Source organism: Aegilops tauschii, chromosome 4 (assembly GCF_002575655.3).
Source record: "Aegilops tauschii subsp. strangulata cultivar AL8/78 chromosome 4, Aet v6.0, whole genome shotgun sequence".
NCBI lineage: Eukaryota > Viridiplantae > Streptophyta > Magnoliopsida > Poales > Poaceae > Aegilops > Aegilops tauschii.
Genome location: NC_053038.3, coordinates 477,028,837 through 477,100,925, shown reverse-complemented (window position 1 = coordinate 477,100,925; position 72,089 = coordinate 477,028,837). Strand labels below are relative to the sequence as shown.

The 72,089-nt window shown below is 44.7% G+C and overlaps 2 protein-coding genes across 5 annotated transcripts; one reads left to right on the top strand and one right to left on the bottom strand.

Annotated features, from left to right (window-relative positions):
* The first annotated feature begins 53,953 nt into the window (after positions 1–53,953).
* On the top strand, positions 53,954–54,947 carry LOC109762740 (uncharacterized). Its single transcript, XM_020321613.3, has one exon. It carries the CDS (start codon positions 54,032–54,034, stop codon positions 54,809–54,811), a length of 780 nt encoding a protein of 259 aa, XP_020177202.2. The 5' UTR covers positions 53,954–54,031; the 3' UTR covers positions 54,812–54,947.
* Positions 54,948–56,556: 1,609 nt separating this feature from the next.
* On the bottom strand, positions 56,557–65,017 carry LOC109762738 (phosphoinositide phosphatase SAC2). Of its 4 annotated transcripts, none has more exons than XM_040387515.3 (16): positions 64,353–65,017; positions 63,468–63,672; positions 63,209–63,374; positions 62,363–62,585; positions 61,644–61,720; positions 61,362–61,549; positions 61,193–61,287; positions 60,948–61,081; positions 60,729–60,842; positions 59,866–60,163; positions 58,876–58,997; positions 58,646–58,756; positions 57,922–58,110; positions 57,637–57,795; positions 57,410–57,518; positions 56,557–57,224 (listed from the first exon to the last, which is right to left on the bottom strand). In XM_040387515.3, the coding sequence occupies exons 1-16, from the start codon at positions 64,410–64,412 to the stop codon at positions 57,114–57,116; spliced, it is 2,361 nt and encodes a 786-aa protein (XP_040243449.1). In that variant the 5' UTR covers positions 64,413–65,017; the 3' UTR covers positions 56,557–57,113. The 4 variants fall into 4 exon arrangements, with proteins under 4 accessions (XP_040243449.1, XP_020177199.1, XP_040243451.1 ...); XM_020321610.4 differs by having other exon boundaries at positions 57,410–57,491; XM_040387517.3 differs by having other exon boundaries at positions 57,922–58,107.
* Positions 65,018–72,089: the final 7,072 nt, after the last annotated feature.

Here is a 72,089-nt window from a genome sequence, read left to right as displayed (position 1 = left end):
TTATTATACTAACGGATCTTACCGAGCTTTCTGTTGAGTTTTGTGTGGATGAAGTGTTCGAAGATCGAGGAGGTCTCGATATGAGGAGAAGGAGGAGAGACAAGAGCTCAAGCTTGGGGATGCCCAAGGCACCCCAAGTAAATATTCAAGGAGACTCAAGCGTCTAAGCTTGGGGATGCCCCGGAAGGCATCCCATCTTTCTTCAACAAATATCGGTATGTTTTCGGATTCGTTTCGTTCATGCGATATGTGCAAATCTTGGAGCGTCTTTTGCATTTAGTTTTTATTTTTCTTTTATGCACCATGATGTTATGAGATAGTCCTTGGTTAATTTATAGAATGCTCTTTGCACTTCACTTATATCCTTTGAGTATGGCTTTATAGAACGCTTCATGTGCTTCGCTTATATCATTTGAAGTTTGGATTGTCTATTTCTCTTCACATAGAAAACCGCCATTTGTAGTGCTCTTTTGCTTCACTTATATTTGTTAGAGCATGGGCATATCTTTTGTAGAAAGAATTAAACTCTCTTGCTTCACGTATATCTATTTAGAGAGTTGACAGGAACTGGTCATTCACATGGTTAGTCATAAAATCCTACATAAAACTTGTAGATCACTGAATATGATATGTTTGATTCCTTGCAATAGTTTTGCGATATAAAGATGGTGATATTAGAGTCATGCTAGTGGGTAGTTGTGGATTTTAGAAATACTTGTGTTGAACTTTTTGATTCCCGTAGCATGAACGTATGGTGAACCGTTATGTAACGAAGTTGGAGCATGAGGTATTTATTGATTGTCTTCCTTATGAGTGGCGGTCGGGGACGAGCGATGGTCTTTTCCTACCAATCTATCCCCCTAGGGGCATGCGTAGTAGTACTTTGCTTCGAGGGCTAGTAAACTTTTGCAATAAGTATATGAGTTCTTTATGACTAATGTGAGTCCATGGATTATACGCACTCTCACCCTTGCATCATTGCTAGCCTTTTCGGTACCGTGCATTGCCCTTTCTCACCTCGAGAGTTGGTGCAAACTTCGCCGGTGCATCCAAACCCCGTGATACGATATGCTCTATCACACATAAACCTCCTTATATCTTCCTCAAAACAGCCACCATACCTACCTATTATGGCATTTCCATAGCCATTCCGAGATATATTGCCATGCAACTTCCATCATCATCATATACATGACTTGAGCATCCATTGTCATATTGCTTTGCATGATCGTAAGATAGCTAGCATGATATTTTCATGGCTTGTTCGTTTTTTGATATCTTTGCTACGCTAGATCATTGCACATCCCGGTACACCGCCGGAGGCATTCATATAGAGTCATATCTTTGTTCTAGTATCGAGTTGTAATATTGAGTTGTAAGTAAATAAAAGTGTGATGATCATCATTATTAGAGCATTGTCCCAGTGAGGAAAGGATGATGGAGACTATGATTCCCCCACAAGTCGGGATGAGACTCCGGACGAAAAAAAAGAAGAGAAAGACCAAAAAAAAGAGAAGGCCCAAAAAACAAAAAAATGAGAGAAAAAGAGAGAAGGGACAATGTTACTATCCTTTTACCACACTTGTACTTCAGAGAAGCACCATGTTCTTCATATAGAGAGTCTCTTGAGTTATCACTTTCATATACTAGTGGGAATTTTCATTATAGAACTTGGCTTGTATATTCCGATGATGGGCTTCCTCAAATGCCCGAGGTCTTCATGAGCAAGCAAGTTGGATGCACACCCACTTAGTTTCCAGTTTGAGCTTTCATACACTTATAGCTCTTAGTGCATCCGTTGCATGGTAATCCCTACTCCTCGCATTGACATCAATTGATGGGCATCTCCATAGCCCATTGATTAGCCGCGTTGATGTGAGACTTTCTCCTTTTTGTCTTCTCCACACAACCTCCATCATCATATTCTATTCCACCCATAGTGCTATGTCCATGGCTTGCGCTCATGTATTGCGTGAGGGTTGAAAAGGCTGAAGCGCGTTAAAAAGTATGAACCAATTCCTCGGCTTGCCATCGGGATTGTGCATGATGTGAATATTTTGTGTGGTGAAGATGGAGCATAGCCACACTATATGATTTTGTAGGGATAACTAGCTTTGGCCATGTTATTTTGAAAAGACATGATTGCTTTATTAGTATGCTTGAAGTATTATTGTCTTGATGTCAAATGATAGACTATTGCTTTGAATCACTCGTGTCTTAATATTCATGCCATGATTAGATTATGTGATCAAGATTATGCTAGGTAGCATTCCACATCAAAAATTATTTTTTTATCATTTACCTACTCGAGGACGAGCAGGAATTAAGCTTGGGGATGCTGATACGCCTCCGTCGTATCTATAATTTTTTATTGTTCCATGCCAATATTATGCAACTTTCATATACTTTTGGCAACTTTTTATACTATTTTTGGGACTAACATATTGATCCAGTGCCCAGTGTCAGTTCCTGTTTGTTGCATGTTTTATGTTTCGCAGAAACCCCATACCAAACGGAGTCCAAACGGAATAAAAACGGATGGAGAATATTTTTGGAATATTTGTGAAATATATGAAGAAGAATCAACACGAGAAGGTACCCGAGGGGGCCATGAGGCAGGGGGCACGCCTGCCCCCCTAGGCGCGCCCCTGACCCTCGTGGGCCCCCCGTAAGGCAGTTGCTGCTATTCTTTTGCCGCAAGAAAGCTAATTTTCAGAGAAAAATCTGGGCGAAGGTCTCAATCCAATCGGAGTTACGGATCTCCGGATATATAAGAAACGGTGAAAGGGCATAATCCCAGAGCGCAGAAACAGGGAGAGACAGAGAGACAGATCCAATCTAGGAGGGGCTCTCGCCCCTCCCACGCCATGGAGACCATGGACCAGAGGGGAAACCCTTCTCCCATCTAGGGAGAAGGTCAAGGAAGAAGAAGAAGAAGAAGGGGGGCTCTCTCCCCCTCGCTTCCGGTGGCGCCGGAGTGCCACCGGGGGCCATCATCATCACCGCAATCTTCACCAACACCTCCGTCATCTTCACCAACATCCTCATCACCTTCCCCCATTTATCTACAGTGGTCCACTCTCCCGCAACCCGCTGTACCCTCTACTTGAACATGGTGCTTTATGCTTCATATTATTATCCAATGATGTGTTGCCATCCTATGATGTCTGAGTAGATTTTCGTTTCCTATCGGTAGTTGGTGAATTGCTATGATTGGTTTAAAATTGCTTGTGGTTATGTTGTTGTCCTTTGGTGCCCATCATATGAGCGCGCGCGTGGATCATACCATAGGGTTAGTTGTATGTTGATAGGACTATGTATTGGAGGGTAAGAGTGACAGAAGCTTCAACCTAGCATAGAAATTGATGCATACGGGATTGAAGGGGGACCAATATATCTTAATGCTATGGTTGTGTAACGCCCACGATGCGGCTATATATCCCACGTGTCGAGGCACGACTTAGAGGCATAACCGCATTGTAGGTATTGTCACAAGAAGGGTCATCTTCACACAATCCCATGTAATGAACAAGAATGGGATAACGAGAGTTGGCTTACAATCGCCACTTCACACAATACATAATTTAATTCATACATCATCCAAAATCCACACATAGACCAACTACGGTCAAATCCAAATGAAAATAAGATAACCCCAAATGCTAGATCCCCGATCGTCCCAACTGGGCTCCACTACTGATCACCAGGAAACGAAACATAGTAACGACCACGTTCCTCGTTGAACTCCCACTTGAGCTCGGTTGCGTCATCTGCACTGGTATCGTCGGCACCTGCAACTGTTTTGGTAGAATCTATGAGTCACGAGGACTCAGCAATCTCACACCCGCGAGATCAAGACTATTTAAGCTTGTAGGAAAGGATGGGGTAATGAGGTGGAGCTGCAGCAAGCACTAAGCACATATGGTGGCTAACATACGCAAATGAGAGCGAGAAGAGAAGCAACGCAACGGTCGCGAAGCTAGAAATGATCAAGAAGTGATCCTGAAACTACATACGTTCATCCATAACTCCAATCGTGTTCACTTCCCGGACTCTGCCGAAAAGAGACCATCACGGCTACACACACATGTGATGTATTTTAATTAAGTCAAGTGTCAAGTTCTCTACAACCGAACATTAACAAATTCCCATCTACCTCATAACCGTGGGCACGGCTTTTGAAAGATAATACCCTACAGGGGTGTCCCAACTTAGCCCATTATAAGCTCTCACGGTCAACGAAGGATAAACCTTCTCCCGGGAAGACCCGATCAGTCTCGGAATCCCGGTTTACAAGACATTTCGACAATGGTAAAACAAGACCAGCAAAGGCGCCCGAATGTGCCGACAAATCCCGATAGGAGCTGCACATATCTCGTTCTCAGGGCACACCGGATAAGTCAAGCTACGAGTAAAACCAGGCCTCGAGTTTCCCCGAGGTGGCCCCGCAGGCTGCTCGGTTCGGACCAACACTCGAAGGAGCACTGGCCCGGGGGGGTTAAATAAAGATGACCCTCGGGCTCGCGAAAACCCAAGGGAAAAAGGCTTAGGTGGCAAATGGTAAAACCAAGGTTGGGCCTTGCTGGAGGAGTTTTATTTAAGGCGAACTGTCAAGGGGGTCCCATAAATCACCCAACCGCGTAAGGAACGCAAAATCAAGGAACATAACACCGGTATAACGGAAACTAGGGCGGCAAGAGTGGAACAAAACACCAGGCATAAGGCCGAGCCTTCCACCCTTTACCAAATATATAGATGCATTAATTAAATAAGAGATATTGTGATATTCCAAAAAATATCCTTGTTCCAACATGGAACCAACTTCAACTTCACCTGCAGCTAGCAACGCTATAAGAAGGGCTGAGCAAAAGCGGTAACTTAGCCAAACAATGGTTTGCTAGGAAAGGATGGTTAGAGGCTTGACATGGCAATATGGGAGGCATGATATAGCAAGTGGTACGTAGCGCAGCATAGCAATAGAGCGAACAACTTAGCAGAAAACAAAGCATGGCATTTACAGAATTATGAAGGCATCTTGGTGAGCTCGATTCACTTATCACAAGGAAATGCATGACAAAAAAATCATACCTACAGCAAGATGGCATGTTCATGAAGCTAACCATGGCAAGAGCAAGTTCATAGCATGTAAGGATCAACTACAACAACCTTGGGAAAATTGAATATCATGTTAACAATCTGCCAGGAATATTTTATAGCAAAAGTAGAGCAATATTGAGACATGCTAGGGCACTCCATAATTGCAAACAGGGGAATGGATGGATAGAGCACAACTATATCTACAAAACATCCTTACTGAACATACTAAAAAGAAGCATGGAGCTCATCATAGCCACATGGATACATGGCAACAAAATAACAGCAGGTAAAAGACGGCAAAATCCTGTCCCTGAAAACAGAAACATCACGAAGCCTAGTTTGCATGCTTGTGCTAGTCACCACATGGATCACAAAACTACATGGCATACACCTCTGTAAAGATGACATGGCATAGATCAAAACACCTTTAGATCTCATCCTCATAAGATGCACACATCAAATGCAACAAAAATAACAAAACATCAAGTTCTGATAAGTAACAGCAGTAAACATCATATAGCACTCTTGCACCAGAGATTTGGGCATCAAGATGGACTCAAACGAGCATGGCACAATGGGACAAAATGAAGAGCATAACCTGATGAACATTTCGATATATCATGCGCATGAAACGGAGAAGTATGCAAGGAGATATGCCATGATGAACAAAGCAACATAACGGGATATAATCGGGACTTAGCAGAAAAACGAGGGGGAAAACAACCTTGTTCAGATCTAGGGTTCGGGCACGACTCTCGAGGACCGCCGGAGGAGAGGGAGAGGGCGGCCGGAGGTGGGGGCTCGCGGCGCCGGCGGGCGGCTCCGGTGCGGGACGGCGGGGCGGAGCACGACGGCGAGGGTCGCCGGGCGGCGGGGCAGCGGCGGAGCGGGCGCGGAGGCGGCGGTCGCGGGCACGGGCGCCGGCGCCAAGGCGCGGGGGCGGCGGTCGGCGGCGGAGACGACGAGGCGGCGGGGCGCGGGCGGCGTACGGGCTCGGGCGGGCCCTCCTCGGGCTCGCCGGGCCGTGGCGGCGGGGCAGCGGCGCCTGCCACATGGCGGCTTGTGAGTGGTGCGGGTGCGGGCGCGGTTTCGTCCGGCGCGGGACGGACGCGTCCGGCGGCGGAGAGGGAGCGGGCTAGGGTTGATCTGCGCGAAAATTCCGGGAGGATCACCTATTTATAGGTAGAGGGAGCTAGGAGACTCCAAATGGAGTGCAGTTTTCGCCCACACGATCGTGATCGAACGACGGAGAGCATGGAAGTGGCTTAGGTGGGTTATTGGGCTGTTTTGGAGGGGTGTTGGGCTGCACACTCAAAAGGCCTTTGCGGTTACCCGGTTAACCGTTGGAGCATCAAACGACCTCCAAATGGAGCGAAACTTGACAGGTGGTCTACCGGTGGTGTACCAAGGCCACTTGGCAAACCTCGGTCCATTCCGAGAACGTTTAACACTCACTCACGAAAAGAAACAAGAGGGGTGCGCTGGTGCATGTGGCACTGTCGGATTGCAAAACGGACAACGGGGAAAATGCTCGGATGCATGAGATGAACACGTATGTAAATGAGATGCACATGATGACATGATATGAGATGCATGACATGAACAAAATGCAAAACGAGAGACAAAAACCCGACCACGGAGGGAATATCATAACACATAGCCGAAAATGGCAAGAGTTGGAGTTACAAATATGGAAAGTTACATCTGGGGTGTTACAACACTCCACCACTACGAGAGGATCTCGTCCCGAGATCTAGGACTGAAAGAACTCCGGATATTCGGAACGGAGGTGGTCCTCGCGCTCCCAGGTGGCTTCTTGGTCGGAATGGTGCGACCACTTCACTTTCAGGAATTTGATTGACTTGTTGCGAGTCTTGCGTTCAGTTTCTTCAAGAATAGCAACGGGGTCCTCATGATAAGACAGATCTTCTTGGAGATCAATCTCTTCAAAGTTGATGGTGCGCTCAGGAGTCTTGAAGCACTTGCGAAGCTGTGACACGTGGAACACATCGTGCACGTTCGCGAAATTGGAGGGAAGCTCAAGTTGATAGGCAAGGTCGCCTCTTTTGCCAATGATCTTGAAAGGACCCACGTATCTAGGGGCAAGCTTCCCTTTGATCCCGAAGCGACGAGTGCCTTTCATTGGAGAGACGCGGAGGTAGACATGGTCTCCGATCTCGAAAGCCAAGTCACGGTGCTTGCTATCATAGTAACTCTTCTGGCGCGATTGTGCGGCTTTGAGATTTTCACGGATGACTTCACACATTTCTTCAGCCTCTGTGATTAAGTCATTGCCAAGAAGTTGGCGTTCACCAGTCTCTGACCAATTGAGAGGAGTACGGCACTTTCTGCCATATAGAATTTCAAATGGGGCCTTGCCCGAACTCGCTTGGAAGCTGTTGTTGTAGGAGAATTCGGCATATGGAAGACAATCTTCCCACTTCATGCCAAAGGAAATGACACAAGCCCTGAGCATATCTTCAAGGATTTGATTGACTCGCTCGACTTGGCCACTAGTTTGAGGATGGAAAGCTGTGATGAAACGAATGTTGGTGCCCATGGCCTTCTGGAAGGAGTCCCAGAACTTAGAAGTGAAGATGCTTCCACGATCTGAAGATATCAATTGTGGAATGCCGTGCAAGGAGACAATCATGGAGGTGTATAGCTCTGCCAATTGAGCTGCTGTGATAGATTCTTTGATTGGAAGGAAATGAGCCACTTTAGTAAGCTTGTCGATGACAACGAAGATAGCATCATTTCGGCGCTTGGACTTGGGAAATCCAGTCACGAAGTCCATTTCGATATGATCAAACTTCCATTCAGGAATAGCAAGGGGTTGGAGGAGACCAGCTGGTCATTGGTGTTCTGCTTTCACCCTTCGACAGACATCACATTCATTCACGAATTGAGCGATTTCTCGCTTCATTCGAGTCCACCAATACGACTGCTTGAGGTCATGGTACATCTTCGTACTTCCAGGATGAATGGAAAGAAGAGAATTGTGTGCCTCGTTCATAATGACTTTCCTTAGATCACCTTTAGGAACCACAATCCGGTCCTCGAAGAATAAAGTGTCTCTGTCATCAATGCGATAGCACTTGTATTTGGAAAGAACCTTGTCAATACCACGTTTCACCTTCTTCACCATGGCATCAAGAATTTGTGCCTCACGAATTTGATCTTCCAAAGTAGGAGAGACTAGGAGGTTGGCAAGAAAGCCTTGAGGAAAAACTTGGAGATTCAGTTTGCGGAAAGCTTCACAAAGGTCCGGTTGGAATGGCTTGAGAATTAAGCTGTTGCAATAAGCCTTCCTGCTCAAAGCATCTGCAATGACGTTGGCCTTGCCTGGAGTATATTCAATACTCGGATTGTACTCTTGAATCATCTCAACCCATCGAGTTTGCCTGAGGTTGAGGTTGGGCTGAGTGAAGATGTACTTGAGACTCTTGTGATCGGTGAATATGTCCACTTTTCTTCCCAACAAGAGATGTCTCCATGTTATTAATGCATGGACAACTGCCGCCAACTCAAGATCGTGAGTGGGGTAGTTCTTTTCGTTGGGCTTCAACTGACGAGAGGTATAGGCCACAACTTTCTTCTCTTGCATTAACATAGCACCGAGACCTTGAAGAGAAGCATCACAGAAAACTTCAAATGGCTTGGATTCGTCAGGAGGAGTTAAGACAGGAGCTGTGACGAGTTTCTCTTTGAGAGTGTTGAAAGCAACATCACACTCAGGAGTCCAGACATACTTCACATGCTTCTGGAGGAGGTTGGAAAGAGGCTTTGCAATCTTAGAGAAATTCTCAACGAATCTTCGGCAATAGCTTGCAAGACCAAGGAAACTGCGGAGCTGCTTGACATTCTGAGGAGGTTCCCAATTCACAATTGCAGACACCTTCTCGGGATTAACAGCGATGCCCTTGGCAGAGATGATGGACCAAGGTAAAGAACTTCATCAAGCCAAAACTCACATTTGGAAAACTTCGCATAGAATTGATACTCTCTGAGCTTGTCGAGCACCAATCGCAAATGTTTGGCATGATCCTTCTTATTCTTGGAGAAGACCAAGATATCATCGAGATACACCAAGACGAATTCATTGGTATAGGGGTTGAAGATGAAGTTCATCATTCGAGAGAATGTTGGAGGAGCATTGACAAGGCCGAAAGACATGACAGTATATTCATAAGAACCAAAGCTTGTTCTGAATGATGTCTTGGGAATATCTTCTTCACGAATGCGAATCTGATGATAACCCATTCGAAGGTCAAGCTTGGAGAATACTTTAGCACCTTTAAGTTGCTCGAATAGCTCATTGATGTTGGGAAGTGGATACTTGTTCTTGATTGTCTTCTTGTTCAATGGACGGTAGTCGACACAAAGTCGGTCCGTGCCATCCTTCTTCTGGACAAAAAGAACACCACAACCCCACGGAGATGAACTCGGTCTGATCAGACCCAGACGCTCTTGTTCATCGAGTTGTTTCTTCAATTCCTTCAGCTCCTTGGGTCCAAGCTTGTAAGGACGCTTGCAAACGGGTTCCGTGTCAGGCTCAAGATCAATAACGAACTCAACTGGCCGGTGAGGAGGCATACCCGGAAGCTCTTCTGTAAAGACATCTTGGTACTCACAAATGACTGGAATTTGAGAGATTGCGTCTAGCTCGCCCTTCTCATTGAGAGAAAACAACCGAATGGTTTCATCACGAGCGGCATAGATGATAACATCCTCAGAAGAGTGTGTCAATTGAATTTCCCTGGCAGCACAATCAAGTTGAGCCTTGTGCTTAGAGAGCCAGTCCATCCCGAGAATTAGATCAATATCTGAGTCACCAAGGACAATTGGAGAAGACAGAAATTTATAGTTTCCCATCTTGATGGAAACATCCGGAACCACCAAACTAGAACTCAAACGTTTACCCGGAGAAACGACATCCATGGGTTTACCCAAATGTGAACAAGTGAATTCATGCTTGGCAAAAAACGGTCTTGACATGAAACAAAGCGAAGCACTAGTATCAAATAAGACTTTTGCAGGAATATCATTAACTGAGAGATTACCCATTATCACATCAGTAGATTCCTCCGCTTGAGCTGCATTCATCATGTTCACCTTTGCAGACTTGGGATTATGCTTGACCACTGCATTGCTGGAAGATCTCACAGGAGGAGGAGGCAGAAGACGCCTTTGGCTGAAGCACTTGTTAGCATAGTGACCTTTTGGCTGACACTTGTTGCAAGTCACCTCTGAGAGTGGACGATGATAAGGAGCATACGACTTTGGAGCTTGATTCTGAGACTTGTTCTGATAGCCAGGGTTGGGTGGGTGGGAAGATCCATGGCCACCTTTGTTCTTCTGCTGGAAAGGCTGACGAAACGGAGGAGGAGGAGGCAACCAGAACTTCTGTTGCTTAGCAGCCACTAGTGAGGAAGAAGAAGACTGAACTGCGTCCCTGACTCTCTTCTTAGAAGCCTCACACTTGAGCTGAGCAGCCTCTTGCTTCAGTGCCATATTGTAGAAATCATCATACTTGGTCGGCTCAAAAAGCACGAGAGGTAATTGCAGATCTTCTCTGAGGCCACCTCTGAATTGATAGATCATGCTCTTTTCATCAGGAACGTCTTGCATAGCGAAGCGAGCGAGTTTCTGAAACTGTGTATTGTATTGATACACGGACATGCTGCCTTGCTTGAGATTGCGGAACTCCTCACGCTTGCTCTCAACAACACTTTGTGGAATATGGTGAGCTTTGAAATCTCGGCGTAAATCATCCCAGGTAATCACACGACCTCCTCTAGAATCTTTGTATTGTTGATACCACTCAGCAGCTTGATCCTTGAGTTGAAAAGAAGCAAACTTGACAAAGTCCTCAGGCCTGACATTGCTACATTCAAAATGCTTGTTGATGTCCACGAGCCAATCATCGGCGTCTGTGGCCTCGGCACAGTAGCTGAAAGACTTCGGCTAATTTGCGAGGAACTGGTTGAGGGTAGCGAAGTGAGGCTGATTGTTGCCTTGGCCTTGATTTCCTTGGTTGCCTTGCCCTTGGGTGCGTTCTTGCAAGAGTTGCAAAATCATCTGAGCATTGGAGTTGGTGGCTGCCATGATAGCTTGCCATGCCTCTGGAGGCGGAGGTGGTGGCGGAGGGTTCGCCTGACTCCCCTCATTGTGTTCCGGATTCTGACGCGTTGGCGGAGCCATCCTGAAGAGGGTGACATCCGTTAGCATCTTGATAGACAAATAGACAAGTTGAATCAACGGATAGAAATTGCAACATATAGTCTTCACAATAAACATTCGAACGAGGATGAACGAATGAATTCCATAGTAAATCATCACACTTCCATAAGGTGAGAAGCCACTTGATAAAGGATTGATGAATAAAATCACAAGGTACGACTAGAACAAATAAGTGGTAAGGATTACCCAATCACAAACCAAATATCTGCGGGAAGAAATGCTAAGAGCTACTTGAATCCCACCTATAAACTCCCGAAACTTTCTGGTTATGCAATCTGGTGTTGGGGATACAAGGGACACAAAATATATCACCCAAACTAGCAATCCCTAGATCCAGATGTATCCATCCGTCAACACATAACCAAGAAACCTTCGGAAATCGTGTACCTCAACCTTCGAAAAGCATCCGTTATACGAGTTATGGCAATACTCCCGAACTCCCGCCCCAGTACTGGGTGGCGTCGAGGTGATCTCACCAACAACTGCCTAAAAGAGATTTTTGATGTCGGCGAAACTTAGGTATTCCAGAACTGCAACGATAAAATTGTGATGACAACACCTCGGAGCTAAACTCCCCGGGACACTGCCACAACCCCTAAATGTCAGGAGGCACCAAGAACAATGTTCTCGTCACAAAACCATCGGAACGATTCTAAGATACCCGCGTGATCCTAAAAAAAATTTAGTGAAATTTGAGGAGAGAAGAGTCAAAACTTCTACGTCAGGAGGCCTCACCAGAGCGACGAAGGGACTGAGGAGTAAAAAGAATCCTACTCACCGATATATATAATCCTAAGACTCAAAACATTTTTGTTCTAGATTCAACAACGCCAGCGATTCGATCAAGCAGGGGGCTCCTAAGTCGGGGATGGCTCTGATTACCAACTTGTAACGCCCACGATGCGGCTATATCTCCCACGTGTCGAGGCAGGACTTAGAGGCATAACCGCATTGTAGGTATTGTCGCAAGAAGGGTCATCTTCACACAATCCCATGTAATGAACAAGAATGGGATAACGGGAGTTGGCTTACAATCGCCACTTCACACAATACATAATTTAATTCATACATCATCCAAAATCCACACATAGACCGACTACGGTAAAATACAAATGAAAATAAGATAACCCCAAATGCTAGATCCCTGATCATCCCAACTGGGCTCCACTACTAATCATCAGGAAACGAAACATAGTAACGACCACGTTCCTCGTCGAACTCCCACTTGAGTTCGGTAGCATCACCTGCACTGGTATCGTCGGCACCTGCAACTGTTTTGGAAGTATCTGTGAGTCACGAGGACTCAGCAATCTCACACCCGCGAGATCAAGACTATTTAAGCTTGTAGGAATGGATGGGGTAATGAGGTGGAGCTGCAGCAAGCACTAAGCACATATGGTGGCTAACATACGCAAATGAGAGCGAGAATAGAAGCAACGCAACGGTCACGAAGCTAGAAATGATCAAGAAGTGATCCTGAAACTACTTACGTTCATCCATAACTCCAACCGTGTTCACTTCCCGGACTCCGCCGAAAAGAGACCATCACGGCTACACACACGATTGATGTATTTTAATTAAGTCAAGTGTCAAGTTTTCTACAACCGGACATTAACAAATTCCCATCTACCTCATAACCGTGGGCACGGCTTTCGAAAGATAATACCCTACAGGGGTGTCCCAACTTAGCCCATTATAAGCTCTCACGGTCAACGAAGGGTAAACCTTCTCCCGGGAAGACCCGATCAGTCTCGGAATCCCGGTTTACAAGACATTTCGACAATGGTAAAACAAGACCGGCAAAGCCGCCCAAATGTGACGACAAATCCCGATAGGAGCTGCACATATCTCGTTCTCAGGGCACACCTGATAAGTCAAGCTACGAGTAAAACCAGGCCTCGAGTTTCCCCAAGGTGGCCCCGCAGGCTGCTCGGTTCGGACCAACACTCGAAGGAGCACTGGCCCGGGGGGGTTAAATAAAGATGACCCTCGGGCTCGCGAAAACCCAAGGGAAAAAGGCTTAGGTGGAAAATGGTAAAACCAAGGTTGGGCCTTGCTGGAGGAGTTTTATTCAAGGTGAACTATCAAGGGGGTCCCATAAATCACCCAACCGCGTAAGGAACGCAAAATCAAGGAACATAACACCGGTATGACGGAAACTAGGGCGGCAAGAGTGGAACAAAACACCAGGCATAAGGCCGAGCCTTCCACCCTTTACCAAATATATAGATGCATTAATTAAATAAGAGATATTGTGATATTCCAAAAAATATCCATGTTCCAACATGGAACCAACTTCAACTTCACCTGCAGCTAGCAACGCTATAAGAAGGGCTGAGCAAAAGCGATAACCTAGCCAAACAACGGTTTGCTAGGAAAGGATGGTTAGAGGCTTGACATGGCAATATGGGAGGCATGATATAGCAAGTGGTAGGTAGCGCAGCATAGCAATAGAGCGAACAACTAGCAAAGCAAAGATAGAAGTGATTTCGAGGGTATGGTCATCTTGCCTGCAAGGTTCTCAGAGTTGTCAAAAGCTTGATCCTCGTAAGCGTACTCAACAGGTTCCTCATTCACGAACTCGTCTCCCGACTCTACCCACAGCAAGAACACAAGCAATGGAACCACAATCAATCACGGGAAATGCACAAGCAACATGATGCAATACATGCATGATATGTGAGATGTGATATGTGATGCATATGCGTGCTCCGGAAGAAAAAGGATGAACAGGGAATCCACTTGGCAAAGCAAGTATGCCACTGCAAAGATGAGATGATTTCGGTCAAAATCGATATAAAGATCACCGGAAACGGATGCACGGTTTGCAAATGGCAAGCAAAACAAGAATGACATAATTCTGCGATTAACAGCATGATAGCACTTAGAATACATCAAGTAACTATGCTACAGCAGCCCAACATAGCCACAAAGCATATGACAGTGATGTACAGAAGATGCTTGACAGAAGATGGACACTGAGCTACGGCTAGATCACAATATAACAGGTTCAAACACGCATGGCAAAAGCGCAAAAGATATCAGCTTCACAGACTTGGTGAAAATACTGAACATGGCTGAAACAGCATCAGGTAGCAATGTTCAGAGCAAGCGAAACACATGCTACAGGAACTTATCATAGCAAAGCAAGGCATGGCATGAATCTACTAAATGCATATAACAAAAGTCCCTTAATGATCATGAGCCAAAAAGGCACAGAAGATATGATGGCACCCATGTAAACATAGCAAGTTTCGTTAACAGGTTTCAGACTTCGCAGAAAACAGAGCATGGCATTAACAGAATTATGAAGGCATCTTGATGAGCTCAATTCACTTATCACAAAGCAATGCATGACAAAACAAGCATACCTACAGAACGATGGCATGTTTATGAAACTATCCATGGCAAGAGCAAGTTCATAGCATGTATGAAACAACTACAACAACCTTGGCAAAATTGAATATCACGTTAACAATCTGCCAGGAATATTTTATAGCAAAAGTAGAGCATGATTATAACATGCTATGGCACTCCATAATTGCAAACAGGGGCATGGATGGATAGAGCACAACTATATCTACAAAACATCGTTACTGAACATCACCAAAAGGAGCATGGATCTCTCTGTAGACGCATGGATACATGGCAACAAAATAACAGCAGTCACAGACGGTAAAATTACAAAGTCCCTGAACTCAGAAACATCACGAAGCCTAGTTTGCATGCTTGTGCTAGTCACCACAGAGATCACAAAAATACATGGCATACACCTCTGTAAAGATGGCATGGCATAGATCAGAACACCTGTAGAGCTCATCCCCATAAGATGCACACATCAAATGCAACAAAAATAACAAAACATCAAGTTCTGATAAGTAACAGCAGTAAACATCATATAGCACTCTTGCACCAGAGATTTGGGCATCAAGATGGACTCAAACGAGCATGGCACAATGGGACAAAATGAAGAGCATAACCTGATGAACATTTCGATATATCATGCGCATGAAATGGAGAAGTATGCAAGGAGATATGCCATGATGAACAAAACAACATAACGGGATATAATCGGGACTTGGCAGAAAAACGAGGGGGAAAACAACCTTGTTCAGATCTAGGGTTCGGACACGACTCTCGAGGACCGCCGGAGGATAGGGAGAGGGCGGCCGGAGGTGGGGGCTCGCGGCGCCGGCAGGCGGCTCCGGTGCGGGACGGCGGGGCGGAGCACGATGGCAAGGGTCGCCGGGCGGCGGGGCGGCGGCGGAGCGGGCGCGGAGGCGGCGGTCGCGGGCACGGGCGCCGGCACTTAGGCGCGGCGGCGGCGGTCGGCGGCGGAGACGACAAGGCGGCGGGGCGCGGGTGACCCGGGGCGCGGGCGGCGCGCTCGGGCGCGGTCGGGCGGCGTACGGGCTCGGGCGGGCCCTCCTCGGGCTCGCCGGGCCGCGGCAGTGAGGTAGCGGCGCCTGCCACGTGGCGGCTTGTGAGTGGTGCGGGCGCGGGCGCGGTTTCGTCCGGCGCGGGACGGACGCGTCCGGCGGCGGAGAGGGAGCGGGCTAGGGTTGATCTGCGCGAAAATTCCAGGAGGATCACCTATTTATAGGTAGAGGGAGCTAGGAGACTCCAAATGGAGTGCGGTTTTCGCCCACACGATCGTGATCGAATGACGGAGAGCATGGAAGTGGCTTAGGTGGGTTATTGGGCTGTTTTGGAGGGGTGTTGGGCTGCACACTCAAAAGGCCTTTGCGGTTACCCGGTTAACCGTTGGAGCATCAAACGACCTACAAATGGAGCGAAACTTGACAGGTTGTCTACCGGTGGTGTACCAAGGCCACTTGGCAAACCTCGGTCCATTCCGAGAACGTTGAACACCCGCTCACGAAAAGAAACAAGAGGGGTGCGCCGGTGCATGTGGGAGTGTCGGATTGCAAAACGGACAACGGGGAAATGCTCGGATGCATGAGACGACCACGTATGTAAATGAGATGCACATGATGACATGATATGAGATGCATGACATGAACAAAATGCAAAACGAGAGACAAAAACCTGACCACGGAGGGAATATCATAACACATAGCCGAAAATGGCAAGAGTTGGAGTTACAAATATGGAAAGTTACATCCGGGGTGTTACAGGTTGGGTTTTACCTTAATGAACGTTAGTAGTTGCGGATGCTTGCTAATAGTTCCAATCATAAGTGCATAGAATTCCAAGTCAGGGATGACATGCTAGCAGTGGCCTCTCCCACATAAAACTTGCTATCAGTCTAGTAAAGTAGTCAATTGCTTAGGGACAATTTCACAACTCCTACCACCACTTTTCCACACTCGCTATACTAACTTTATTGTGTCTTTATCTAAACAGCCCCTAGTTTTCATTTACGTGCTCTTTATATTCTTGCAAACCTATCCAACAACACCTACAGAGTACTTCTAGTTTCATACTTGTTCTAGGTAAAGCGAATGTCAAGCGTGCGTAGAGTTGTATCGGTGGTCGATAGAACTTGAGGGAATATTTGTTCTACCTTTAGCTCCTCGTTGGGTTTGACACTCTTACTTATCGAAAGAGGCTATAATTGATCCCCTATACTTGTGGGTTATCATATGCTATGCTGCATATCTGACCTATTGTGTACCTTACCATGAGTTTGGCAAGGGGGTACAGCAGTGATCCAGGAGTGGATCACCGGACAGCGCTCAAAGTTATCCTTAGAGGACTAAGGAAATATTTGTCGGTTATGGAGGTGATAAAGAGTTCGTCGTAAAGAGTTACGTCGATGCAAGCTTTGACACCGATCTGGATGACTCTGAGTCTCAATCTGGATACATATTGAAAGTGGGAGCAATTAGCTAGAGTAGCTCCATGCAGAGCATTATAGACATAGAAATTTGCAAAATATATACGAATATGAATGTGTCAGACCCGTTGACTAAACTTCTCTCACAAGCAAAACATGATCGCACCTTAGTACTCTTTGGGTGTTAATCACATAGCAATGTGAACTAGATTATTGACTCTAGTAAACCCTTTGGGTGTTGGTCACATGGAGATGTGAACTATGGGTGTTAATCACATAAAGATGTGAACTATTGGTGTTAAGTCACATGACGATGTGAACTAGATTATTGACTCTAGTGCAAGTGGGAGACTGAAGGAAATATGCCCTAGAGGCAATAATAAAGTTGTTATTTTATATTTCCTTATATCATGATAAATGTTTATTATTCATGCTAGAATATTAACCGGAAACTTGATACATGTGTGGATACATAGACAAAACACAGTGTCCCTAGTAAGACTCTACTAGACTAGCTCGTTAAACAAAGATGGTTAAGTTTCCTAACCATAGACATGTGTTGTCATTTGATGAACGGGATCACATCATTAGGAGAATGGTGTGATGGACAAGACCCATCTGTTAGCTTAGCATATTGATCGTTCAGTTTTATTGCTATTGCTTTCTTCATGTCATATACATATTTCTTGTGTGCTGTCAAACGTCATAACGTAACTGGGTGATTATAAAGATGCTCTACATGTATCTCCAAAGGTGTTTGTCAGGTTGGCATAGATCGAGATTAGGATTTGTCACTCCGAGTATCGGAGAGGTATCTCTGGGCCCTCTCGGTAATGCACATCATAATAAGCCTTGCAAGCAATGTGACTAATGAGTTAGTTGCGGGATGATGCATTACGGAACGAGTAAAGAGACTTGCCGGTAACGATATTGAACTAGGTATGAACATACTGACGATTGAATCTCGGGCAAGGAACATACCGATGACAAAGGGAATAACGTATGTTGTCCTTACGGTATGACAGATAAAGATCTTCGTACAATATGTGGGAACCAATATGAGCATCCAGGTTCCGCTGTTGGTTATTGACCAGAGAGGTGTCTCGGTCATGTCTACATAGTTCTCGAACCCGTAGGGTCCGCACGCTTAACGTTCGATGTCGATTTGGTATTATATGAGTTATGTCTTTTGGTGACTGAATGTTGTTCGGAGTCCCGGATGAGATCACGGACATGACGAGGAGCTCCGGAATGGTCCGGAGGTAAAGATTGATTTATAAGTCGATGCTATTTGTGTTGGGGAACGTAGTAATAATTCAAAAAAAATCCTACGTGTCACCAAGATCAATCTAGGAGATGCTAGCAACGAGAGAGAGGGGGTGCATCTTCATACCCTTGAAGATCGCTAAGCGGAAGCGTTGCAAGGAACGCGGTTGATGGAGTCGTACTCGCGGCGATTCAAATCGCGGAAGATTCGATCTAGCGTCGAATGGACGGCGCCTCCACGTTCAATACACGTACAGCCCGGGGACGTCTCCTCCTTCTTGATCCAGCAAGGGGGAGGAGAAGTTGAGGGAGAACTCCGGCGGCATGACGGTGTGGTGGTGGTGGAGCTCATGGTTCTTCGGCAGAGCTTAACGTTCGATGACGATTTTGTATTATATGAGTTATGTGATTTGGTGACTGAATGTTGTTTGGAGTCCCAGATGAGATCGGACATTACGAGGAGTCTCGAAATGGTCGAGAGGTAAAGATTCATATATTGGACGATGATATTCGGACACCGGAAGTGTTCCGGGGGTACCGGGTACATATCGGGTCACTGGAAGGGGTTCCGGGCATCCCCCCCGGCAACTACATGGGCCTAATGGGCCAAGAAGGGAACAAACCTGCCCCTAGGGGGCTGGTGTGCCCCATGTAGGCCAAAATAAGGGGGAAGGAAAGAGGGGAAGAGAGAAAGGAAGGGGAGCAATTCGGCATCCCCCTTCCTTCTATCCTCCCTCCTCCTTCCTTCCCCATCCGGATGAATATGGAAGGGGGAGGCCGAATTGGGAGGCGCCCAAGTAGGATTCCTCCTACTTGGGGCACCCCCTTGGCTGCCTCTCCTCCCCTCCAACCTATATATATGAGGGGGGCACCGCTAGAACACACACCAACAATTGTTAGCCATGTGTGGCGCGCCTCCGGTCATATCTTCGTAGTGCTTAGGCGAAGCCCTGCGTGGATCACTTCACCATCACCGTCACCACACCATCGTGCAGACGAAACTCTCCCTCAACACTTTGCTGGATCAAGAGTTCGAGAGACGTCATCGAGCTGAACGTGTGCAGAACTCGGAGGTGCCGGACATTCGGTGCTTGATCGGTCGAAACGAGAAGAAGTTCGACTACATCAACCGCGTTGTCAAACGCTTCCGCTTTCGGTCTACAAGGGTACGTGGAAACACTCTTCCCCTCTCATTGCTATGCATCTCCTAGATAGATCCTGCGTGCGCGCAGGAAAATTTTCAAATTGCGTGCTACGTTTCCCAACAACTACGCCGGGGACTGCGCCGCCGCCGCAGTGTAGCCTCCCAGCTGGAGCTCTCCTCTAATGAAGGCGGAGTGGCTGATCAATGACGATGGACCGGTGCCATTGGCGATTGTGGGAGAAGCAGACGAGATAAGCTACAAGGCGGGAGGGGAAAATGCGGTGCAGGACTCGCCGGCCGTGACGGTTTATATAGCAGGTGATACATCTCCAACGTATCTATAATTTTTGATTGTTCCATGCTATTTTATTATCTATCTTGGATGTTTTATATGCATCTATATGCTATTTTATATGATTTTTGGGACTAACCTATTAACCTAGAGCCCAGTGCCAGTTTCTATTTTTTCCTTGTTTTTGAGTTTCGCAGAAAAGGAATATCAAATGGGGTCCAATTTACCTGAAACTTCACGAAGGCCCCCACAAGGGTGGAGGGCGCGCCCTCCGACCTTGTGGGCCCCTTGTGGACTCCCCTGACTTATTCTCGACGCCAACACCTCTTATATATATCCCCAAACCTCCAGAACAGAACCTAGATCGGGAGTTCCACCGCCTCAAGCCTCTATAGCCACCAAAAACCAATCGGGACCCTGTTCCGGCACCCTGCCGGAGGGGGAAATCATCACCGGTGGCCATCTTCATCATCCCAGCGCTCTCCATGACAAGGAGGGAGTAGTTCACCCTCGGGCTGAGGGTATGTACCAGTAGCTATGTGTTTGGTCTCTCTCTCTCTCTCTCGTGTTCTTGATTTGGCACGATCTTGATGTACCGCGAGCTTTGCTATTATAGTTGGATCTTATGATGTTTCTCCCCCTCTACCTTCTTGTAATGGATTGAGTTTTCCCTTTGAAGTTATCTTATCAGATTGAGTCTTTAAGGATTTGAGAACACTTGATGTATGTCTTGCATGTGCTTATCTGTGGTGATAATGGGATATTCACGTGATCTACTTGATGTATGTTTTGGTGATCAACTTGCGGGTTCTGTGACCTTGTGAACTTATGCATAGGGGTTGGCACACATTTTCGTCTTGACTCTCCGGTAGAAACTTTGGGGCACTCTTTGAAGTTCTTTGTGTTGGTTTGAATACATGAATCTGAGATTGTGTGATGCATATCGTATAATCAAGCCCTCGGATACTTGTGGTGACATTGGAGTATCTAGGTGACATTAGGGTTTTGGTTGATGTGTGTCTTAAGGTGTTATTTTAGTACGAACTCTAGGGCTGTTTGTGACACTTATAGGAATAGCCCAATAGATCAATCAGAAAGAATAACTTTGAGGTGGTTTCGTACCCTACAATAATCTCTTCGTTTATTCTCCGCTATTATTGACTTTGGAGTGACTCTTTGTTGCATGTTGAGGGATTGTTATATGATCTAATTATGTTATCATTGTTGAGAGAACTTGCACTAGTGAAAGTATGAACCCTAGGCCCTATTTCAAAGCATTGCAATACCGTTTTTGCTCACTTTTATCACTCGTTACCTTGCTGTTTTTATATTTTCAGATTACAAAAACCTATATCTACTATCCATATTGCACTTGTATCACCATCTCTTCGCCGAACTAGTGCACCTATACAATTTACCATTTTATTGGGTGTGTTGGGGACACAAGAGACTCTTTGTTATTTGGTTGCAAGGTTGTTTGAGAGAGACCATCTTCATCCTATGCCTCCCACGGATTGATAAACCTTAGGTCATCCACTTGAGGGAAATTTGCTACTGTCCTACAAAACTCTGCGCTTGGAGGCCCAACACGAGTCTACAAGAAGAAGGTTGCGTAGTAGACATCAGCAGGCCGGTAAGCATTGGGATTTTGGGGGATTTCACTGAGTCGGGCGGGAAGGTTGTGCGGGAACGGGCTCACCGATGATTCATTGGCGCCACTTCGAGCCACCCTTTGGCCAAAAGAACACCCCCGCGCGCTACGCAAGCTTGCGTTGTAAGCCGTCTGCGGCAGCAGGGTGACAAGACGTGCGAGAGGAGGACGAAAGGCCCTCTCGGTGGTGTACACGAATGAGTCGGTCCCGGTGGAGAGCTCCATCCAAACTATGGAGCAGTTGCTTGCCGAGGACAAGTACCAAGTGGTCGGCTTCGACCTCGAGTACACCATCGGTCGTGCCGGGCATGATCAGAAGGTTGTCGTCGCCCAGTCGTGCGTGCGACATGACGTCCTCGTCTACCACTACCACCTGGCCACAAGGCCTTGCGAGCATTTCTCCAGGTTTATCAACAGCTCTGACTACAGTTTTGGTATGGTGGACACCACCAATGATCTAAAAGCGCTCAAGGTTTCGGGCTTGAAATGCCAGAATATTGTCAACATCTAGGACCACTACAAGGCCTGGGGCAGCGACAACAACAAACAAAACTCCCTGGTTGCCCTCGCCTCGGCCATCATCGACCCCTACTACATGAAGATGAAGGATGAGAGCAAGAAGGACAAGAACGCCTGGTGCTACCTCTTGAGAACTGCGTTGGTTTTCCCTTGAAGAGGAAAGGGTGATGCAGTAAAGTAGCGTAAGTATTTCCTTCAGTTTTGAGAACCCAGGTATCAATCCAGTAGGAGATCACGCACAAGTCCCACGCACCTACACAAACAAATAAGAACCTCGCAACCAACGCGATAAAGGGGTTGTCAATCCCTTCACGGTCACTTACGAGAGTGAGATCTGATAGATATGATAAGATAATTTTTTTGGTATTTTTATGATAAAGATGCAAAGTAAAATAAACGGCAATAAAAATAGCTAAGTGTTGGAAGATTAATATGATGGAAAATAGACCCGGGGGCCATAGGTTTCACTAGTGGCTTCTCTCAAGAGCATAAGTATTACGGTGGGTAAACGAATTACTGTCGAGCAATTGATAGAATTGAGCATAGTTATGAGAATATCTAGGTATGATCATGTATATAGGCATCACGTTCGCGACAAGTAGATCGAAACGATTCTGCATCTACTACTATTACTCCACACATCGACCGCTATCCAGCATGCATCTAGAGTATTAAGTTCATAAGAACAGAGTAATGCTTTAAGTAAGATGACATGATGTAGAGGTATAAACTCATGCAATATGATATAAACCCCATCTTTTTATCCTCGATGGCAACAATACAATACGTGCCTTGCTGCCCCTGCTGTCACTGGGAAAGGACACCGCAAGATTGAACCCAAAGCTAAGCACTTCTCCCATTGCAAGAAAGATCAATCTAGTAGGCAAACCAAATTGATAATTCGAAGAGACTTGCAAAGATAACCAATCATACATAAAAGAATTCAGAGGAGATTCAAATATTGTTCATAGATAATCTTGATCATAAACCCACAATTCATCGGATCTCGACAAACACACCACAAAAGAATATTACATCGAATAGATCTCCAAGAAGATCGAGGAGAACATTGTATTGAGATCCAAAGAGAGAGAAGAAGCCATCTAGCTAATAACTATGGACCCGAAGGTCTGAGGTAAACTACTCACACATCATCGGAGAGGCTATGGTGTTGATGTAGAAGCCCTCCGTGATCAATGCCCCCTCCGGCGGAGCGCTGGAAAAGGCCCCAAGATGGGATCTCACGGGTACAGAAGGTTGCGGCGGTGGAAATAGGGTTTTTGCTCTGTATCTGATGTTTCCAGGGTATATGGGTATATATAGGAGGAAGAAGTACGTCGGTGGAGCAACATGGGCCCCACGAGGGTGGAGGGCGCACCAGGGGGGTAGGCGCGCCCCCTGCCTCGTGCTCTCCTCGTTGATTGCTTTACGTAGACTCCAGGTCCTCTGGATCACGTTTGTTCCGAAAATCACGTTCCCGAAGGTTTCATTGTGTTTGGACTCCGTTTGATATCCTTTTCCTTCAAAACACTGAAATAGGCAAAAAAACAGCAATTCAGGCTGGGCCTCCGGTTAATAGGTTAGTCCCAAAAATAATATAAAAGTGTATAGTAAATCCCATTAAACATCCAAAACAGAATATAATATAGCATGGAACAATCAAAAACTATAGATACGTTGGAGACGTATCAGGCATCCCCAAGCTTAATTCCTGCTCGTCCTCGAGTAGGTAAATGATAAAAACAGAATTTTTGATGTGGAATGCTACTTAGCATAATTTTCAATGTAATTCTCTTATTTGTGGTATGAATATTCAGATTTGAAAGATTCAAGAAAAAAGTTTAATATTGACATAAAAATAATAATACTTCAAGCATACTAACTAAGCAATTATGTCTTCTCAAAATAACATGGCCAAAGAAAGTTATCCCTACAAAATCATATAGTCTGGCTATGCTCTATCTTCATCACACAAAGTATTTAATCACGCACAACCCCGATGACAAGCCAAGCAATTGTTTCATACCTTTGATGTTCTCAAACTTTTTCAATCTTCACGCAATACATGAGCGTGAGCCATGGACATAGCACTATATGTGGAATAGAATGGTGGTTGTGGAGAAGACAAAAAGGAGAACATAGTCTCACATCAACTAGGCATATCAACGGGCTATGGAGATGCCCATCAATAGATATCAATGTGAGTGAGTAGGGATTGCCATGCAATGGATGCACTAGAGCTATAAGTATATGAAAGTTCAACAACAGAAACTAAGTGGGTGTGCATCCAACTCGCTTGCTCACGAAGACCTAGGGCATTTTGAGGAAGCCCATCATTGGAATATACAAGCCAAGTTCTATAATGAAAAATTCCCACTAGTATATGAAAGTGATATCATAGGAGACTCTCTATCATGAAGATCATGGTGCTACTTTGAAGCACAAGTGTGGTAAAAGGATAGTAGCATTGTCCCTTCTCTCTTTTCTCTCATTTTTTTCTTTGGGCCTTTTTTTTATGGCCTCTTTTTTTCTCTTTTTTCGTCCGGAGTCTCATCCCGACTTGTGGGGGAACCATAGTCTCCATCATCCTTTCCTCACTTGGGACAATGCTCTAATAATGATGATCATCACACTTTTATTTACTTTACAACTCAAGAATTACAACTCAAAACTTAGAACAAAATATGACTCTATGTGAATGCCTCCGGCGGTGTACCAGGATATGCAATGAATCAAGAGTGACATGTATGGAAGAATTATGAACGGTGGCTTTGCCACAAATACGATGTCAACTACATGATCATGCAAAGAAATATGACAATGATGGAGCGTGTCATAGTAAACGGAACGGTGGTAAGTTGCATGGCAATATATCTCGGAATGGCTATTGAAATGCCATGATAGGTAGGTGTGGTGGCTGTTTTGAGGAAGGTATATGGTGGGTGTATGATACCGGCGAAAAGTGTGCGGTATTAGAGAGGCTAGCAATAGTGGAAGGAAGAAAGTGCGTATAATCCATGGACTCAACATTAGTCATAAAGAACACATATACTTGTTGCAAAAATCTACAAGTTATCAAAGCAAAGTATTACGCGCATGCTCCTAGGGGGATAGATTGGTAGGAAAAGACCATCGCTCATCCTCGACCACCACTCATAAGGAAGACAATCAATAAATAAATCATGCTCCGACTTCATCACATAACGGTTCACCATACGTGCATGCTACGGGAATCACAAACTTCAACACAAGTATTTCTCAAATTCATAACCACTCAACTAGCATGACTCTAATATCACCATCTTCATATCTCAAAACAATTATCAAGCATCAAACTTCTCATAGTATTCAACACACTCATAAGAATATTTTTTTACTAATCTTGGATGCCTATCATAATTAAAGCAAATTACCATGCTGTTTTGTAGGACTCTCAAAATAATATAAGTGAAGCATGAGAGAACAATAGTTTCTATAAAACAAATCCACCACCGTGCTCTAAAAGATATAAGTGAAGCACATAGAGTATTCTAATAAATTCTGAATCATGTGTGTCTCTCTCAAAAGGTGTGTACAGCAAGGATGATTGTGGTAAACTAAAAATCAAAGACTCAAATCATACAAGACGCTCCAAGCAAAACACATATCATGTGGTGAATAAAAATATAGCTCCAAGTAAAGTTACCGATGGACGAAGACGAAAGAGGGGATGCCTTCCGGGGCATCCCCAAGCTTTGGCTTTTTGGTGTCCTTAGATTATCTTGGGGTGACATGGGCATCCCGAATCTTAGGCTCTTGCCACTCCTTGTTCCATAATCCATCAAATCTTTTACCCAAAACTTGAAAACTTCACAACACAAAACTCAACAGAAAATCTCGTGAGCTCCGTTAGCGAAAGAAAACAAAACACCACTTCAAGGTACTGTATTGAACTCATTCTTTATTTATATTGGTGTTAAACCTACTGTATTCCAACTTTTATATGGTTTATAAACTCTTTTACTAGCCAAAGATTCATCAAAATAAGCAAACAACACACGAAAAACAGAATCTGTCAAAAACAGAACAGTCTGTAGTAATCTGTAACTAACGGAAACTTCTGGAACTCAAACAATTCTACCAAAATAGGAGGACCTAGACAATTTGTTTATTGATCTACTGCAATTGGAATCAGTATTTTATCACGTTCTGGTGATTTTAAACAATTGTTTTCGTGAACAGAAAGTTTCTGGATTTTTCAGCAAGATCAAATAACTATCATCCAAGAAGATCCTATAGGTTTAACTTGGCACAAACACTAATTAAAACATAAAAAAATCTAACCAGAGGCTAGATCACAGATTTATTCAACAACAGAAAGGAAATATATTGGATTGTCTCCCAACAAGCGCTTTTCTTTAAAGCCTTTTAGCTAGGCATTGAGATTTCAATGATGCTCACAAGAAAGACAAGAATTGAGGCACAAAGAGAGCATCATAAAACATGTGAAAATCACATCTAAGTCTAACATACTTCCTATGCATAGGCATTTTATAGGAAAATAAATTAGCAAGACAAGCAAGATCTAGCATATGCAAGGAAGAAGAAAGAAACAATAGCAATCTTAACATAACGAGAGGAAATTTAGTAACATGAAAATTCCTACAACCATATTTTCCTCTCTCATAATAATTACATGTAGGATCAAAAGCAAATTCAACAATATAGCTATCACATAAAATTTTCTCTACATGATCCACATGCATGCAAAGTTGACACTCTTCCAAAATAGTGGGATTATCACTAACTAAAGTCATGACCTCTCCAAACCCACTTTTCTCAAAAATTTCATAAGATTGAACATTCTCCAAATATGTGGGATCTAAAGTTGACACTCTTCCAAACCCACTTTCAATATTATTGCAAACACTATTATCAATCTCATATTCATCATGGGGCTTAAATAAATTTTCAATATCATAAGAAGAATCACCCCAATCATGATCATTTCAACAAGTAGTAGACATAGCAAAACTAGCATCCCCAAGCTTAAGGTTTTGCATATTATTAGCACAATTGACATCAAGAGAATTTATAGTAAAATCATTGCAATCATGCTTTTTATTCAAAGATCTATCGTGAATCGTTTCATAAAGTACTTTATCATAATTTTCAGATTCACAAATTTCAAGCAAAACCTCATAAAGATAATCTAGTGCACTCAACTCACTAGCAATAGGTTCATCATAATTGGATCTCTTAAAGAGATTAGCAAGTGGACGAGGATCCATAAACTCTTAGCAAGCGAAGATGCAAGCAAAAAGAAGGCACATGGTAACACAAGATTGAACGGAGGAAGGACGGATAAAACGCCAAAGGTGAAGTGGGGGAGAGGAAAACGAGAGGCAAATGGCAAATAATGTAATGCGAGGGATAAGAGTTTGTGATCGGTACTTGGTATGTCTTGACTTGACTTGGCGCGAATCTCCCCGGCAATGGCGCCAGAAATCCTTCTTGCTGCCTCTTGAGCACTGCGTTGGTTTTCCCTTGAAGAGGAAAGGGTGATGCAGTAAAGTAGCGTAAGTATTTCCCTCAGTTTTGAGAACCAAGGTATCAATCCAGTAGGAGATCACGCACAAGTCCCACGCACCTACACAAACAAATAAGAACCTCGCAACCAACGCGATAAAGGGGTTGTTAATCCCTTCACGGTCACTTATGAGAGTGAGATCTGATAGATATTGTAAGATAATTTTTTTGGTATTTTTATGATAAAGATGCAAAGTAAAATAAACGGCAATAAAAATAGCTAAGTGTTAGAAGATTAATATGATGGAAAATAGACCCGGGGGCCATAGGTTTCACTAGTGGCTTCTCTCAAGAGCATAAGTATTACGATGGGTAAACGAATTACTGTCGAGCAATTGATAGAATTGAGCATAGTTATGAGAATATCTAGGTATGATCATGTATATAGGCATCACGTCCGCGACAAGTAGATCAAAACGATTCTGCATCTACTACTATTACTCCATACATCGACCGCTATCCAGCATGCATCTAGAGTATTAAGTTCATAAGAACAGAGTAATGCTTTAAGTAAGATGACATCATGTAGAGGGATAAACTCATGCAATATGATATAAACCCCATCTTTTTATCCTCGATGGCAACAATACAATACGTGCCTTGCTGCCCCTGCTGTCACTGGGAAAGGACACCGCAAGATTGAACCCAAAGCTAAGCACTTCTCCCATTGCAAGAAAGATCAATCTAGTAGGCCAAACCAAACTGATAATTCGAAGAGACTTGCAAAGATAACCAATCATACATAAAAGAATTCAGAGGAGATTCAAATATTGTTTACAGATAATATTGATCATAAACCCACAATTCATCGGATCTCGACAAACACACTGCAAAAGAAGATTACATCGAATAGATCTCCAAGAAGATCGAGGAGAACATTGTATTGAGATCCAAAGAGAGAGAAGAAGCCATCTAGCTAATAACTATGGACCCGAAGGTCTGAGGTAAACTACTCACACATCATCGGAGAGGCTATGGTGTTGATGTAGAAGCCCTCCGTGATCAATGCCCCCTCCGGCGGAGCGCCGGAAAAGGCCCCAAGATGGGATCTCACGGGTACATAAGGTTGCGGCAGTGGAAATAGGGTTTTTGCTCCGTATCTGATGTTTCCAGGGTATATGGGTATATATAGGAGGAAGAAGTACGTCGGTGGAGCAACGTGGGCCCCACGAGGGTGGAGGGTGCGCCTAGGGGGGGTAGGCGCGCCCCCTGCCTCGTGCTCTCCTCGTTGGTTGCTTTATGTAGACTCCAAGTCCTCTGGATCACGTTTGTTCCAAAAATCACATTCCCGAAGGTTTCATTCCATTTGGACTCCGTTTGATATCCTTTTCCTTCGAAACACTGAAATAGGCAAAAAAACAGCAATTCGGGCTGGGCCTCTGGTTAATAGGTTAGTCCCAAAAATAATATAAAAGTGTATAGTAAAGCCCATTAAACGTCCAAAATAGAATATAATATAGCATGGAACAATAAAAAGTTATAGATACGTTGGAGACGTATAACCTGGCACAGTGTCTGGCATGAGAGACTGGATGAACAGCACGTCAAGTACGAGGCCAAGGACGCATACACAAGCTACGAGATGTACATGCGGATCGTTGACAAGAGGGAGTGTCTTCTTCCTGCCCCAGATGAGGGATCGAGCCATAGAGCAGTGGTGGGAGCGTCACAAGGAGTAGATGGCTAGACGATCATTTCTCCTAGTTTAGAATGCATGCAATTGTTTATTGAGGTGTGTGCGAATGATCTGTATAGTCAGTTATGTAATTGGATGTTTATTTCAGTTATATATATCTACATGTTATTCTTCTATAGACAGAGCAAATCACACGGCTTATTAGCAGCAATCGTCTGTGTTATTATTGGTCTTCGCAGACATTTCTGATTATGGACTTGTTTGCCGCGTACCACACACATCTTGTTCAGTCGAACCGTTTCCATTGTGTTGCCTAATCACACACAGTTCATCCTAGTGAACTGTATGCCGTATATCGCACACACCCTCATATGGCTGCCCGTTTCTGTTGCTCTGCATCATCGTAAACAGTTCTTCTGGATTAACCATTTGCCACTCATCGCACATGCAACTCTAATATGAACCGTGTTTGATGTCACCGCCATAGCAAACATTTTGCATCTTTTTTGACGGTTTTATTACATCACCGTTTGTGATTGATGCATCGCACACAGTTTCATTGAAGGGTCTCTGATTCGACTGTCGCGTTTGGACCATCCTGCAGTAGTGGCTAATCATATTTGACAAAAACAAAATAGGTCGAGTTCATACCAGCTTTTCTTCATCTCAATCATTTCATCAAATTTCGTCATTATTGCCTTTCACTTGCATGACCGAACGATGTGAATAATAATAAGAGTGCACGTGCATTGGACAAAGCTGAAATCTGCAAACATTTATTTAGCGGAGAAGACAAAGTAATATGGGCCCATTGTTAGATAAGCAATAATGCATATGAGAGCCACTCAACATTTTCATTGTGGTCTTCTCCTCACGACCCAAAGGAAAGAAAAGAATTTCAGAGAAACACACTAAAATATTTTTGGAATTTTTCTTTTTCTGAAGAAAGTAAATTAATGAAAAGAAAACAAAAACAAGGAAAACTATTTACACGGGAAAGCTCCCAACAAGCATAAGAAGAACGAGAAATATTTTTGGGTTTTCTTTTAATACTACAACTAATAAAAACTTAAAATGAAAACTAAAAGAAGCGAAAAATATTTTTGGTTTTATCAAAGTTTTTCAAACACACAAGAAGAAGGTCAGAAAAATAAACTAACATGGATTATACAATGAAAAGGATGAACACCGACAACTGGAATGAATGTGTGATGCATGAATGTAATGTTGGTGAGGAATACGTACTCCCCAAAGCTTAGGCTTTTGGCCTAATTTGCTCTATGGCCATGGCTGGCTTGGCTGATACCCGAAGTCGTAGTTGAGGTTGAACTCGATTGTAGCCGTCGCCGCTTGGTGGGCTGCCTCGTTGAGGCGAGCGGTCTCCCTCGCCCTGTCATATTCATCTGCCTCCTCTCTATGTATGAAATACTTCATTTTACCTGAAAGTCAAAGAAGGCAGGAGCGGGAAGCGTAATATGGACGACGCGGCGCCTGTCAAAGATTAGTATGTACTGAAAAGGCAACTCGCTCATCTCGAGAAACTAGAAACGTTCCATAGCGTCATAATCAAGGTAAGCAGGTGGTAACTGAGGATCATCATTTCTTATAGGTACCCAAAGATAATCAGCTAAATGAGTGGCATAAATCCCACCAAAGAAATCTCCATCTAAAGCATTATTATGTAACTGCCTTGCAATGATAGCCCCCAAGTTAAATTGTTTATCGTTCATTACCGCGCTCTTGAAGACACTCAGATCGGAAGCGCAAAGGTGGCTATGGTCATGTTTATCATTAATGCGTCTACCTATAAAGAGAGCAAAATAATGCAATGCGCGCAGGAAAATGAATGCTCCCTATAGTAGCTTGTGTTATGGTTGTTGTTTCACCCACAGTAATGCTAGCAAGGAACTCAACGCAATCAGATTTACGAGGTTCAGTATATATGCGCCATTGCGGGATTTTACATGCATCATTAAATTCTTCAAGGTCCATGCGAAATGATTTATTATAGAGATCAAATAAAACAACATGTGTGTTGCGATGGACTGAATACTCAAGTATCCGCACAAAGGAATCAGTAAGGTTGTAGCATTGCAAACACTTATCTAACACGAAGTCCGTCAGGTCGGCTTTGTACACATATATATCAAATTCTTCTTTGAAACCTGCGCGAGTCATGAAATGATCCGACAGCCATTTGCAAGGCCGCACTTGATCTTCCTGCGGTGGTTCAAGGTCCGGCTCACGTATAGCGAGCCTCGGGGCTTTCTTCTTCGAGGAACCACCTTGCAACATTTTCTTCCTATGAAAAATTTCTGAAATTTTTAGTGACTCAAAATAAAAGTGAACAAAACACACAAAAAAATTGATAGCAACTACTCCCACAAGTGTCTAGAGGCTATATCATGCAACAAAACTACTTTGGACCATATAAATTTGACATGCAAGCTCAAGAACATGGTCACCATAGCAACAAAAATTTGCAATATATAAAGCACGAGAACAAAAACTAATTGGACCATTGGAGGAGTCACATACTGATGATCAATCCCCCAAAGCAGTTTTGCGAATGGAGCTACGGGCAAGGAGATCGAAAATGGCAGCAAGATGAACAAGAACACGGGTTTGAGCAATGGTGTGATTTTGGGTGGCCGGAATAAGTGAGGGGGGCTACATGGGCCCCACAAGCCTGCTAGGCGTGCTCAGGGGGTGGGCGCACCCTGTAAGCTTGCGGCTCACAGGTGCACCCCCCCCCCTGAGGTGTGCTCAATGCCCAAAATTCTAAAATATTGTATAAAAATCATACTAAATTTTCAGGGCATTTGGAGAACTTTTATTTTCTGGTCATTTTTTATTGCACGGATAGTTCAAAAAACAGTAAAATAATGGCATTTCTACTTTATTAATTCTAAACAACAGAAAGTAAAAAGTGGGAACATAAGGTTGTGTTTACTAAATTCATCCATCACATGCTCATCAAAAGGAATCCATTAATAAGGTTGATCAAGTCTTATTAACAAACTTCTTCCGACTGACGTGAAACCGGAGAATCTTCGTATAACACTAGGTTACCTCAACGGGGATATGCATGTCCCCAATAATAAGAATATCATATTTTTTTCGACAGTAGGAATAGGAAATTTAAAACCTCCAATAGCAGTTGTTGGAATTTCTCCAATAGAGTTGATACTATTCACTTGAGGTTGCTTCTTCCGAAAGTGTACCGTATGCTCATTACCATTAACATGAAAAGTGGCCTTGCCTTTATTGCAATCAATAACAACCCCTGCAGTATTCAAAAAGGGTCTACCAAGGATGATCGAACTGTCATCCTCGGGTATATCAGGAATAACAAAGTCCGTTAAGATAGTAACATTTGCAACTACGACAGGTACATCCTCACAAACACCAATGGGTATGGCAGTTGATTTATCAGCCATTTGCAAAGAGATTTCAGTTGGTGTCAACTTATTCAAATCAAGTCTTCGATACAAGGAGAAATGTGTAACACTAACACCAGCCCCAAGATCACATAAAGCAGTTTTAACATAGTTTCTTTTAATGGAGCAAGGTATAGTTGGTATTCTAGGGTCTCCTAGTTTCTTTGGTATTCCACCCTTAAATGTATAATTAGCAAGCATAGTGGAAGTTTTAGCTTCCGGTGTCTTTCTTTTATTAGTAACAATATCTTTCTTATACTTAGCATAAGGAGACATTTTCAAAATATCAGTCAAACGCAAGTGCAAAAAAGACAGGTCTAAGCATTTCAACAAAACGCTCAAATTCTTCATCATCCTATTTCTTGGATGGTTTAGGAGGAAAGGGCATGGGTTTCTGAACCCATGGTTCTCTTTCTTTACCATGTTTCCTAGCAATGAAATCTCCCTTATCATATCTTTTTATTCTTAGATTGTGGGTTATCAAGATCAACAGCAGGTTCTATCTCCACATCATTATCATTACTAGGTTGAGCATCAACATGAACATCATCATTATCATTATTACTAGGTTCATGTTCATCACCAGATTGTGTCTCAGCATCAGAAATAGAAATATCATTTGGATTCTCCGGTGTGTATATAGTAGGTTCACTAGGAGCACGCAAAGTCCTATCATATTTATTTCTATTTTTAGATGGACTAGGTGCATCAGTATTAATTCTCTGAGAATCTTGTTCAATTATCTTAGGATGGCCCACATGATACAAAGGTTCCAGAGTCATTTTACCACCTCTAGTCGTAACTCTAACAGCATGATCATTCATCTTACTGTTCATTTCCTTAAGCAAATCATTTTGTACTTTGAGAACTTGTTCTACTTGAGTTTTTACCATGGCAACATGTTTACTAACAACCTTGAGATCATTAAAATATGCATTGAATCATATAAGCATTTCGTTTCATATAAGCATTTCATTTCATATAAGCATTTCGTTTCAATTGTCTACTAACATATGCATTGAAGTTTTCTTGTTTAACAATAAGGTTATCAAATTCATCCAAGCATTGACTAGCAGATTTAGTATAAGGAATATCACCTTCATCAAATCTATAAAGAGAATTTACCTCTACTACCTGTGTCGTGGTATTAAGACCATGTATTTCTTCAATAGGTGGTAAATTCTTAACATCTTCAGCTTTAATACCTTTTTCTTTCACGGATTTCTTTGCCTCTTGCATATCTTCGGGACTGAGAAATAGAATACCCCTCTTCTTCGAAGTTGGCTTAGGTGGTGGTTCCGGAAGAGTTCAATCATTATCATTACTTAATATATTAGTTAATAGTTTCTCAGCTTGTTCAACAGTTCATTCCCTGAAAACACAACCAGCACAACTATCTAGGTGGTCCCTAGAAGCATTGGTTAGTCCATTATAGAAGATATCAAGTATTTCATTTTTCTTGAGAGGATGATCAGGCAAAGCATTAAGTAATTGGAGAAGCCTCCCCCAAGCTTGTGGGAGACACTCTTCTTCAATTTGCACAAATTTAAATATTTCCTGTAGAGCAACTTGTTTCTTATGGGCAGGAAAATATTTTTCAGAGAAGTAATATATCATATCCTGGGGATAACGCACAGAACCAGGAGCAAGAGAATTATACCATGACTTAGCATCACTCTTTAATGAGAAAGGAAACAACTTAAGAATATAGTAATAGTGAGTTTTTTTTCTCATGAGAAAATAGGGTGGCTATATCATTCAGTTTAGTAAGATGTGCCACAACAGTTTCAGATTCATAGCCATGGAAAGGATCAGATTCAACCAAAGTAATTAACTCAGGATCGACAGAGAATTCATAATCCTTATCAGTAACAAAGATAGGCGAAGTAGCAAACTTAGGATCATATTTCATTCTAGCATTCAAAGATTTTTCTTTCAACTTGACTAGTAATTTCTTAAGATCCTTTCTATCCTTACAAGCAAGAAAGTCCCTAGCTAACTCTCTATCCATAACATAACCTTCAGGTATATCAGGCAATTCATTAGGCGGAGAATCATAATCTTCAATTTCAATAATTTTATCAGTTTCAGTAATTTCATTTTCTTTAGCTCTAGCAAAGTTTTCATCAAGAAATTCACCTAGTGGCACAGTCTTATCAAGCAAAGTACTAGCATCATCATAAGTATCATTCATAGCAGAAAGTAGCATCATGAATTACTTGCGACATGTCAGGATTACTAGCAGGTGGTGGTGTCGCAAGCTTACTCAAACAGAAGGTGAATCAAGTGGAGAGCTAGATGGCAGTTCCTTACCTCCCGTCGTCCTAGAGCGAACGATTTTGGTTCTGGTATCTTTCAAATTCTTCATAGTGATCAACAGATACAAATCCCAAGTGACTTAGCAAATAGAGCTATGCTCCCCGGCAACGGTGTCATAAAAAGGTCTTGATAACCGACAAGTATAGGGGATCGCAACAATTTTTGAGGGTAGAGTATTCAACCCAAATTTATTGATTCGCCACAAGGGGAGCCAAAGAATATTTGCAAGTATTAGCAGTTGAGTTGTCAGTTCAACCACACGTGAAATACTAAATATCTGCAACAAAGTATTTAGTAGCAAAGTAGTATGGAAGTAACGGTAACAGTGGCAATAGTGACAGTAGCAGTTTTGTAGTGATTGTAACAGAAGCAACAATGAAAGTAACTTAGTAAAGATCAATATGTGAAAAGCTCGTAGGCATCGGATTAGCGATGGATAATTGTGTTGGACAATATTCATCATGTAGCAGTCATAACCTATGGCGACATAGAACTAGCTCCAATTCATCAATGTAATGTAGGCATGTATTCCATATATAGCCATGCGTGCTTATGGAAAAGAACTTGCATGACATATTTTGTCCTACCCTCCCGTGGCAGCGGGGTCCATAAGGAAACTAAGGGATATTAAGGCCTCATTTTAATAGAGAACCGGAACAAAGCATTAGCACTTAATGAATACATGAACTCCTCAAACTATGGTAATCACCGGAAAGAATCCCAATTATTGTCACCTTGGGGTATGCGGATCATAACTCGTAATAAGTGTCTACAACTTGCAAGATCGGATCAAGAACACATATATGTTCATGAAAACATAATAGGCCAGATCTAAAATCATGGCACTCGGGACCTAGTGACAAGCATTAAGCATAGCAAAGTCATAGCAACATCAATCTCACAACATAGTGGATACTAGGCATCAAGCCCTAACAAAACTAACTCGATTACATGATAAATCTCATCCAACCCATCACCGTCTAGCAAGCCTACGAAGGAATTACTCACTCCTGGCGGTGAGCATCATGAAATTGGTGATGGAGGAAGGTTGATGATGACGACGACGTCGATTTTCCCTCTCTGGAGCCCCGAACGGACTCCAGATCAGCCCTCTCGATGAAGAACAGGAGGTGGTTGTGGCTCCGTATCGTGAAACGCGATGACTCCTTCTCTTTGATTATTTTTCTCCGCGAATAGGTATATATGGAGTTGAAGTTAGGGTTGTAGACGGTCCAGGGGACCCACAAGCCTGGTAGGTGCGCCCTGGGGGGTAGGCGCGCCCCCGGGCTTGTGGCCCCTGGGTGTCCCCCTCTGATATCTTTTTCCGCCAGTATTTTTTATATATTCCACAAAAATTCTCCGTATATTTTCAGGTCAATCCAAGAACTTTGGTTTCTGCACAAAAACAACACCATGGCAATTCTGCTGAAAACAGCGTCAGTCCGGTTTAGTTCCATTCAAATCATGCAAATTAGAGTGCAAAACAAGGGCAAAAGAGTTTGGAAAAGTAGATACGACGGAGACGTATCACAGCGCTACTGCTGATAGGGGTAGGAGTAGCGCTGGTAAAACCCACGCTACTACTAAATATTAGTTGTAGGCTTGTAGCACAGTAGCAGTAGCGCGGGCCCCAGCGCTACTGCTAGGCCTTTACCCCGCGCTACTACTAGGGTTTTCCCTAGTGTACTAAGCACCTCTCCCACTGAAGATAAATCAATCTAATTGGCTAAAGAAGACAAATAGGCCAGAGAGAAATACAAGGCTATAAAACCACACATAATATATCTCTTTCAATGAATAATCTGATCATAAACCCATAATTCATTGGATCCCAACAAACACACTACAAGAATTACATCGAATAGATCTCCAAAGAGATCATTGTATTGAAGATTAAAAAGAGGGAGAGCCATCTAGCTACTGTCATGGACCCGTAGGTCCTATGGGAACTACTCGCACATCATCATGGAGGCGGCAAGGTTGATGAGGATGGCCTCCGTGGTCGATTCCCCCCTCTGGCAGAGTACCAGCGGAGGCCTCCAGATGGGATCGCAGAAGAACAAAGGCTTGCGGCAGCGATAAAATTATTTGGAGTCTCGCTCTAGGGGTTTCTAGAATTTAAGGAATTTATAGCGCTGAAATTAGGTCAAACCGAGGCCCGTCGGACCCACAAGCTCAGATGGCGCCCCAACTGAGCTTTTGGCCCACCTGCAAGTCTTCTGGCCTTTCCACGAAGCTTCTAGGGTCTCTTCTGGTTAAAAAAACCACTGTTAAGTTTCATCATGTTTGAACTTTGTTTGGTATGGTTTTCTATGAAACAAAGAAATAGGAACTAGCACTGGGCACTGAGTTAATAGGTTAGTTCCCAAAAATGATATAAAATGACATATAAACCATACAAGATTGATAATATAATAGCATGAAACAATCAATAATTACTCCAACATATCACGCACATGCCATTCAAACCGAGGTGACATCTCTCTTACTTGTGCTTCCTGCGAATTTTGATGGGACATGGTATCTACCTCAAGCCACAATGCTAAGCATGCTTAGGGATGAAGAGATGAACCCTGGAGTAGTGAGGAAGGATGCCCAAGTTCTAAGCGAGAAGAGGAAACTCGAAGAAGAGGAGGAAGAGGAAAATGGTGCATAATTTGCATTACCTGCCTGCCCGGATAGTCCGGCGAGCAAGAGTGCCACAACCTCAACCTTCTGGAGCAGACAAACTGGAACCTCGATCCCAGCCTTTGGAATGACCAGACTGTCCGGTCTACTTTGGCACCTCAATCCCAACCTTTGGGCCGACCAGACTGTTCGGTCAACCACACCAGACTGGCGTTTCCAGATAATGCACTATCGGACAGTCCGGTGGATCCAGACAGACTTCCCGGTGGCTTGGTTTGCATACCGGCTTAGGCTAGAATCCGCGTAACTCACCTGCCCCATACCCCTTTGCACCTAGACTATACTAGCTAACTACACATGCGTTGCAACTGGGGCATACATATTCTAGTGATTCAACACTAGCCGTGTCCTACATGTACTTTACACCCACCATATTAGATTTTTCATAAGATTTAATTTGATTTGAGTATGGGTAGAGGAAGGTAGGAAAAGTTTTGATTTAGTTGAGGTTTTGGTAATATTTGATTTGATTTGGGTAGGGGTAGGGGAATGCAGGGAAAGTTTTGATTTAGTGGAGATTTGATAAGATTTGATTTCAATTAATGCAGGACATGGTTTTGATAAGATTTGATTGAGTTAATGGAAGGCATGGTTTCCAGTACGACAAAGAAAAGAAAGTCTAGATATGGTTTAGATTATTCCAAACCAAGGGGGTGTGGAGTGGGAAAAACCAACATAGGGGTGACAGAGGGAGGAAACCCTGGCATGGAAGGAAATATACCAGCTCCCCTTTATTAGTAGAGATATCTCGTACCTCTCCCTAGTTTTAGGGTTAGCAAAGTTAGAACTAAGATCTTGAGAGGGATTTGCTCATCTTACCTTCTCCTATAGGATCAAAACTTCAACAAGTGGAGAAGAATCCCTAGGATTATCAAGACCACATCTCTCCCTGAGATTTGAGAAGACTACCTCTCAAGACCTCCATTTCCTCTTGGATTTGGGGATGAACTTTGCCCTAGCTACTTTTACCTTTGTTGTTATTGAATGCTTGAGATGTATTACTTTGTCCTTCTAATATGTGTATCTTGGTGTGGATCTTGTCTTGATTGATTTCTCTTGTGTTTGTTTCCTTGTGTTCTCCGTGATTTCCCTCAAATCCACCTCCAATCGTGAAGATTAGGCCAGGTACATGGCTAGCCCCGTATAATCTTACTGTAACACCCACGATGCGGCTATATCTCCCACGTGTCGAGGCACGACTTAGAGGCATAACCGCATTGTAGGTATTGTCGCAAGAAGGGTCATCTTCACACAATCCCATGTAATGAACAAGAATGGGATAAAGAGAGTTGGCTTACAATCGCCACTTCACACAATACATAAATAAATTCATACATCATCCAAAATACACACATAGACCGACTACGGTCAAATCCAAATGAAAAGAAGATAACCCCAAATTCTAGATCCCTGATCGTCCCAACTGGGCTCCACTACTGATCATCAGGAAACGAAACATAGTAACGACCAAGGTCCTCGTCGAACTCCCACTTGAGTTTGGTAGCATCACCTGCACTGGTATCGTTGGCACCTGCAACTGTTTTGGAAGTATCCGTGAGTCACGAGGACTCAGCAAACTCACACCCGCGAGATCAAGACTATTTAAGCTTATGGGTAGGAAAGGGTAAGGTGGTGAGGTTGCAGTAGCGACTAAGCATATATGGTGGCTAACATACGCAAATAAGAGCGAGAAGAGAAGCAACGGAACGATCGTGAAGCTAGCAATGATCAAGAAGTGATCCTGAACTCCTACTTACGTCAAACATAACCCAAAAACCGTGTTCACTTCCCGGACTCCGCCGAAAAGAGACCATCACGGTTACACACGCGGTTGATGCATTTTAATTAAGTCATGTGTCAAGTTCTCTACAACCGGACATTAACAAATTCCCATCTGCCACATAACCGCGGGCATGGCTATCGAAAGATAATAGCCTGCAGGGGTGTCCCAACTTAGCCCATTATAAGCTCTCACGGTCAACGAAGGATATTCCTTCTCCCGGGAAGACCCGATCAGTCTCGGAATCCCGGTTTACAAGACATTTCGACAATGGTAAAACAAGACCAGCAAGACCACCCGCTGTGCCGACAAATCCTGATAGGAGCTGCACATATCTCGTTCTCAGGGCACACCGGATAAGCTAAGCGTACAGGTACCGACGTAACCCAAGTTGCCAAGGGATGGTCCCGCACGGTGCTCTAGTTTGGACCAACACTCAGAGGAGCACTGGCCCGAGGGGGTTAAAATAAAGATGACCCTTGAGTCTGCAGAACCCAAGGGAAAAAGGCTTAGGTGGCAAATTTTAAAACCAAGGTTGGGCCTTACTGGAGGAGTTTTATTCAAAGCGAACTGTCAAGGGGGTCCAATAAATCACCCAACCGCGTAAGGAACGCAAAATCAAGGAACATAACACCAGTATGACGGAAACTAGGGCAGCAAGAGTGGAACAAAACACCAGGCATAAGGCCGAGCCTTCCACCCTTTACCAAGTATATAGATGCATTAATTAAGATAAGAGATATTGTGATATTCTAAAATATCCATGTTCCAACATGGAACCAACTTCAACTTCACCTGCAACTAGCAACGCTATAAGAACGGCTGAGCAAAAGCGGTAACTTAGCCAAACAATGGTTTGCTAGGAAAGGATGGTTAGAGGCTGGACATGGCAATATGGGAGACATGATATAGCAAGTGGTAGGTAGCGCAGCATAGCAAATGAGCGAACAACTAGAAAAGCAAAGATAGAAGTGATTTCGAGGGTATGGTCATCTTGCCTGAGATCCCGCTAGGAAGAAGAACGAGTCCATGAAGAAGACAAACGGATGTAGTCGAACGAATCCTCACAACTCCAGAACGAAACCAAAGCTAACGAGAGAAGCAAACCAGAAAGAAGCAAACAACATGGTAAAACACACAAGCATAAACATGACATGATGCACAAGCAAGTATGATGCATGTCCGGTTTAAAGAGGCATGGCATGGCAAAGTGCAACAAACAATACTACAAGTTAAATGGAGCTCAATATGCAATGAGTTGCATATTGACAAAACACCACATGAATCATTTAGTTCTGTCTCGGTTATGTACCCAACAATATTAAATGTTGTTAAACATGGCAAGATGTGAAGCATAAGTAAACTAACTATTTAGGCAAGTTTAAATGAGGTCGGAACAACAAACAACAATTCCGGAAAATCCCCCTGTCCATTTTTCGAATTAGCTACTGTTCTGCCCTAAAACATATTTTAATGTTATTAAACAGTAAAACAAAGTGCATCATGTTAATTTATGCATTTTTCTACCCCATTTACATATAAAGTTTATAAAATTTGGAGCTACGGTTATTTACTTATGAAATAAAGCATTTTAGCATGGCATTTGAGAAAAAATTACTCAAACCGCAATTTAAACATTTTTAACATGGATGAAAGTTGGATATTATGAAACTTGACAAAATTCTAAGCATTTTACATATTTAAATCATTTTAAACCGATGCATGGTTAATTAGTTATTAGATGCATGATGTGCAATGACTTTTCTGTAAAACAGCAAACTCCTGGAATATTAGCCAAATTCGCAGCGCCGGAAAAAATACTACGGGCTGAATCCCGAGCAGTCTGGGCTTCTCACCAGAGAGCTCAGCCCACGCAGGGGGGAGCGGCTGGGCTGCAGCGCCTTGCAGGGCCTTGGCGAGGGGCGTTGGAGCCAGTCCACGAGCGAGGCAGGGAGGCGCTGACGAGGCTCGCGCAGTCAACGCGCTCGGACGAGCGGATGCTGCTCGTTGGACAACAGAGGCCGCGGTGTGGACTTGGCGGCAGGGACGGCGGCGCTGGGGCTTGGCGCGGGAACAGCGAGGGCGGAGGAGATCCGGGGCGGCAAGATCTTGGCGTCCGGGTTCTCCCGATCGGGACGAGGTGAGGCAGAGGTCGCGGGCGACCTAGTCGGCGCGCTGTAGCTTCGAGGCGTCGGAGCTCCCTGTACGAGCAGACAGAGAGAGAGAGAGATGTGAGGGAGAGTGAGAAGAATGAAAGGAGGGAGAAGAGAAGAGATGGGCGCGAGGCTCATCTGGTGGTCAACGAGGATGGCACATGTCAGCGTCGGGCACGGGGTTGGGGTCCGGCAGTGGCGCGGGTCCATGGCGCGGGGTGGGGCATGGAGGAGCTCCTCTCCTCCGGATGGAACTGGAAGAAGAAGGAAGCGGGGCGCTGGTCTCTGACGAGGCCGGTCGAAGACGTCGGGTTCAGGCAGGGGAGCTGGGGCTCCTGGATCGAGAGCGGCGCGGGAAATCGGGCGCCGTGGTGCTCTGCCCCCCGGCGAGCTCAGGCGAGGCAAAGGGGATCCACGGGCGCGTGGGGCTGCTGGGAATGGAGCGGCGCGGAGAACAAGCGAGGTGGTCGGAGGCTGCGGTTGGTGGGCTGGATCGGGAGGGGATCCCGAGGAAGAAGGGACTGGAGGAGTGGCGGCGGCGCGGTGGGATCGATGGGACAAGGCACCTAGGATCTAGGGTTGGACCTATATATATAGCATGTGAGTTAGATTAGGGGCGATCTAGTCCCTCCGATCGAAATCAGACGGACCGGAAAAATAGGCTAGGAAGTCCAATTAAGAAAACAGAGATGTTTTATAGATGTTTGGGGTTGATCTGAATCCAATGGTGACGACTGCCCGGGTCGGGTTCAGGACAGCTGTTGGACGCGTGCGAGGGGTTTAACAAAAGGCCATGGAGACAAGGGGGTTAGATGGGCTCAGAGAAAAGAGAAGAGAGCGGTCCGGTTGACCTGAGAGGAGGTCGACGGAGACAAGGCAGAAGCGGTAACTACGAGCGGATGCAAGCTTTAAGAAAAACATGTAGATGCAATGCCCATGATGCTATGATGAAATGCAACCAAAAAATAAAACTCACGGCGACAACGAAAAACATGGAAGGCGTCTGAAGCGTTGGTCTCAGGGCGTCACAACACTCCTCCACTTACAAGAGATCTCGTCCCGAGATCTAAGGATGGCACCGGAGACAAACGGAAGAGGAACAGGTAAAACAAGTTGCTTCTTTGACAAACGAGTGAAACCAAAGAACCTTGAGAGGTTGAAAACTTGAAAGAAGAATACGACAGAGTTGAACAAAATTGAGAAGACTCCGGTAGAAAAGAGAAACAAGGAACACCATGTGAACTTTGGAGTTTGCAAAGCTATGAATGACGAGAACAATGGACGAGAAGTACATGCGAGCACTCCGGTTGAAACGAGATGTACAAGGAAAGATAATGATCAATTACGATAACGCTCCAGTTGGAAATGAAAAGAATAGAATTTGGACTTGGCAAAATGAAAGCACTTGGATGAGACTCCGGTTAAAATTAGATAGAGAAGGAATAAGATTGATATAATTTGGGCAGCATTCCGACTGAAAGAAGAAGGAAAACTTGATAAGATGAAAAGAACTTGAAGAGATGACACAACACTCCGGTTAAATGGTAAGCATGAAAAGAACACGATCCTCACTAATCGAGAAGATGAGTAAAGATAGCAACATCACCATGCCTCCGGAAGAAAATATAAGATAGATCATTGGAATAAAGGAATGGAGAAGAAAATGCCAACTTCTGCCACAAATGCGCTGGGAAAACACCCTTCCATGGAGGTAAGAACGGAGTAGTTGGAAAACCAACAACGAAACGAACAAGCTTGTAGTGGGCTTATGGAAAACTTCTCAAGATAGAGGCGAAATTCTGCCACTACGGAAACAACTAATATAATTGATAACACCAACGAGATGAAAAACTTCTTTCACCAAGAGGATATGAGAGAACTTGGGTCATTGATAAGCACCATAATAGCAACATTCCTTAGGGAAGGCTTTAGGTGAAATATGACACAAGATAACTCCAACAAAGAGATTAAAGGATTTAAAATACCTCATTCTTGACAACATGTGAAACATGGAACATGGATGGAAATTGTCAAGAAGGACATAACACCACATCAAAAGATAAGGTAGGAAGAATTGCACTTCGGAATGCAAGATGAAGAATGCTTGAACTCCTCAAAACAAAACATGTGTAGAACACCATGTTTATCTTTGAGTATAGCTTGGCGGATCATAACTTCGAGAGAATTCTTGAAGAACAATTGAAGAATGAAAGGAATCCTTGATGAGCCACCATGTTGATCCTCCATGAAGAACTCCGATAATAAAAGAATGATCAAACGAAAGGGAAAGTTGAAAAGAACTCCGGGAGAAGCCTTGCAATGATTAGATGAAGCTTTGAAATGATATAATTGAAATAACTTGGAGCTCCGGAAAGAAAAATGAACAAATGAGATCAAGAATTTTCATGCATCTCCGGAATAAGGAATTAATCACTTGGATGAAACAAGAATAAGAATTACATTATGCTTAGCCTTCACCAATTTAGATTGATGACAAGCAACGGATTTGGCATACTACTTATTCTCCTATAAAGGATTAAGAGAGATAGAGCACAAACTTGGGAAAAGTCTTCAACGATCCGCCGGTAGGATTTGGAAAGAACGAATGAATTGATATGATAACCAAGGAAGAGAACTCTTGAACGAACCACCATAAGAATTGGAAATGAAAGTAGCGAAGGCACAATTCACCGGGAAGAATTAGAAAAATGAATAAAGATACTTGACGGAATATAAATATATGAGAACGAAGAGATCACGAACTGACTAGGGAATACTTGAGCGGTGCACCGTAAGATTTGGAGAACGAGAGCTGAAAGCTGGAATGAATAATTCTGAGATGATGGGCTCCAAAGAACCAAACTGAAAAGACTTCTGAATTGCTCCGGATGGGTGAAAAGAATTCTCACAATCGAAAAAAATTATGAGAGGATGGCATCAAGCTAGAACCATGAATCTTCAAGAGAATGGACAAGATTTAAGGGAAACTCTTCTTCGGTCTTCAAAATCCGAGAATGACGACGAGAAACACCACCATGAATTGTTGAGGCACTCCGTAATGAAAATTAGAAAAGTTGAACCAACGATGAAAAGAATTTGAAAGATCTTGGAGAAAGACATATGACTGATGATAACCCATTCTTACGTCAAACTTTGAAAGAATTTGAATACCACTCCGGATAAATTAGAAGAGTCAGGTAAGATCCTGGGAAAAGAACTGTGGGTTAGGGCCCACTCAAAAGAAACACCATTGAAAAAAATTGCTTGAAAAGAGAGATTACACCGGTTGAATTAAATGGCTTGAATGAGATAGCATCCTCAAAAGAACTTGAGTGAATTGAGAATGGAAACTTGAATCTTCTGAGATCTCTTCATCACTCCGGAACAATTGAATAGCGAGAAGTGGATGATTAAGAGGTGCACCGGTACGAGAGAAACATTTGAAACGAGGAAAAAATATGATCGACAAAGCTTGAATTTAATCCACTTGAGAAGAAAGAGAACGAATAATGATGAAGTTAAGGCTCCATTAGTATCTTCCTGAGAATCACCGGATAAGAACATTGACGGAAAAGGATGGAGAGGCTTCCCATCAATAAAAGGATACATGATTGAGAAATTTGAGTCCTTGAAGAAAAGGGTGGGAGGGCGGGAAAAACAAAGGCAACTTGGGGCATATGGAATAAACACCGTTGAGAAAAAGCTTAGAATTGATCTTGCGAATGTTGGAATGATCGGATTTACTTGAAGAGAAGCACACCGGTTGGAAAGGATTGAAAAGACAACCTTGATGAACAAGAAGGATTAGCATCCACATAGAAATATGAGAACACCGCTTAGAATAAGGTATGGAATCAACACTTGACATTGAAGCAACTCGAATACCACAAAACAAAACAAAAACGAAGGATTTGGCTTGCAGAATAAGCCGGAAACAAATGCATATGATAGAGATTTACCCAATCCCATACCATGCATCTGTCGGAAAGATATTCTAGGAGCTACTTGAATTCCCACTTATAAACTCCCGAAACTTTCTGGTTATGCAATCTGGTGTTGGGGATACAGGGGACGCAATATATCTCACCCAAACTAACAATCCCTAGATCCAGCTGTATCCATCCGTCAACACATAACCAAGAAAACTCCGAAAATCGTTTACCTCAACCTTCGAAAAGCATCCGTTATACGAGTTATGGCAATACTCCCGAACTCCCGCCCCAGTACTGGGTGGCGTCGAGGTGATCTCACCAACAACTGCATAAAAGAGATTTTCGATGTCGGCGAAACTCAGGTATTCCAGAACTACAACGATAAAATTGTGACGACAACACCTCGGAGCTCAACTCCCCGGGACACTGCCACAACCCCTAAATGTCAGGAGGCACCAAGAACAATGTTCTCGTCACAAAACCATCGGAACGATTCCAAGATACCCGCGTGATCCTAAAAAAAATCGTGAAATTTGAGGAGAGGAGAATCAAAACTTCTACGTCAGGGGGCCTCACCAGAGCGACGAAGGGACTGAGGAGTAAAAAGAATCCTACTCTTTGATATATATAATCCTAAGACTCAAAACATTTTTGTTCTAGACTCAACAACGCCAGCGATTCGATCAAGCAGGGGGCTCCTAAGTCGGGGATGGCTCTGATACCAACTTGTCACACCCACGATGCGGCTATATCTCCCACGTGTCGAGGCACGACTTAGAGGCATAACCGCATTGTAGGTATTGTCGCAAGAAGGGTCATCTTCATACAATCCCATGTAATGAACAAGAATGGGATAAAGAGAGTTGGCTTACAATCGCCACTTCACACAATACATAAATAAATTCATACATCATCCAAAATACACACATAGACCGGCTACGGTCAAATCCAAATGAAAAGAAGATAACCCCAAATGCTAGATCCCTGATCATCCCAACTGGGCTCCACTACTGATCATCAGGAAACGAAACATAGTAACGACCAAGGTCCTCGTCGAACTCCCACTTGAGTTCGGTAGCATCACCTGCACTGGTATCGTCGGCACCTGCAACTGTTTTGGAAGTATCTGTGAGTCACGAGGACTCAGCAATCTCACACCCGCGAGATCAAGACTATTTAAGCTTATGGGTAGGAAAGGGTAAGGTGGTGAGGTTGCAGCAGCGACTAAGCATATATGGTGGCTAACATACGCAAATAAGAGCGAGAAGAGAAGCAACGGAACGATCGTGAAGCTAGCAATGATCAAGAAGTGATCCTGAACTCCTACTTACGTCAAACATAACCCAAAAACCGTGTTCACTTCCCGGACTCCGCCGAAAAGAGACCATCACGGTTACACACGCGGTTGATGCATTTTAATTAAGTCATGTGTCAAGTTCTCTACAACCGGACATTAACAAATTCCCATCTGCCACATAACCGCGGGCATGGCTTTTGAAAGATAATAGCCTGCAGGGGTGTCCCAACTTAGCCCATTATAAGCTCTCACGGTCAACGAAGGATATTCCTTCTCCCGGGAAGACCCGATCAGTCTCGGAATCCCGGTTTACAAGACATTTCGACAATGGTAAAACAAGACCAGCAAGACCACCCGCTGTGCCGACAAATCCTGATAGGAGCTGCACATATCTCGTTCTCAGGGCACACCGGATAAGCTAAGCGTACAGGTACCGACGTAACCCAAGTTGCCAAGGGATGGTCCCGCACGGTGCTCTAGTTTGGACCAACACTCAGAAGAGCACTGGCCCGGGGGGGTTAAAATAAAGATGACCCTTGAGTCTGCAGAACCCAAGGGAAAAAGGCTTAGGTGGCAAATTTTAAAACCAAGGTTGGGCCTTACTGGAGGAGTTTTATTCAAAGCGAACTGTCAAAGGGGTCCAATAAATCACCCAACCGCGTAAGGAACGCAAAATCAAGGAACATAACACCAGTATGACGGAAACTAGGGCAGCAAGAGTGGAACAAAACACCAGGCATAAGGCCGAGCCTTCCACCCTTTACCAAGTATATAGATGCATTAATTAAGATAAGAGATATTGTGATATTCTAAAATATCCATGTTCCAACATGGAACCAACTTCAACTTCACCTGCAACTAGCAACGCTATAAGAACGGCTGAGCAAAAGCGGTAACTTAGCCAAACAACGGTTTGGTAGGAAAGAATGGTTAGAGGCTGGACATGGCAATATGGGAGACATGATATAGCAAGTGGTAGGTAGCGCAACATAGCAAAAGAGCGAACAACTAGAAAAGCAAAGATAGAAGTGATTTCGAGGGTATGGTCATCTTGCCTGAGATCCCGCTAGGAAGAAGAACGAGTTCATGAAGAAGACAAACGGACGTAGTCGAACGAATCCTCACAACTCCAGAACGAAACCGAAGCTAACGAGAGAAGCAAACCGGAAAGAAGCAAACAACATGGTAAACACACAAGCATAAACATGACAAGATGCACAAGCAAGTATGATGCATGTCCGGTTTAAAGAGGCATGGCATGGCAAAGTGCAACAAACAATACTGCAAGTTAAATGGAGCTCAATATGCAACGAGTTGCATATTGACAAAACACCACATGACTCATTTAGTTCTCTCTCGGTTATGTACCCAACAATATTAAATGTTGTTAAACATGGCAAGATGTGAAGCATAAGTAAACTAACTATTTAGGCAAGTTTAAATGAGGTCGGAACAACAAACAACAATTCCGGAAAATCCCCATGTCCATTTTTCGAATTAGCTACTGTTCTGCCCTAAAACATATTTTAATGTTATTAAACAGTAAAACAAAGTGCATCATGTTAATTTATGCATTTTTCTACCCCATTTACATATAAAGTTTATAAAATTTGGAGCTACGGTTATTTACTTATGAAATAAAGCATTTTAGCATGGCATTTGAGAAAAAATTACTCAAACCGCAATTTAAACATTTTTAACATGGATGAAAGTTGGATATTATGAAACTTGACAAAATTCTAAGCATTTTACATATTTAAATCATTTTAAACCGGTGCATGGTTAATTAGTTATTAGATGCATGATGTGCAATGACTTTTCTGTAAAACAGCAAACTCCTGGAATATTAGCCAAATTCGCAGCGCCGGAAAAAATACTACGGGCTGAATCCCGAGCAGTCTGGGCTTCTCACCAGAGAGCTCAGCCCACGCAGGGGGGAGCGGCTGGGCTGCAGCGCCTTGCAGGGCCTTGGCGAGGGGCGTTGGAGCCAGTCCACGAGCGAGGCAGGGAGGCGCTGACGAGGCTCGCGCAGTCAACGCGCTCGGACGAGCGGATGCTGCTCGTTGGACAACAGAGGCCGCGGTGTGGACTTGGCGGCAGGGACGGCGGCGCTGGGGCTTGGCGCGGGAACAGCGAGGGCGGAGGAGATCCGGGGCGGCAAGATCTTGGCGTCCGGGTTCTCCCGATCGGGACGAGGTGAGGCAGAGGTCGCGGGCGACCTAGTCGGCGCGCTGTAGCTTCGAGGCGTCGGAGCTCCCTGTACGAGCAGACAGAGAGAGAGAGAGATGTGAGGGAGAGTGAGAAGAATGAAAGGAGGGAGAAGAGAAGAGATGGGCGCGAGGCTCATCTGGTGGTCAACGAGGATGGCACATGTCAGCGTCGGGCACGGGGTTGGGGTCCGGCAGTGGCGCAGGTCCATGGCGCGGGGTGGGGCATGGAGGAGCTCCTCTCCTCCGGATGGAACTGGAAGAAGAAGGCAGCGGGGCGCTGGTCTCTGACGAGGCCGGTCGAAGACGTCGGGTTCAGGCAGGGGAGCTGGGGCTCCTGGATCGAGAGGGGCGCGGGAAATCGAGCGCCGTGGTGCTCTGCCCCCCGGCGAGCTCAGGCGAGGCAAAGGGGATCCACGGGCGCGTGGGGCTGCTGGGAATGGAGCGGCGCGGAGAACAAGCGAGGTGGTCGGAGGCTGCGGTTGGTGGGCTGGATCGGGAGGGGATCCCGAGGAAGAAGGGACTGGAGGAGTGGCGGCGGCGCGGTGGGATCGATGGGACAAGGCACCTAGGATCTAGGGTTGGACCTATATATATAGCATGTGAGTTAGATTAGGGGCGATCTAGTCCCTCCGATACGGACCGGAAAAATAGGCCAGGAAGTCCAATTAAGAAAACAAAGATGTTTTATAGATGTTTGGGGTTGATCTGAATCCAATGGTGACGACTGCTCGGGTCGGGTTCGGGACAGCTGTTGGACGCGCGCGAGGGGTTTGACAAAAGGCCATGGAGACAAGGGGTTAGATGGGCTCAGAGAAAAGAGAAGAGAGCGGTCCGGTTGACCTGAGAGGAGGTCGACAGAGACAAGGCAGAAGCGGTAACTACGAGCGGATGCAAGCTTTAAGAAAAACATGTAGATGCAATGCCCATGATGCTATGATGAAATGCAACCAACAAATAAAACTCACGGCGACAACAAAAACATGAAAGGCGTCTGAAGCGTCGGTCTCAGGGCGTCACACTTACCTTCACGATTGGGACCTCCGGCCTCAACTCCATCTCGTCGATGCACCCTGTAATGCGCAATGAGTCCTTGGATATGCGTCTCTTTCGATTTTGAAGACTTCTTCTCTAAGGCGATGGGTTCGGTAGGATTTTGGTCTTGATGACTTTTCGTCCGTAATTAACAATATTAGGATGGCTCTGGTGTCGAAGCGGTTTGCATGGCAGACGATCAACCTGTTTAAAGGAACAAGATCACTGGCCTTAGGGACTTTAATGTATGTTTGCTTTTACCGTTGGTTTGGTTAATACATTTGAGTACCTTTTTGATAAAAAAATTGCTAAGTGGGTAGAAGGTGCCCCTACATTTTGTAACCTTGTTGCACCTCCATATAATCAACATGTTTTTAGAACCATATAATCAATATGTTGGGAATACGGTTCTGGTCGTGGTTCATGATCTACTATAACACCAAAATAAAAGAAAATAATAAGATAGGGGGAAACTTTGTTTTTGCCAGCCTAGTTTGCCCACTTTGATTATGCCACTCTAGAATTTGACATATCACTTTTGCCCCTCTTAGTTTTTTATAACACATCACGAATGCCATTCTGTGGCAATAGCAATATTTTTTACTTTTACCACTCTTAGATTTTAATAATGTATCATAATTGCCATTCTGAAATTTTTGCTTTTGCCACAATGGAATTTGTGATGTATGTTCAAAAGTTAAGAGTGGCAAAAGTGAGATGTCAACTTCTAGAGTGGCATAAGTAAAGTGGTTAAAAGCTACAGTGGCAAAAACAAAGTTTATAGTGGGCGGTGGAGGGCTCATTCTTCTACATACGGGGCCCCAAATCAAGGAAGCAAGCGGGACGGGCTCGCGGACAATTCCGCGATACAAGCTTAGTGTTCCTTCTAAAGTTAGTGGTGAACTAAAGAGGACTTTCACAAGGGATAAGTGAGCCGCGGCTTGCATCCCTACTCCAAATTAAATTAAGGCATTGCTACATTAGACTTGAAAGATGGATCATATAATCTGTTGCTGGGTTTTCATGCACGCCCATCATTTTCAATCTTGTACGTCTGTTTTCGCTTGCAGTGACGACCTCACTGCACCCTGACGTGCATATGTAGCTTGTCGCACGGGCGCCTTCCTTTCTCTCTGGCCATCCATGTCGGGGCCCCAGCCATATGCAATGCAGACAACAACGTACGCTGCAAACCACGCAACACAACACACTCATGGATCACATTTACTTTTACTGTTGGTTTGGCTAATGTATCTAAGCTTTGTTATTTTTTTGTGGAGTGGGTTGAAGTTGCTCCTACATTTTGTAACCTTTGTTGCATCTCCGTATATTCAACATGTTTTTTAGAACCATATAATCAACATCAAAACATGTTGGAAATATGAATCTCGCCAAGCTTTATGATGTACTAACACCAAAATAATAGGAAACAATAAGATAGTGGGCGGAAGATGGCTCATTCTTTTACATATGGGCCCCCAAATCAAGGATGCAAGTGGGGCGGGCTTGCCGACAATTCCACAATACAAGCTTAGTGTTAATTTTACAGCTAGTGGTGAAGTAAAGGGCGAGTTTCACACGAGATAAGCGGGCCGCGTGCATCCCTACTCAAAAATAAATTAAAGCATTGCTATGTTAGATTAGATAGATGGATCATATGCTCTGCTGGGCTGGCATGCACGTCCATCTGTTTCGATCTTGTACGTCTGTTTCCGCTTGCAGGGATGCGTTCACTACACCTTGGCGTGCATCTTCTGCTTGTTGTGGCGCGATGAAAGAAACAGACACCTTTCTTTCTCTCTAGCCATCCACGTCGGCGCCCCAGCCACCTGCAATGCAGACAACAATAGCCGCAACAGACCACGCAACACAACACACACTCACGGATCATGTTTACTTTCAAAATGTTGGCTTGGTTAATTAATACATCTGAGCACTTTTTTGTTATATTTTTTGTTGAGTAGGTTGGAGTTGCTCCTAATGCTTTGTAACCTTGTTGCATTTCCATATAATCAACATGTTTTTTAGAACCATATAATTAACCTGTTGGGAATACGATCTCGCCACGGCTCGTGATCTATCAACACTAAAATAGAAGGGAACACCATGTGGGCCTCCAAATCAATGATGCAAGTGGGACGGGCTCACGAACAATTCCAAAATACAACCTTAGTGTTAATTTTACAGCTAGTGGTGAACAAGAGGAGTTTCACACGGGATAAGCAGGCCGCCGCTTGCATCGCTGCTACAACTGAAGCATTGCTACATTAGATTAGATAGATGGATCATATGCTCTGCTGCTGGGTTGGCATGCACGTCCATCCGTTTCGATCTTGTACATTCATTTTCGCTCGGATGGATGCTTTCACTACACCTTGGCGTGCATATGTTGCTTGTCGCGGTGCGACAAAAGAAATAGACACTTTTCTTTCTCTCTAGCCATCCACGTCAGCGCCCCAGCCACCTGCAATGCAGACAACAACGACCGCAACAGACCACGCAACACAACACACACTCAGGGATCACATTTACTTTTTAAAATGTTGGTTTGGTTAATTAATACATCTAAGCACTTTTTTTGTTGAGTAGCTTGAAGTTGCTCCTAACGCTTTGTAACCTTGTTGCATTTCCATATAATTAACATGTCTTTTTTACAACCATATAATCAACCTATTGGGAATACGATTCTCGCCATGGTTCATAATCTATCAACACTGAAATAGAAGGAAACAATATGATAGTGTGTGGCAGAAGGCTCACTCTTCTACATATGGGCCTCCAAATCAATGATGCAAGTGGGACGAGCTCACGAACAATTTCAAAATACAAGTTTAGTGTTAATTTTACAGCTAATGGTGAACAAGAGGAGTTTCACACAGGAAAAGCAGGCCGCCGCTTGCATCCCTGCTCCAACTTGAAGCATTACTACATTAGATTATATAGATGGATCATATGCTCTGCTGGTGGGTTGGCATGCACGTCCATCCGTTTCAACCTTATATGTCCATTTTCGGTTACAGTGACACCCTTACTGCACCCTAGCGTGCATCTGTTGCTTGTCGCGGCGCGACGAAAGAAACGGATGCCTCCCTTTCTTTCTCGCCATCCACGTCGACGCCCCAGCCACCTGCAATGCAGACAACAACGACCGCAACACACCACGCAATACAACACACACTCACGGATCATGTTTACTTTTAAAATGTTTGCTTGGTTAATTAATACATCTGAGCACTTTTTTTTAGTAGGTTGAAGTTGCTCCTAACGCTCTGTAACCTTGTTGCATTTCCATATAGTCAACATCTTTTTTTACAACCATATAATCATCATGTTGGAAATACGATTCTCGTCACGGTTCATGATCTATCAACACTAAAATAGAAGGAAACAATAAAATAATGTGTGGCAGAGGGCTCATTCTTCTACATATGAGCCTCCAATTCAATGATGCTAGTGGGACGGGCTCACGAACAATTCCAAAATACAAGCTTAGTGTTAATTTTACAGCTAATGGTGAACCAGAGGAGTTTCACACGGGATAAGCAGGCCGCCGCTTGCATCCCTGCTCCAATCTAAAGCATTATTACATTAGATTATATAGATGGATCATATGCCTGCTGCCGGGTTGGCATGCACGTCCGCCCGTTTCTAACCTTATATGTCCATTTTCGCTTGCAGTGACACCCTTACTGCATCCTGGCGTGCATCTGTTGCTTGTCGCGGCGCGACGAAAGAAACGGATGCCTTCCTTTCTTTCTAGCCATCCACGTCGACGCCTTAGCCACCTGCAATGCAGACAACAATGCCCGCAACAGACCACGCAACACAACACACACTTACACCAGTGACCACGCACGCGCGCGCTATATAGCCAGCTCTGCGCCGCGCCGCTCCTCACCAGTCACCACCACTCCTCGGTCTGACAGAAGCCGTTGCTTGCGTCGGAGACGACCGCACTGACGCGATGGAGATGCCGGCGCCGATCAAGACGGGGTCGTGGAGCCCTGAGGAGGACGCCCTGCTGGTGGCCCTCGTCCGGCAGCATGGCGCGCGGCGGTGGAGCGTGATCAGCGCCGGCGTGCCCGGGCGCACGGGCAAGTCGTGCCGGCTGCGGTGGTGCAACCAGCTCAGCCCGGCCGTGCAGCACCGTCCTTTCACGGCGCAGGAGGACGCGCTCATCATCGCCGCGCAGGCGCGCTACGGCAACAAGTGGGCCGACATCGCGCGCCTCCTCCCCGGCCGCACCGACAACTCCGTCAAGAACCACTGGAACTCCAACCTCCGCAGGTGCCAGCGCCGCGCCAAGGCCATGGCCGCCGCCGCCGCCGCGCGTGCCGCCGCCTCCTCCTCGTCGTCGTCCGGATCGGCCGCGAGAGCCAAGACGCAACAGCAGGAACAGGTCGTGGTGATGAACGGGACGCCGCCGGCCGCCGTGCATGGAGCGGGTAGTGCTGCTGTCGATGACCCGCTGCCAATGCCGTCGCTGACGCTGAGCCTGGGCCTGCCCCAGATGGCCGCGGACAGGGCGTCGGAGGAGGCAAAGGCAAAGGAAAAGGAAAAGACACCACCGCCGGTGGGCGTGGGGGACGATGAAGTGCGGCTGATGGCGGCGATGCGGCAGATGGTGAGGGAAGAGGTGGAGAGGCAGGCAGGGCAGCTCTTGTACTCGGTCGTCATGGCCACCACCGCTGCCAGGACCGACGGGACATCGCCGTCCGATCGCCCAACCAACGGCCACCACTAAGGTGGGTAGTAAATCATATATGGATGGTTTTCAGTGTAATCTCTGTCATTTAAGTTTGTGTTGTTTCAAAACATCCCCCTGTTGAATCATGTATTATGTTCCATGTTTGATATTGGCATGTTGCTTGAATTTGCAACTCGCGTGAGTCGATTTCTGGCCGGAGACGAGGTCGCCAGGAGCGACCCGAAGTTGGGGACGACACACAGTGGCGTCGCCAGGGGGTGGGGTGGGGTGGGGGGTATAAGGTTGACGGTTCGGGTTGCGGGGCGGGCTACTGGCGCCCAAGAAGAGGTGTTTGGGGGGGGGGGGGGGGGGGGGAGGTGTTAAGGGATGGCCGGCGGTAGGCTGCTAGAGGTGGCGGCTTGGGGCAGCGGGGGCGGCTGGAGGAAGGGGACGAGATGAGGAGGAAGACAAACGGTAGCCGTTAGATTTTAATCCAACAACAGAAAAAAATCGACTAACGTGATTTTTTAAGGCAAGTTACAAATAGGATGTCCCAATATCTTATGGGAAACGCTTCCGCTCAACCAACCAACTTTGTCGCACCGCCCGCTGTCTTTGTGACCATTAAACCCGCCTTTCATCGGACAGCTCGCAACTACTCACCATGGGGTAGCTTTTTCAATGTGGCCCTTGTGCAATCCCTTCGAGCGCAACAAAAGATTTGTTGCAGACCGACCAAGGAAGGGTAGGGCGGTTGCCAGCGTGTGGCGGCGCCATGGCTAGGCGCGGCAACGAGCCTAGCTCAGGTGGCTTCAGTCATCTGCAGAGGAGAGAGGAAGATGAGAGAGGAGAAGAGGGAAGAAGAAGCATGGGAGGAAGGAGAAGGGCGCGACGACGTGCTGCTCCAGCGAGCTCGTCGGTCGATACAACGGGCGGCAAAGGTTGGCGGCGCTCGGAACGGGAGCTCAGGGTGGATGGACTTGCGGTTGGCAGTGATGACGACGACACAGGTCCCCGACGGCAACTGCCTCCCAGTTTCAAATCCACAAGCGGAGATACTTTTTGCAACAAAGATCAAGTGACAATTGCAGTAAGGGTCGCAATGACGGTGAACACGAGCATGAGACGGGATGCAATTGCATCAAGGGTTCTATTGCAATTGCAATAAAGGCTCTTGTTGCAAGGAGTTGACAGTGAGCCAGAGATGCTTCTGCGACAAGGGCCCTGTTGCAAGTGCAATAAGACTCTTGTTGCAATGCGAGAAACACCGAACATGAACGCACGATACAATCGCACGCTGAGCATCATAGGTCAGACAGCTTGTGACCCAACGGCCAACACATAGCACACCCCATATCTTAGATCTTGCTTGGGACCGATTAGTCTGACTGAATCACGTATCCCATGCCAGTATGGATCACGGCAACACACAGCACAAGGCAGGTAGGCACCCGGCCTGGTAGCAAATCCACTCTACAGCGAGCAGAGGCAGTGTCCATGATGCAAATCATGAACAAATCCGCCCCGTGTTGTGCCACACGGCCAGTGCAACTTATAACCGGTAGAATCAATTTTGTTAAAGCACATCTAGATGTGTCATAAATATTACACAACCAAGTCCTATGTCATTTATTATACGTGAAGATTCGTGTGTTTTTTTACGTTTGATTGAGTTACTTAGATGTGCAATAACTATGACATGTGTGCCATGGACATATGCAACTCCAAGACCAGTAGAGAGCATACCTCGTTGTTGCTGTTTTTATGTTCAAAAAAGAGAGCATACCTAGTAAAGACTCCAATTGAAGCACAGAAATTTTCTTCCGAACCTGTTTTCTGTGAGATCCTGTGTTACAAACATATACACGTAAACCACCGCCCAAACATATGTGATCAGCATGTATATCTGTACCATATATATTTACAAGAGAAGTCTTTTTTTATCATTTTCCTTTTTTTTGTATTTTTCTCTAAAGGCGAACAAAAAACATAGCTGTCTAGCTAAGCTAACCCTTGAAAAGAATCAGATAGATATGTTTGCCTTTGCCTATCATTCATTGCCTTCCCTTCACTACGGTCAATTCTTCACCATAGCTCTCCAGTCCTGTCCAAACCAAACCAAACCACACGCCATCATCATCTGCATTCATTCCTCAACTGAGTCACCGCGTTAGAGCTTCGATCCACCGAGCGAATCGCGCCGATTCTTCTTCTGTTGGTTCAGCCTCGACGAAATGCCAGCACCGTGCACACAGGCTGCAGCTTCTTCTTGAGCTTTTTTACCTTTGTTCTAGCTGTGGAGCTTTCGTGCTGCGGCGAAAATTATATGGAGATGCCACCAGGACAAATTCTTTAGCACTTAGTAGCAAAGCATGCCTCCATTAGCCACCCACTGAGCAAAGCGGTCAGAATAGTCGCGTGAGTCTGAGAGCTGGCTGCTTGAGCGCGACAGGTCGGTGTCATCCCTTCCCTGTTAACAAGGGAGACAGGTTCTAACACTGATGAATATATAGATTAAAATTTGAACCATATAAAATTCGGATCAGGGAAACCCATCTCAAGGTTAAGTCGGGTGGGGTGTACTATCATATCATAGATCCTAATGGACCTAACTAAGCTTTTCACAGCGAAAAAAGGGTAGCAAGACAAGCTGACCTCATCATTGTGTCCTGGCTCACTGTAAGTAGTAGTAGATCCAACACTGATACCATCCAAAGGTGAATGTATGATCGATGACCTGTACATGATAGTTTGAAGAACCTTCCTAATTTTAGCCATCACAATGGTTGTAGTAGTATCACATTATCAGCCTTAATAAGAGATCAAGGAGATGTGAACGTAATGAATGTGACAAAATGTAAACTGGCAACAGTATATAGTACCTCTCAAAAGCTTCTTCATCACAAGAATTTCCTGAAGACGATAACAAATCAAGATCGAGAAAATTTGAAGAATGCAACTCCGGATAACCTAATCTTTTTAAGTAACTCTGTCGTTCCTCCGAAATGGAGTGTCTTCCAGGCATCGTGCTATATTTTGTACTAAACACATAACAAAAAAGAAGTTAGCCGTATTGCACTCATGGACAAGCTGAAGTTCTCCAGGGGCTAATTTTAACAAGGATTTCTCCACAAAAAGTAAAAAAGATTGAACAAGGACTAACAGACCTGGGGCATGGGTTTGTTTCACACATATAGATCTCTGGTGCAGAATCAGTAGGCTCTCTAATATCATCCAGCTGTTGCGAGGGGAGTAATTCTGACGCGGTGTTGTTTTCGCCGACATTACGGTCAGATACGGGTGCGCTGTTTTCACATAGAATATTTCCATCCGAGAGCGACCTCTTTATGAATCTGCTGATATGAAATGTCCCATTTACTAATTTATGCATGTAAACTTGATTATGGAAAAACAATAAACTACTTAAGTCTGGATTGTTTCAACAAGCCATCAATATGTAAGAGCTGAACATCAAGTAGGGTTCTTGCTTGTGCTAATCAATATATCATATTTTATTAAAAGGTACCAGAATTTACTCTGTGTTGGAACATCTAAACGTAGGAAAGATACATGTAAAAACACCTAATTCTTGTTACTCCAGGGTATCAGAGGTATTTCTTGATTGGTGAAAACTTTTTCGCACATATTACGTGACCAACAAGTGAGAACAACAAGACATTTTTGTTGAGATACTTGTAATGTATCATATTGGCCTTGAGCCTATGGAATGAGGGAATGGATCAAGTTACTATATGTAACAATTTCTACTTTGATATACCGCCTGATTAAAATCAAGAAAAGTGTCCAAGTAAAAGCTAATGGTGTACAGAATATGATGGAGGCCAGCTCATCAAGCAATGCTGTTGTTAATGGAAGAGTTTATATCAGTACCTTCCAGTTTCTTCACTTAAAGTTCCTTGCCGGCCGATATTGTAATGCTGATCTGAGTCCAACTTCCACAGAGGAGGTTTGCCTTGTTGAGGCTGGAAATGGCCCAAGAATCTGCATTTCAAACAAAAAAACACAACATATAAATCTTGTGTGAAATAATATTAGACCAATGTCGGCATTTTCCATTGGTTTTGTCAGAGTAATATTTTTGCAGACATGAAGAAGCTTACACATTTATAGCATCCTGCTTCTCAGGGTCTGTGTAAGCATTATTGTAGTAACGCTGAAGGGTTCGAAGGAACTCCTGGGATTGGGTTGCTGCCTTCCACTGCCCTCTTTGCTCACAGAAGATCTGTGACATGTTACAATGGAAAAGTTAGACTGATCATTCAAAAAACAAAGTTGGATTTATGTTGACTACTGAACACTGCCTACCAACAAGACTCAAATCATTCTGAAATAAAGATGTTCAAGAAATCAAGATTACAACAGCAAACACTGAGAATCAACTATAGGGTTTTTCTCAAGAACTATAATCAGTAAGAAATGCCTGTTATTTTAGTCACAAAAGTTTCAGATGCAAACACTCGAGATAAATTTTCATAAATACACTCAACATGCTTGGGTGACAGATGTCCTCGCCCTATTAACGACCTCTACTGCTAAACTTGTTTCCAAAAGGGCAAAGCCGCGTGTACCAATTGATTTAGGAAGTTCATTTAATCATAGGAAGACCTGTGAGAGCAAACGTTTCATATTAGGTATCAACTGTCCTGGTGCGCATGACCTTTGCTAAAAGGACAAGCATGACAGACTGACCCATGATAGTAGCTAGCAACTGCTCTTTCAGAGTCCTATTTTCAGGTGACAGGTGGCCTTAATGTTTATTTGACTTAAACATGTGGCCAAATAGCCAAACACAACAGGGCAAGGAAAATAAGTGTATAAATCAAATGACAGAAAAAGGGAAGAGTGGTGTGACAATTACTCCCACCGTCCCAAAATAAGTGTCACAACCTTAGTACAACTTAGAACTACTCAGGGAAATTAGAAGTACTCCAGAGGTGGTAAAGAATACATTAAAACAGCAGTACACAACTGCACACCTTTCAGAGTATGCATACTAAATTTTAGTTCTATAAAGCACCATTTCAAGAATTGTGTTATGCAGAACTGCAGATTATGTTCCTCAGGAGTCACAGATATAACAAGATGCTAACCTTGTTGTGAGCAGCAGAACCACCGTACTGGATGGCTAATGTATCACCCATCCTTTCATAGAAATCCATCAGATCATCGGCCAAAGGATCATGCAGATCAATTTTAGGTTCTTCAGTGAGCTTCAACACATGAAGTTGACGCCCTAAAGCAGCTAATCCGTATGCAAACTGTGCGACATTTGTGCGGTCTAAGCAGTCTATGCAGTTTGTCCTGAGGACACCCTTCTGTAGCAAAAGAGGTACCATCGTAGCTGCGCAGAAATCATCATTGATTTTGATGTCACATGACCCTTGTCCACTGCAAAACATGTAAAAGATAACCATTAGTACTGCCAGCAAGCCAGCAGGAAGTCCATTACTTGCATATTAGGTTGACTTGTTTCCTTTGGGTTGGTAGTTTCCATTTTATCTGCACTAGAGTACATATTTGTTTTAGATATGCATGTAAAAATCAATTCGATAGGAAGGGTGTGGCAGCTATCTTTGAGTTTAAGCAATGGAATAGCAAAGTCTTCTAATAAGCAAGTCCCTGCCAATCATCTCTTATTTGGCCAGCTGTTATACATCTGTTCCTCTGCAGATCAGTGCTCTCCTTTCACATGGTCATGTTCTCCTCTCATACGGATGTTTACCCATGTTGTGAACTAAAACTGACCACATATATACTATGAAAGACTATTTTAATACAAATACCATCGGTATGATTTCTTCTGTGTGAAATCTATACAGCAATGTGGATATATGGTCAAACATTAAGAAAATATTGTAGTTTATTTGCTGGAGGGGCTCATTTCATGGATTTGCTAAATCAAACTTATCGGTTCTTAAGCAATTGTAAGTTCCTAAATAGGTATACAAATTACCTTGAAGCATCCAAAGGTTTTGATGATATAGTTATCTCGCAATGGAGGAGGTCCGTTAGTTCCAACACATCTGAAGCTACCTTGTTTAACAGTCCAAGCACATTGGTGCCTTTCCTGCAGATGGCATGTAGATTAATATCATCAGTACGTACTTCACGCATAACCAACAGATTCTTACAGGGGCAAGCTCAGATAGAATATCCTCTTGTAATACTATACCTTCGAGAAAGCTTACTCAGATCCATGTGTAAAAACTTGAGACGTTTGTCATCCGGTAACCCCTTATTTATATAATGGATAGCCTTTGCAAATTCTGCACGGAGCAAAGATTCACGAGGCTTCTTCTCACGAGTCTGAGAGATATACAAGCAATCCAAAAGGGAGTATTCAGAAAGGATACCAAAAAGCTATCAAGCTGACCATTAAATCAATAGATGTAAATTACGTTAAACAATTACACTCACCTTGATTAAGTTTAAGATGACTATAGGGTTCCCATATCTAAGAACAAGGTTTTCAAAATGAAGGCGGGTGGCCTTGTAATCCACATCTGATTTTACTGCAGGTAGCCAGGATTATCAGACAAGTCTACAGATCTGCAAATTCATATCAGAATAACGGTACAGAACTTACATGTGATTTCTGGCCTAATATTAAGTCTTGAAGTTTCCTGAAACCAGACAAGAGGTATTGATCCTCTATGTTGTACAACAGAAGTTATTTGACTTGGGATGTCATCAGGTGTGTCTTCAAAAACAATCTGTTCAGTCTCAACATCATTGGCAACCCTACCCTTTTCATTAACACCTCGTTTCATGAATCTATATTTCAAAATCATAAAAACAAATACATTTGTGAGATAAATATAAAGGTGAGCCTTGACTACAGAAAAGCTCAAATGCTTGTAACGCGAACCTGGTTCCAGCAAAATGACGCGAGCGTCTCGCTATAAGTGTCAACCAGAAATCCTTCCCAGATACTGACAGCTTCGACTGAACACACAAATATATATCTATGAGCTTCTCTTCGTATAGTACATGAACAGACAAAACACACTACTAGTACATAAGCCTTGCAAATACAAAAAACACTACTAGCATAACGGCATTTCAACCCGAATAGCAACAATAAGATATTACTATTAGTTCTTAATTACACTCATAAATATCATAAATGCTGGCATAATGAGGTCTTGCACAAGGAACAAGGGATTGTGCTCAATGCTTGCTAATAGACATTAAGGTATAAATAGCAATTCAATGATGACTGTACAATACTACTATGCACCAGGAACATACAAAAGATGGAAACTGAAAAAAGCAGGAACAGTCTGCTGACACTTACAAGCAAATGTTTCGACTCGCGAAAGCCGCAAGCAGCTCAAACTGAAAAATGTCAGCAGGTTATACAAAGCCATGCGTTTGCAAACCCTTTATTTCAAACATTCACTACATGTCAGGTCACTAAATGTGCAGTAAAACGCGCAAGTTAGTACGATGGTATTGAGTTAGCGGGAGCCCTTGTGGTCTTCTGTGATGAATAGATGATACCGGTAAGATCAATAATTGAAGATGATGCTGGAAATAAAAAATAACGTAGCACCAAAAGACTTTGTGTGTCACAGAAGAATATACCTGTTTAAAAAATCCATGGACCAAGGCCACGGTCCAATCGGTATTCTTGAGATGGTTCCGCATTGCTCGTGTCAAAAATTCATTCCATACAAACATTGTTTCATAAACAACATGTCCAGTATTTTTGTCATTTATGTTCTTCTGAAGACTGCGCATGATGTTGTACGAGTAGCTGAAGAAGAAGTCCTTCGTAAGATCAACCGAGCAAAGGAGTCGTTTATATCTACAAAAAGTGGGCAATAAAAACATTAATATGTGCAGACAAGAACAATCAAAAGAACATTAGCAAGAATATATTTAAAGTGCATTTATAATAGTATAAGTATAATACTATGGGAGCAAAGAAATTCAAAACAATTCTATATACCTCTGACCATCCATACACAAATCTCAGTACTGCAAGAATGGTCATGATGTACCGACCATATAAGCTGGATGCATATTGTTATCAACAAGCAGATTTTATACTTATAGACAAAATAACATTAAATGTGCCAAAAGAAATATTACACCGTTGCTGGACCAAGTGGAACTGCCCATGTTCAACTACGAATATGAATACACACCAGAAAACTTATCTGAAAATAATGCAGCATAAAACAGTAGAATAAAATGAAATAGATGCCACCACCAACAATGCACATTGTCTTATCACAATGTAGCACCAAAATGAACTGGAATATTTGGAAAAGAAAAGGGCCTAAAGTAACATAAATGAATAGCAAATCAATATCCAAGACTCCAAATACAAAAGGAAGCAAGCTGGTGATTTTGATATTGTTAAGAACCAGCGATGGAATTACAACAGGCAATACACAATATTTACATAATGAAACAATGAAAGACCTGTTCTCATCCCTAGAATTAGCCACATTGGGGCAGACTATAGGACACGGAATTGCGATCATTTCGCTCTTGCCAATTGAATAAATATCATGGCCACAGATTGTGCCAACTTTTCTTCTCCTGGTAATTATAACCATGTAGTAAGGACCAAGAAACTTCATAAAACCTGAAGAAGCACAGAAGTGGTAAATGTTATAATTTGTACAGCTACAACATTTTGATTGATATACTCTATGAATCTCAGTTCATGTTGAAATACCAATTATTCCGTAGCATTTTGTGACAAATTTCAGCCCGCCGGTCAATCTATTTCCCTCATGAATCCGCCATAGTAGTTCTTGGCATTCATTCTCAGTGTAACTAGTAGGATCCTCCTGGATACCCAAATCAGTAGACTCCAACCGGTCAATCTTTAGCACCCTCCAAAGAGTCCTGCTCTTGTCTCTTCCGACAAGATAAAATTTCTGCACCAAAATATCGCACAAATATTTAGCAATACAGAATTTGAGCTAGAACGCATGAGAACTTTTGACATCAAGCCTCACTTCTAGTAAACCAAAGAAACAGTACTCGGAGGACGACAATTACATAACTTCTATTGTTCTGTCCCAACGACCAATAGCTAAATCTTAGCTTCTGAATTATGAATATCTGAGAATCATTACGCATATACGCAAGGTCAGCTGAAAGCCAGAAAGCTTAGTTTTTTGCATCAGCAGGGCAATAGCCAAGCAGAAGGCAAACACCACAACATTACATCATCATTAAGCAAGATCGTCCAGCACATATTTAATCTGCATGACACAATTGCAGGGAGCAGCAAAAAGGAACAGCGTTTTCCCTCCCCTGCAAAAGAAACAAAAAGAAGGATCGCCCCTCACCTTTTTGCAGCTTTTTACTCTCTCCTAGTATAATCAAATCGGACCGAACCAATCATAAACTAGATCCGCCCCACAGTGCAAGCATTAAATCACCCAGTAATCCAATCAACCCATGAACGAACAAACAAACAAATACAGGCCCCCATCATAACAGACACGCACGAGGTTAACTGACACAAAGATTGCCATGTCTAATGAACCTACGAATACAATCCAAACCAAATCAAGGGACTAGGTAAACAGAATTTGCAAGAGATGCTTACCGATCTGGTTTCGTAGAGCCTGAACTTCTGAAGAAATTTGCCACCTCTCATGGCCTCCATCGGATCAGAAATTCAGATCAACACGCGGGCAGACAAGAGGGCCAGAGTGAATCCGAGCCTGAGAAATTCAGAACAAACAAACGGAGACTCCGCGTGGTTCAGCTAGCTCCTCTTGGGCTGCTTCAAGTAGAGCATCTTGGTCTCGCGCGAGAATGCTCCAGGGTCATACGGAAACCAATCAGGGAGCCCGCCCCTGGGATCAAGAACGGACCGGCGACGACCGGACGGATCGAAATGGATCCAATTGACAATCTGATGCCGGAAACTGCCCAGAAAACACACGCACCTTCGGATCAAGAAGGCGGGAGAGGGAAGAGGAAATCGACGGGGCAACCAAGAAGCCGATTCAGGGGAGCAAGGGGGGGATTTTCAGGGCCGCCTCCGCGGGAGAGATGGGCGGGTCATAAATAGGAGGGGACTAAATTTCCGGAGCAGAAAGGATGGATTTTTTCCGAGGGCAACGCGGGGGGAGGAAGACGAGAGCCACAAGGAGGAGGTGGACGAGGCTGGCTGGCGACGACGACGCCGTCGTCCACAAAAACACCACGCAAACGCAACGCCAGGCGAGAGTGGCAAGCCGCAAATACCACCGGACTAATCATTGCGGCAGCGGCATCTTTTTTGGCCGGATTTATTGTGCTCTTTTCACAAAGAGAGACAAAAAAAGATGCTTTTACCAGAGAAGAAGAAACTTTGGGTTTGGTTTTGGCTTGTCCAAGAGGAAGCTGGTAAATGGCCTCTTTTTGGTTGGAGCGGGACGAATTTTATTTACAGTCGAGAATTTAACTACTGGCTGTAATAAATAAATTGATGGACGGCAATTTAGGAAGCCATCAAGATGGGCTTTTTGATGTGTGTGTGTGTGTGTGTGTGTGTGTGTTTGTTTAACAATGTGTGGTTCATTCAGGGGAAGATGATAACAACATTCTCAAAAGAAAAGTAGTGGAGCTGAAACCATAAAACGTTGATTAGGTATTCCATGATCAATGTCAATGGCAGCTACCTGGCGCATAGGAATAGTTTAGGTCCTGGTGCAAGCTTCCCACATGGAATACTTAATGCAGTGCTTATTCACCAATCTTGTGATGCAAGGTGCGACTTTCTCAACTAGGAAGGGATCAAGGGGGGTTGAGAGGGGAGATATGCTCATCTGAACAAAGTTTGTGTGTGGTTCTGCTTTTCAATACATAGAAAACTCGCATTTTGGGGTATCGAGAAAAGGTCGATTAATTGCCAGCTGTGCATAAATCACAAGATTATTTCTTTCGTAATAAGTTATGTAGTTTGTACCGTAGACATTTGCCTCTATAACTTCTTGTCTTGGTGAACTGAGCATAGTTAGATTCTCTATATGGTGAAACCAGACCACCAGGTTTCAAGTCCTAGACTTGCACTAGTGCTCATATTTTCTTACATTTATTTCAAGCTTTTCAGCAATGTTCATTCAATAGAAAGAGACCTTCCTGTCGACTACGTGACACTTGACTTCGTCCAATTAACATGTTGTGTTGGGTCAGTATCTCGGAGATGCTCACATGGGGCAGGGTATGCGTGCATGCGTTCAATGTTTAAAAAAACATCTCATTTTGTGATTTGTGTGTGACTCACAAATGGACATATTCTTTTCCCAGAAAGTTACTTGGGCAAATTATTCTTTATCTACATGTATGTGCTTTTTTGTATTTTGTATAATTTATACATTTCACCAAATTTCAGAAAGGTTGGTCTGTATGGCTCTCTACTTCAAAAAGATAGTAGGAGCAACAGGGCCGGTAAGATAGAAGGTGGATCCAGGACAATAAGAATAGCTCATATATGACAGCTGCTTTTAAAAAAACCTTGAAAATTCACACATTTTAAGTAGCAGGAAAAATAAGATTATTCGCGAGTTGCACGAAAACCACAAGATATCATTTACATAGTAAGTTGTGAAATTTATACCGTAGACTATTGTAATAATTAGTTATGTGATTCATGCACAAGTTGAAAATGGGTATATTACTTGTTTACCAATAGCTAGTAGGACAAGTTCTTCTCTATCCACATGAATGATTTTTTCTCAAAAATTGTATAACCTATACTTTCTACTAAATTCCAGAAAATGATCCATAATTTTTTTCGGGAGAGGCAATAGGTCAATTGCTTTATGTGATTTTTCATTAAACAAAAGGATAAACAAACAAAAGAAAAGTACATGAACATATTTAACCAGGCACCCAAATAGGCAGGTTAGGCTCCAAATATCCGCTCCCATTTCAAAAGATAAGGGCCACCTATCCATTATTTGGCTGAAAATAATTTAAAACCATCCGACTTAATAGAACGGCCAGAAGTGCTTCTTCCTCCTCTGACCAGTTCTTTTCCCTCACGACCTCCTTTTCGTATCGTCGGTCACTCTCACTCGTTGCCGTGCCTGCTTAGCTGCTTTGCTCAAGCTGCTGATGGCGCTGCCGCCCCACCATCTAGATCCCACCATGATTTCATCGCCAAAGACCTCCCCGCAGCGCACCCCCCCCCCCCCCCCCCCCCCCCTCCCTCTCACAACCGAACATGTCGGCCTCTAACTCCCATCCACCAGCTGCACTGTTTGTCGCGTCGTCTCCTGCTCCGGGTTCCTCCTAGATCGGCATCGCCCGCGTCCCCGTGCATCGCTGACACTCGCCGTGGCGTCCCCGTCGCCATATAGACTAACACGAATCCAAATTTCAGTCGATGGGTGAATAGCAAATGCGAAAAAGATAATACTACAACTACTAAACATGACCTCTGATTGTTGCCGATTAAGCTTGTAGCTAGATTGGCCCTTCCAATTTGTGTTTAATTGCTAGCTTGGTCAAAATTCATATTGTTGGGACCAGAGAATTTTGGTTCCAATTGACGCCACATTGAGTATTGTAGCTCCGCACCGGAGCTAGTGTGGGGAGTAGCCCCATGACATCTTAATGAGCAACAATCAGAGGCCACGTTTATGCTAATTCATGCCCATGGGACCATTGTGGATGCTTCACTACGATCTACAACCAGTCATGGTCCCATCTTCTGGAATTATTTTTGTTTTTTATATTTGTTGAACTGTATTAAAATAAGACAAACCGCATACTACGAAATTTCAACATCTCATGGCTATTTCCAGTAATAGAAGTTGCATTATTTCCCTCAATCCCACATTACTAATGGCGAAAAACATGAGTTTGTATACACAACCAAGTTGTTAATCTGCCCTTGGCATGAAACTAAAACTTATAGTACTACGTCAGAGCATCTCTAGCAGACCCCGTATAACGCCGACCCGCAAAACGCGTTTGCAGTTCGCGGAAAAACGGTTTTGCGGAGCGGCGCAGGCGGCCGCAGAGGCAGACCCCGCAAAACGGACCCGTATAAAAGGATATTCGCGGAATATGCTCTTTTACGGATCGGCTTTGCGGTTTCTGCTCTTGCGCCGCTGCCGCCGGCCCGCAAATCCGAAATTTGCACTTCAATTTGACACAAGATAATACATTTCTTTGCTTTTTCAATGGCATTCGATACATAGGACATCACCAAATTTTTGCTAGAATAGCAAGACCAAAGAAAACAAGAACCACAAATATGCATTTTAGAAGATATCCAACTTCCATAACTGCTCCCACTAGTTGGACCAATATCTTCTCCATGCATTCGTTGTTTGGTCTGCGGATTCTTGATTTTGCATTCTTCATTCTTCTTCTTTGGTTCTAAAGAAGTACGCGTTGCTTCCCCTCTACTTTCTTCTCTAATTGCACATGCAACTGCATCATTAGCTTCGGTTCTACTAAGGAGTGCACAAACATCTATTAAGTTTCTTTCTATCAACAAATCAATGTATTCTCCTTCCCAAAACCAAAATGAGCATCCATCTTCCTACACACATGACGATGTTCGAAATGAGCTATCGCAATTGAACCAAAGAATACGGTGCCAAAGCCGAATGAAAACAACACATACCCCGTCGTTTTCGCATTTGAAGAACACCCATCCGGGGTGCTTCGGCGTGCCCAAAGTTAGCCGCAGCACTGTCCTCGTGCAGTCGTCGCACTGTATGAGCGGCATCGGCGAGCCGCAGAGCCGCTGCGCGAGCGCCGAGCCCGGCGGACGGCCGGCTGAATCCATGTCGGGAAACCGTCGGCGACGGCGATAGGACAAACTCGTACCTGCATGCGGCGATGGGGCTTTGCCAGGGCTACGCGGTGTGCTCCTCGACCATTCCATTGCTTGGCGTAGCGAGCGGCGGCCGAAAAAGCCAAATCCGGCCACCCGCGACGAGCGGCCGTAGATCTGCAACTTTCCGGCCCGTCGACGCAGAAGGGGGTGGCGGAGGGCAACCTCGGGCGTGTGGCGGCCTTTCGGCGTGATCCCACCGGCTACTGTCACCGGAATCGTGGGCGGCGGCCTAGCGGCGGGGAGAGTGGAGGTGGTAGATGGGGAAAAGCGCGGGCTGAAATATCCTCGCGACGAACCGCTCTCGCTATATACAGGGCGACGACGGGCGGGGGGGGGGGGGGCGTATTCGCGGGTTGGGGTCGAAATTTTGCCGCGCCCCTAAAAAATATTTACGGGCTGGACGCGTTTGTGGGGTCTGTTCGGGCGGGATTTTCCACGCCGACCCGCATTTTGACGGTTATTTTGCGGGTCAGGGCTTTTTACGGGGTCTGCTAGAGATGCTCTCACTAGGATGACCCGTTAACCCGCAACCAACCTTTTACATGCAACTGGGAGGAGTGCTATCATGCAGCTGTCTTTGTTTTTAGCAAAAAATCTCCGAAAAGACAGTGATTCAATCATGCACTAAGTTAATTATGATTGCTGGTAGAATTAACAATCGATCATCTAACCACCTAGATTACACACCAAGCCTTGCCTCCTTGAATTTAGACGTGTGGAGTCACCACCGGGCACCGGTCTATTCTCCAGGACCACTGCTGAAAACCATTGCATCCTCACCCAGCTCCACAAGATTGCATTGCATGGCGTTCAACCAAACGACCGTCTAGATCAGTCTACCAAAATTCAGGAACCACCAATTAACCTTCCCAACGAGTAATTCTTTTAGTACTAGTGTATATTTTTGGAACCAACCTTCACAGCTAATCAATTACGATTATTTGTTATTGTTCGTTCCGCGTCTAGTTGTCTTTTCATTGTACGCGCTATCTTTCTTGAAAACTAGGGAGATGCCAAAGTAATATATTTTCTTGAATTCTTTTTTTTTTCTGATAAGGCATCCTTATCCGCTCACCCTTAGGACACATGATAAGCACAAGGCCAGCCCTCACTTTTATCTCGCCTTTTCAGCCCAGCACCGCACTTATCATCGCCACCAGATTAGCACATGAGCTTATCTGATTCTACTTTTACTTTTTTAACTTTTTAGTAGCATCTTCTTCTTCATCTCAGGTGGATCTTGGACAGGCGGCGCGCGGAGAACCTCTGGGGCTCGCCGGAGGCACGGGCGGTCAATCTAGCACAGTGCTTTTCCTCTGCTCTCTGTGTGATCTTGACCTCCTTTTCGTGGTGGTTTTTAACTAGCACTGTGGAGCGAGTGTTAGGTGTGTGATGGCGGCTCGTCCACATGGATTTTGATTCGGACGGGGACGAACAAGTGGCCGGGGGCGCGGCCAGGTAGGAGACGGTCTTGGTCCACCGGTGATATGGCGATGGAAGGCATCGTCCATGCATGGGTCGATGCCCAACACTACCGGCCTTTGTGTCCCTTTTGGGTGGGTGCTTCTGGTACCAACAAGTCCGCAATTATTCTTTCTTCTATGTCTGTATTTGGGGTATGGTCGTTGGAGCGTTCTTCATGGGTTGATGGGGAGAGCCTTTCTACTTTCATGTGAACTTGTGTTGTCTTGGATTTGCAAGCTAGATGCTGGGCTGCGTAGGCACATGCAGGGGAAAGTTTTGGCTTTGCAAACCAAACTAGGTATGACATGACACCAGTGCTGTTAGACTTCGTATTATAGCCCTACTGTGTAAACCATACCTTATTGGTATTGGACTTGTATGTCATCAATATATATATGTGATAGGCCACCCCTTTGAGGGTTGAGCCAGTTCCCCCAAAACCTACGTTTTACATGGTACCAAGTCTAACCTAGGTCCTCCACCTCCACCCCACCCGCCGCCGCCGCCGCACCAAAACCCTAAACCCTAGGGCTGCCGCCGCCGGCGCCATGACCGCTTCCGCTTCGGGCGCCGCCAGCTCCGGGTCTATCCCCGCGTCGCTTGCCGCCCTCCTCAACCTCCCACCGCGCCCCTGGCTCCGTCAGTGCCTCAGTTCTTCGGCACCACCGCCGTCGGCTCCCTGTTTTCAGCGCCGATCCCACCGTCACCGCCCGCGACGGCCTCAGCACCAGTTGCGCCGCCGCCAGCGATGGCCTTCTCTGGATCCTCCTCGACACTCGCCGTCATCCCGGCGACCTCGGGGGAGACGCTGCCCGCGGAGCCACCCGCGGCCTCGCTCACGGCACCACCCGCGGCCGTGATCCCGATCGTCCCCGTGCCGCCACCCGCGGCATCGGTCGCGGCTGTGGTTCCTGCCACGGCTCCGCCGACCGCCGCCCCTGCTGCTGGCGTCGTCACGCCCGCCGGGGCGTTCCACTTCGACAACTTGATCGCCATCAGACTCACGCCGGACAACTACTTGTTCTGGCGCGCCAAGGTTCTACCGCTGCTACGCAGCCGGTCCCTTCTAGGGTTTGTTGATGGCTCGCTACCGTGTCCTCCGCAGGTCATCCCTACCGTCCACGGCCCGGACATCAACCCGGAGCACCGCATGTGGGTACAGCAGGACCAGGCAATACTCTCCGCCATCCAGGGATCCCTAGGCGATGGGGTTGCTGGCCTCTGTCTCTTCGCTGCCACCTCCATGGATGCCTGGACGACCCTTGAACACGCCTTTGCTCAGGTTTCTACCTCCCGCTCGATGGCCCTTCGCAGTGAGCTCGCCGACATCAAGAAGCTGGACTCCTCTGCCACGACCTACTTCAACAAGATGAAGGTGCTGGCGGACACGCTCACCTCTATTGGTCGGCCGCTTAGCGATGAGGAGTTCGCCGGCTTCGTCATCAAAGGCCTCGACGCCGAGTACGACAATCTCGCTGAGGCCGTTCACAACGCCAAGCCAGCGATGCCTCCTCACAAGCTTTACTCACGTCTCCTCTTCACCGAGCAACGTGTCGAGGCTCATCGTGCCTCCACCAACATCACCGCCCAGCCGGTGGCCTTCTGGGCTTCTCGCGGCCAGCGCCCCCCTGCCCCGTCGTCCGGCAAGTCCGCCCCGCCCCCTGCATCGACCATGGGTGGGGGCCCTAACACTCGGGTGGTGTGCCAGCTGTGTGGTCGTGAATGCCAGGTCGCCTCCAAGTGTCACCGCCGCTTTCAGAGGAGCTTTCTTGGCATCGGTAATGATGGCAAGGGCAACGAGCGCCAGTTTGCCATGGCAGACTTTGGCCTCCCTGTAGCCGCCCCGGCTGCCCACATCGCCGCCAAGGGCAAGGACCCGCGCGCCGAGCAAGGATACACACCATCTTACCCTGTTGATCCAGCCTGGTATATGGACACTGGCGCCACGGATCACATGACGAACGAGCTCAACAAACTCTCCACCTACCAGCCCTACTACGGGCACGATCAGGTTCACACCGCCAATGGTGTAGG

Coding starts and splice junctions, on each gene's coding strand:
- LOC109762740 (XM_020321613.3), top strand. CDS start 54,032: ATGGAGATGCCGGCGCCGATCAAGACGGGGTCGTGGAGCCCTGAGGAG.
- LOC109762738 (XM_040387515.3), bottom strand. CDS start 64,412: ATGGAGGCCATGAGAGGTGGCAAATTTCTTCAGAAGTTCAGGCTCTAC. Junction 63,375..63,467: donor AAAATGCTACGGAATAATTG/GTATTTCAACAT, acceptor GTGCTTCTTCAG/GTTTTATGAAGTTTCTTGGT. Junction 57,796..57,921: donor GAAACAAACCCATGCCCCAG/GTCTGTTAGTCC, acceptor TTATGTGTTTAG/TACAAAATATAGCACGATGC.